This window comes from the organism of the source record quoted next, unplaced genomic scaffold (assembly GCF_019419815.1).
Source record: "Pyrus x bretschneideri cultivar Hongxiangsu unplaced genomic scaffold, Pyrus_bretschneideri_v1 Contig42, whole genome shotgun sequence".
Lineage (NCBI taxonomy): Eukaryota > Viridiplantae > Streptophyta > Magnoliopsida > Rosales > Rosaceae > Pyrus > Pyrus x bretschneideri.
In genome coordinates, this window is record NW_025999746.1 from 526,528 (window position 1) to 598,443 (window position 71,916).

Genomic DNA, 71,916 nt, shown 5'->3' on the forward strand with positions numbered 1-71,916 from the left:
AGCAATCATGAACAACAACGCCAGTTGTCTTCAGAACAACGCAACCAATTGCCATCCGACAATTTTTCTCTTGCTGCCGCGACACAAACTCGCTCTGATCAGCGCTGCGATCATTGCAACCGCGAAAGACACACCATCGACAATTGCCGCACTCTAAAATATCATTGCAATTTTTGTGACAAAAGAGGACATACAGAGGACAGGTGCAAAATTAAGAATGGAACATGGGTGCCCAATCCCAATGGAGGCCATGGCAACAAAACTGGTCGTAAGCAACGACCTCAAGGAGGCTCTTCTTTCCGTCCTGCTGCCCATGCAGCGGAAGCAACTTCAAGCCCTCAAAGGCCATCCATGCCGCAGCCCACACATCCTCCTGCATCTTCCAATCCGTTGAGTGCACTCTCTGCGGATCAAATTCAACAGTTAACTCATGCTCTCTCTTTGCTTTCTTCTGGTAATGGGAACACTTATGCAAACGCCGCAGGTCCGAATTCTTTTTCTGTTACTTCCATTAATTCTGTGTTTACTAAGCCATGGATCTTGGATAGTGGAGCTATTGATCATATTGTTTCTGATTCCACTTTATTTTCTAACACCAAACCTCCATCTGTACCCGTTGTTAATTTGCCCACTGGTTCTTCAATCCCAATCACCTGCACTGGTACAATACCATTTAATTCTGATATAACTTTAACCGATGTCTTGTGTGTTCCGTCTTTTAATCTCAATCTCATGTCCGCTAGCAAAGTCACTGACTCTCTCAATTGTTGTGCTCTTTTGTTTCCCACCTTTTGTGTTTTGCAGGACTTGGCTTCAGGGAAGATGATTGGTTCGGGTAAGATGCGTGGTGGTCTTTACTACATGTCGCCTATCCATCGGACACCTATCTCTCATCACGTCTCTCATCCTTCCAATTTATGGCACCAACGACTCGGACATCCATCCCCTTCTCGTCTTAAATTAGCTTCTTCTTTATTACTTTCTAATGCTATTCCCCTTGACAATAATTGTAGTGTTTGTCCTTTAGCCAAACAGACTAGACTTCCATTTCCTTTAAGTTCCATATCAACTCATGCCCCATTTGTTTTATTACATTATGACATATGGAGTCCTTACAAAATTCCCACTCACTCTGGGGCTCATTTCTTCCTTACAATTGTGGATGATTTTAGCCGATGTACTTGGGTATTTTTAATGTCTAACAAATCTGAGACACAAAATCTCTTAAAGTCTTTTATCACTTTTGCTCACACTCAATTCCATGCTACAGTTCAAACCATTCGAGTCGACAATAGGTCTGAATTCCTCTCAATGCGAGATTATTTTCAATCAAACGGCATTGAACTTCAACGCACTTGTGTTTACACCCCCCAACAGAATAGGGTTGTTGAACGCAAACATCGCCATATTCTTACAGTGGCCCATGCTTTACGCCTTCAATCCAACATCCCCCTCATCTTTTGGGGCAATTGTGTCCTCACTGCCGTCTATCTCATCAACCGTTTACCTTCACCCCTCCTCTCCAACAAATCACCCTTTGAACTATTATACAACCGTCCCCCATCCCTTGAACATCTTAGAGTTTTTGGATGTCTCAGTTATGCTACTGTTGTCAATCCTACCCACAAATTTGAACCTAGAGCTCACCGTTATGTTTTCGTTGGCTATCCCACATGCCACAAAGGATATAAACTTTACAACTTGGAAACTCAACAATTTTTTATTAGTCGCGATGTCAAATTTCATGAAACTTCATTTCCCTTTTCTAATATTTCCTCTCCTGATTCTCATGTTCCTACCACTAACCCCCTACATACGGACCCCCTTCTCTTTCCCCCATTTCTCATTTAACCCCACCTCTTCATGAATCTGACACCATCACCGATCACACCCCCTCACCTCCACATGGTGTTGACCCCACTCTTGTCCCCTCACCAGCCGACACTCCTACTCCACATATCCCACATATTTCCCCTCTCCCAGACATCATTCCCCAACCCGTGCCTACATCTCCTCCATTACTACATGTCCCCACCCCTCTTGAACCCCCCGCACCTTCTCCTCACCGTCTCACTGGCTCTCACACTGACCCTGAACTTCCCATCTCTTCCCCACCCACTCTTCCTTCTCTCCAACAGTCCACTCGTCCCACACAGCCACCAGCATGGACTAAAGATTACCACATGTCCAACCAGGTCAATCACTCTTCTCTGGCACCACATTCTGCGCAAGGTACCCGTTATCCCATCTCTGATTTTATTTCCAACTCTCGGTTCTCTTCTGCCCATTGTTCTTTTTTAGCTAACATTACCGGTCCATCTGAGCCCACCACCTATGCTGAAGCTATCTTTGATCCACACTGGCAACAAGCTATGCAAACAGAATTAGATGCATTACATCATAATCACACTTGGGACTTGGTTCCTCTTCCTGCTGGTCATAAGCCTATCGGCTCAAAATGGGTTTTCAAAAAGAAATACAAGTCTGACGGTTCTCTTGATCGTTACAAGGCTCGTGTTGTTGCAAAAGGATACACACAGGTTGAGGGAGTTAATTACCAGGAAACATTTTCACCTACTGCCAAACTCACAACTCTGCGTTGTCTCCTTACCGTTGCTGCTGCCCGCACTTGGTTCATTCACTAGTTAGACGTTCACAATGCTTTTCTTCATGGCACTCTCCATGAAGAAGTCTACATGGATCCCCCTCCGGGTCTTCGCCGACAGGGGGAGACTCTTGTACGCCGGCTCAACAAGTCTCTTTACGGACTCAAACAGGCATCCAGAACTTGGTTCACCACCTTCTCGGATGCTATTCAGAACGCCGGATATTGTCAATCGAAAGCGGATTATTCTTTGTTCACCAAGGTCCAAGGTACTTCAATCACTGTCATTCTTATTTATGTGGATGATATACTTATCACAGGAAATAATATCCAAGAGATGGAACAACTTAAAGCATTTCTTCTCAAACGCTTCCGCATCAAAGACCTTGGTGATCTAAAGTATTTTCTGGGTATTGAGTTTGCACGCTCAGAAAAGGGCATTTTTATGTCACAAAGAAAATATGCACTTGATATTTTACAAGACTCAGGGTTACTTGGTGCACGACCAAATTTTTTTCCGATGGAACAAAACTTGGCACTTACATCCACAGATGGAGCATTGTTGAATGACCCAACTAAATACAGAAGGTTAGTTGGGAGATTGATATATCTCACTGTTACTAGATCGGACATCGTTTATCATGTTCGTACTTTGAGCCAATTTATGCACGAGCCACGGAAACCGCATTGGGATGCAACTATGCGAATCCTTAAATATATCAAAGGGACTCCTGGTCAAGGTTTACTATTTTCTGCCAACAATAATCTAGACTTGAAAGCTTTTTGTGATTCTGACTGGGGACGATGTCGTACTACGAGAAGATCAGTTACGGGATATTGCGTTTTTCTTGGCAATTCACTCATTTCGTGGAAGTCCAAGAAGCAAGATAATGTGTCCAGATCATCAGCTGAGGCAGAATACCGTGCTATGGCAAACACTTGCCTGGAAATAACTTGGCTGCGTTACATATTACAAGATTTACGAGTTCCTCAGAAAACTCCCGCTTCATTGTTTTGTGATAATCAGGCAGCCTTGTACATCGCAGCAAATCCTGTTTTTCACGAACGTACCAAGCATATTGGGATAGATTGTCATATAGTTCGAGAGAAATTACAAGCTGGTATAGTTCGTCCTACGTATGTGCCTACGCTTTTTCAATTAGCTGATATATTCACGAAGGCTTTAGGGAAGGATCAATTTGTGAAGCTGCGAGACAAGTTGGGCGTTCGTAATCTTCACTCTCCAACTTGAGGGGGAGTATTAAGAATATATTGTAATTAATGTATGATTTGTCTAAACTAGGAAAGGCTATTCCATATATTGTGCGGATCACGGTATTATAGGTTAAGAATAATGGTTTGACTTTACCACTTGTATTTTGTATATATATGGGCTACATAGCCTCTGTTCAATATACCGAAAGCATTCAGCCGTATTATTCTTCACATATTCTTCCATATATCAATCCCAGGAACTTCCTGGCTCTTTCTTATTTCAAACCACAGGCGAATAATACGATTAATACAAGATTTAGTCTCTTCCACATCCTAATACAGCCTCACGGGAAATGCTTCGGTCAAATTCTGTTTGTTAATGTTGGTCACTGACTTATCTGTGCCAGGACGAACTGAAGGAACAAGAAGGGTGATCATTGATACTCAAAACTAACCGTGGAAAATGTACTAGTTTTCACCGCCAATCTCATAGAAAGTAAGTTAGCTGCTCTTTCTTTCGCGATCCCCCTTCCCCATAGAGATCGTTCCACTGCTTCAATTCGTTCATCATGGCTCCCTCAGATGCAAAGCTAGCTGCAACCTGCATTCCCAAGAACAACAAATAAAGCCGATGTTTGAATAGATGGAAAAAAAAAAAAAAAAAAAAAAAAAAAAAATCTGAATGGCAACCCCTGATGCGGCAGTAGGTCGGTGAAAAAATTTAAGTTCATGGATAGTGCATGTAAACAACTCGAATGGAAGTTAAATTGGTGAACATACCTGATTCGTCGCCTGCTTGAAGTCTTCCATGTTCAGGGGCCTGAGGGTGATGAGTCTTTCCTCTTTAGATTCTTCTTCTGTTTCTGGGACAGCTTCTTGATTCCGTTCTCCCGAAGCATCTTGTGCAGCTCTCTTCTTTTTATCCTAAAAACCAAAACGTAAAAGTACACAATGACAATCTATCATTGAATTTTAGTCACTCCAACATAGAAAAAGCGGTCTTGATATTAACTTTCTTACCAAATCCTTCTTGCTCTCCGCCTTTATTAACTCCCTAACTGGCCGATAGGCAGCTGTTGTACACAAGTTCTGCTCAAAGTAATATCAGTCAGTCAGACCTATGTATACACAGAACTTCTTAAACTACAGAACATGTAATCAAACATGCTGACCTTAAGATCACTTCCACTAAACCCTTCAGTCATAGTTGCAAGCTCCTTGAAGTCTAGTCGTGCTTCCACCTTCTCTTTCGACAACAAAGTTCTCAAAATCATTTCTCTGTTCTCCACAGTCGGTAGCCCCACCAAAATTCTGTTTTAACACTCAGTGTTATCATAAGGAAAAAAAAAAAAATAATCATGTGAACAATTTTCATGTTGCTACTTCCATTGATGGCACCGCTATATCTCGCTAACATTCACTGCAAACTTGTTTTATCAAATTTGTCTTGACAATGTCAGTTTGTTATCCTGAACTCCATAATGATAAGATTAATTAACAGAATATACGACAGCATTAAAAGTTATAAAAGATGCATTGGTACCTTCGTTCAGAACGCCTGATGATTGCTTCATCAAGGTCAAATGGTCTGTTGGTTGCAGCAAGAACAAGGATTCGATCTCCTTGACTACTCAGGAGCCCATCCCAATGAGTCATAAACTCATTTTTTATTTTTCTCATGGCTTCATGCTCTCCAACTCTTGTTCGCTGTCCAAGCATGCTATCAACCTCGTCTACAAATATAATGGTTGGAGAGACTTTGGCTGCGAGAGTGAACAAAGCACGGACATTTTTCTCATCTTCGCCAAACCACTTGGAGGTAATGGTAGACATGGATACGTTAATGAAGCTTGCTCCGGCCTCCCTTGCAATGGCTTTCGCCAGCATGGTCTTCCCACTTCCGGGGGGACCAAATAGCAGAATACCTCTACAAGGCTTTAGTAGGCCTCCGCTGAAAAGGTCTGGTCTACGCAGTGGGAGCATTACCAATTCCTGAAGGGATTCTTTTATCTCATCCATGGCACCAATATCAGCAAATGTTATGCCAATCTCATTTGCTGGTATGACCTCTGGTCTTATGCGCTTCTCAAATTCATCATCGACTTCTGCCTGTTAAGTAGACATGGTGATTTCTCAATATCAGTACGGGGAAGAGACAACCGCATATATAGTACACTGCAGGAAGCATGTCGGCTGTATAAACAACATACAATCTATGAGTAGAAACACTCAAAAGCCCATGGCATGGACTTTCATGTTTTCTGTTAGTAACTTAGCTATCAAGCACAATACATAAAAAACAGAAACTACAAGAAAATTGGTGACTTACAGAAGCTCTTGATACTGGAATTGAATTGTCAGCATCCGTTTTTGCTGCTGCAGCTGTTGTCTCTGCAGCAGTAGCAGTGCTTTTGGTTTTTGTTTCTGTCGTCACACCGACAGACACTTCAGTTCCTCCTTCCTATAATTAATGGATGAACAAGAGAATGATTAATCTAGTACTCCATATGTTATCCACGAGTTATAAAATAATACAATTACAATGCTCATCCAACATACCTTAGGCACTTCAGCCTTCGCTTCCAGCTTCATTGTATCTTTCCCACTGTATTTTCCCTCTTGGAATATGCTTAATCCATGGGACAAACTGATTTACAGAGAAAGCGGTGAGTACACAGAATGTACATAGTGAAAAAATCATTATAGGTATAAATTAAAAAAAGCCATACCTATTGGAAGAAATTATGAGTTTCCCATTTCTGTATTCAGGATCCTTGTTATTCATCAAATGATAAGAAACTGCTGATACAACAATTTCTTCTATGTAGTTACTGAGATCAATTGTGTCTGCGATGCAGATCGAACCAAGATCATCACAATCAAGATCATTAGCCGAAAGTACTTCCATGATGTGGTTTTTGTTATCCTGAACCTGAATCATTCTCATATCCTCCTCCAGTTGAGTCTTCCAGCTGACAAGATGGGATTCATTTTCAGGGGGCTGGATCTCAATGTTGTAAGGTAAAAGAGCAGTAAGCCTCTCCTCCGCCTCTCTGTTGTCACCACTGAGATCCACAATTCGTGAACCAAGGATCAACACGGCTCCAGATAATTTCTTCAACATTTTCTGGAACAAGTTATATATCCTTTGAGATCTAGATAAGAGCTTGTCAACGTCCCTGAGATACAGCACAATGGGACTAGTACTTGAGACGAAAACCAAAACCTGAAAGCAAATAAAAATTCATCTCACCAATCAGTATCCGCGATGGAGAAATGTTTGAAAGAAGAAATTTTGTTTGTATAATAAGCTCGACTGTCAAAAATCTTAATGTAGCAGAAAAAACGCCACTAATTGCCCTGTACAGGGACTGTATAAGAAGCTTTTCATCAAACGACCAGCTGCTTGTGCGCTTAAACTCACCTAGGAAACAGAAACGGCTTATCAGAAATCACTAGTGCAAAGGATCACGATGTCAAAACTGATTTGCAATTCCTAAATAATTTTCTTAAACAAATTTTCAAATAGAAGTTCCTTTCTTTTGTTCTTCAAAGATTCAACGAACTTCCATCACAACCACCAGATCAAGTCATACGCTTTAGAAGGCGCACTGTAAATAGATTGTAACATATAAAAGATAAAAAGTAAAGCACTAACAGCTAGCTCTATCTTGCAATATTATTTTTTTTCAGTAATAAGAAGGAACTGAATTTGCAGGAGTGCTCTGCGAAGCAAGGTTACTGATATTAGCTGAAGCTGAAGCATTCCTACGAAGCATGCAAGGCTTACAAGAACCTTCTAGCCCACTGCCAGTGCAGGATAAATGTATTGTTAAAATACGATCATTTTCCAACAACCCCTTAAGCAATCAATCTCATTTTCTAACAACCCTCCCAATACCTTGATCCAAGATCCACACCACTGCTTTGCCTTCGCAACGTGCCTGAAAGCGGATTTCCTGGTGAGGGCTGTGCCCGAGGGTGCAGAACCATACAATACTCTATTTGTAAGAACAGTTTTCAACAATACCTTTTGGTGGTTCCTCCCTTTGCGGAAAGAGTGAAAATGATCCAAACAGGCCAGACAACCGCTCAAGTGTCACCTCTGAAGTAGATCTTTTAAAAGACTACGGAAGATATGATAACAACTTACAAGTATACGAATAGCTGTATGAAACCCACGTCAAGAAAATTTGGGGCATGATAATGTGAAGAAAACTCGTTTCAAACTAAGATCTCAAGAGGGATTGGAAGAAAAATTGCAGCATCTTATCAATTTTCTTGGATGGCTATGGATGTAGTCTATGTTCTGTCGACAACATAACAGCGAACTTAATAGTGCACATTGTATATTAACTTCCACAGAACATACGGGAAATTCTTTAGAGAAAGCTTACAGATGCTTTGTTGGTATTGCCATATTTGCTCTGAATCTGCACAATCCGAGTAGTTATAAACATTAGCGGAAGAAAAAAGCACGGACAGACACATACGTGTATATTTATATCCATATTATATAAAACTTCTCCCACATTCACCTTTAGAGAAAAATCCGTCAAGTCTAAGAGCAACAACTTCGCTTGGAAGTAATGGGATAAAGCCTTGGCAAGTTGTTGTTGGTAAAGTTCTTCAAGATAAAAATGGAGGGAAGAAAGAGAAAAAAGAGTGATTGTAATGATAGTACATGTAAGTACAAACATGATGCTAAATGTTGCAGATCACAAACCAGCAGGTCCTGAGAGCAGAATAGCCCGACTTGCAGGAGATAGATTGCGAGTGTACTTTGAAACCTCAGCTCGCTTAAGATGCACATAGGCAGCACTCGTTATCAAAAACTCGCGTCTGTTCACTGTAAATTCATTCATCAACCTAGGTGTTAAAATATAGAAAACACTACACCATACAAAACATAGAAATATGCATCAAGTTTGGTCCTCAAATTATGTGCTCACGCTAAGCATGCATGTCCATGAATCGTACAATGTCACATGTCATAATCCGAATTTTGTGACCAATTTGAATCCCTTATAGGTTGAAATCATGCTAAATACACCAACTTTAATCAATATTCATCAATTTTTTTTTTTTAGTCACTGAAACCAAATTTCTAAAAATCACAAACTTGCAAAAATATTCAATTTTGTATTTTTTTTAATGATATAATGATATATTTACACTATTGGCAATCCAAACACTTCGCATACAATTCTAAGCAAATACATACCATGAACCATCCATAATAAACTGATATCGAACTTGCTATTCAAATAGCGGGGAATACTTCTAGGCCGTTATTAACTGGCGATCCAAACCCTTCAAAGAATCATAGAAAACAAGATATAATCGAAAATAACTGAAGAATATAGGAATGGTGGTGACCTGAGGTAGTAGGGGAATTGGTCGAACGTGACCTTACTGTCTCTTCCATCAACGATCTGTCGTAGCAACTCCTGCTCCACCCTATCTGGCGTAATGCCGTTGGACATCGTGTCGTTTACGGTCCATTTGCTCATCGTCTGCCCGGAAGCCAACCCAAGCCCCACTCCCACTCCCATCCCCACGCCCAAAGCCGACAGCAATATGCCTTTCTGCTCCATCTCTCTCTCTCTCTCTCTCTCTCTCTCTCTCTCGACACTCTAATCTAACAAACAACGTACACAAATCGTAACACAACCGAAACCATTAAAGTTTCGTAGCTAAACACATCAAATTAGCCACAAAAACTTAACCACTACAAGTTTTGAATATTAACTACTATACCTTACCACCTTTCAGACTCTCAGAAGAAAATGATCAAACCCCACGAAAAACATCAGTATTTTTCTCACAAAAACGCTCAAAAGCCGAGGTTTCGATATTTTAACAAACAAAAAAAAAATTTGAATACAGTTTTCTGGGTTTGATAGAGAATTGAAGAAAACCCGAAAAAAACAACGAATTTTCTCAACCTCTGATATTTCTTGCTCTGTTTTTTTTGTTGTTTCTTTTTTCTTTTTGTTGTCGCCTGTGATGGGGTTTGTATGTATGTGAAAAGGAGAGAAAAGGGTCGGTGCGAAAGAAGCGGATCGCCGGGAGAGAAGAAATAGGTGGGTTGATGGCGGCGGAGAGAGGGCACTGAGTAGTGGTGAAGATGTCTGGTTCCCACTTTTGCAGGACTGTCCCTCGGTGGTTTTCTTCAAGTTTTTAAATACAAGAGTGGTGGGTGTCACTGTTTTGTGGTTACGTGTCCAGTTATGGAGGGGTTGGGTTTCGGTTTAGACAGTTTTATTATATTGTTTATAATTATGGTCCCTAGGAATTTGAAGAGTCTGACGCCCACTTTAAAATGTTTGTAAAAACTCATTCGCATCCAAAATCTTTAAATAGTTGAATTAAGTGTTTTAAGGGTTTTTCGTAGAATTATATTTATATATTTTTTATTTCAAAGAAATATTTTAATAGTTTTGAATCTTCTCTAATCTTACAAAGGTTATCAATGTTGAATTAAGGATTTAAAGTTTATTTGTAGAACTATATTTATCTATTTTCTTGACTTCAAATAAATATTTTAATGGTTTTGGATTTTCTCTAAATCTTACAAAGATGATCTATAAATAATATTCTAGAAAATTAATAGTTCGATCGTAAAATACATGAAAGTGGGTCTCCTAAAATGTGTGCAAGTTGTAAAAAAATGTGGTGTCATATATATATGTATACCTTCTTTAATTTTTTTTTTAAATACATGATGCGATATTTATACGCACACAAATTAAACCCTCTTTTTGTCAATTGTAGTATAAGTATAAGTAGGGATCGTTCTGGACCGGGGATTAGGAGGGATTGTTAATCACTTGGATTTTTGACTCAAAAACGTAAAAACAATATAAAACACTAAACTAGACTCAAAGAATGTGAAACTAAACGTTAAAACATTAAGACAAACCAAAAGACTCAAAATTCTTTAAAAACACAAACTAAATTGATTTCTAACTAATTTGACAATAAAGTAAAGGGGGGATTGTGTTTGGACGATATTAAATTAAATGGACAAATTGTAATTAAAGGCAAAACGTAAATATGAATGAGATGAAAATATGGATGATGGAATAGCCAAGGGGTTCATCTCCACACATGTTATACTTGCATACAAAATTGATTCTCAGTTGGTCTTTCGATAAATTATGGAACTCGACACTCCAAGTTAATTAGGTCCGCTTAAATTAACCTTCAAATTTCCCTAGAATCATTGAATTGGATGAATATGCATCGCAAACAAATTATTCCTAACAAGTTCTCTATATGAACAGCATGATAAAGATACAAGTTAGAATCATTACGTTCTTTGGAAATTATAAGCATCGACAAGGCATTTGTAACTATGAAAAGCATGATACTCGTGCCAAGAATTCATTTAACGCGATTGTTTATAAGCAACCTCCACTACTTGTGAATATAAGTTCATAACGATTAGGTGAAATTCACTTATATTCTAGCGTCATATTTATGCATGAAAATTAAGCGCGCATTCTTAATAAACATTCATAAATAAGTTATCAATCAAACGGTTAAACAAATTGAATCCAACATTCATGAAATCCCAACCAAAAGTAATCAATTCATATTGCAAGTATAACCATGGTTTCGAATCACCCCCTAGCTAACTAGGGGGATTTAGCCTCTCATGTTCGCAACAAGAAAAATAAAATTGAATTTAAACATAAAGCACAAAGGATTGATTACACCTAGAACGCCCAACGAATCCACGTGAATTGGTGCGCGTCGAAGCTCCTCTTTCCTCTTCTCCTTCTGCGGCAGATTGGTTAAATGGATGATTTGGATGTTATTTTGGGTTGGGGATGGATTTAGGGAGGATTGGTGGTGTAGGAAGGTGTGTAAGGTGATGGAGGAAGGTTGGTATGATGGCTGCAATGGGGGGAATTTCTGCGGACAGATTGGAAAATATGGGATGGTGTTGCACGGATGATGGGGGGAATATGGTTTATTAGTCTAGCACGGATGATGGGGGGAATATGGTTTATTAGTCTAGCACGGATGATGGGGAATTAGAATTGTTAATGAATTAGGTTATATTGGCTACGGAGGGAAAAGAATGTGAGAATGCTCCACGGGTTTCAATGAATAATGGGATATATTGTATGTAAAATGGGATAGTGGATGTAATGCACGGATGGAATAGGATAATGGGAAGTGGTGTGGGTGGAATGGTGTATATAATAATTAGAATGGTGGGTGATGGTGCTACGGATGGAATAATAGGTTGAATGTGCTGCAAAGAATAATGGTTTAATGGATAATTAGTGGGATATGGCACGGCAATATGGAAGGAAAATGAGAAGTGGTGGATTTAAAAATGGGAAGTGGACGGTTTGTGAATGGGATATAGTGGTGTAGGTGGAATGGTGGGGGGATATTAGATTAGAAAAAAGGCATGGTGGAGGTAATGCACGGTTTGATTAGAATTATGGAGGAATTAGGAGATAATGGAGAATAAGAAAATGGAGAATGAATGGGATTTGCGGATGTAGGTGGGAATTATCAATGGGTGGATTAAATGTTTAACTAGGGTTAATAGGATGAATGGATGAGATGGTTTCATAGATCAATGGGTGGATTAAATGGAAGGCTATGGATTAAAGGGAATTAGGGTTTATGGATGATAGATAGGAATGGTGGGATGCACGGCTTAGGAGGAAGATTGTGTGATGCATTGTTTTGGACGTCCATTCCTCTTGCTCTATTTGCATACACCACATTCCAGCTCAGTTTTGCTCCAAATTGCATCATTTCATGTAATATGTCCTTTAAACCTGAAAACACATGAACGTAGCTTAAAAGACTACTTTAACGAAGAAAACATAACAAAAATGCATAAGAACTAGCTAACTAAGGCGCATAAATATGCTCCTATCAATACATCGATATTTTTCCATTCGGCTAAGCCACACAAAGAACAGTCTAATTTGGTGTCGACTTCTTCATTCATGAGAATCGAACCTAAGATTTCTAACCTTCAAGTGAAAAGGAATATCATCAGATCGTAGTAGTGAACAACATATCTTCTTTAATTTGAATAGTCATGGACTTCGAAATCAATTTGTTTCATTAGTTACTAATTTTTCGTCACAACCATATTGCCTTTTTTTTTTTCTTTTTCTTTTTTTTTTTTTTTTTGAAATAGAAGGAGATAGGAAGAGAGTGATAAAGAATGTGGGAGTGGGAAGTTCTTTTTTTTTTTGTTTTTTTAAATTTAATTAGAGATATATTATGATTACATGTAGGTGAGGTTTTGAAAAGAAAAAAAAAAGCAAAATTTGGCTGTGTGTATATTTCTGCTCATATTTCTTATTCATGTTTTGTTTAATTAGATGGTTAAACTGATAATTTCATAGGATTTTGATTGACAATGAGTGTTTTATTAATTAGTAAAGATAATATATTATTAATTTTTTTTCTTTTCTTTTTTTTAGGTTATGCTTGTTTTAATTATTATTATTTTTATTTTTTGTGAATATACATGTAAAATAATAAACTTATAAGTTGTTTTTTTTTTTTATATTACTAGCATATAGGCACACACAAAGTATGTGAGTAAAATTTTTATTTTTATTTTTGAAATAGAAGGAGAGAGGAAGAGACTGATAGAGAATAGGCAGGTAATTTTATAGAATTTTAGTTAACAGATGCAGCCTAATGCACCCAAATTGCCGAAGAGGATAAGTTTCAGTAGTAACTGCACTTGTTGAGAACTGGTATACCCTTGAAGTTTGGACCCCTCTACCAACTGCACTAGATTTTTCATTGTGATCGATACATGAGGTGGTACATCATGTGTCATTGTATAAATTATGAGATATGTGTACTAAAAAGTTAATAAGTTAAAAAATGAAATTTCTCACCAATTCTATTAAAACACGTAATGTACTACTTGTGTTCCTGTGACAATTAAAAATTTCTCCTTGCGTACTCGTACCTTGACCCTTGAAGTTTGGCACCCTCTTGGTTATGGATTCATGTAAGGGTGACGTTCGACGGTTGTGATGAACTTGTTAAACCTTAATAATTTGGCACGTAGCTATGATTCACAGGTATCTGTGAGTTATGCAATGCATGCATGTTTATGTTGTAACGTTCTTATGTTATTTGGAAAGCGATATTAGGAAAAAGAAATTCAAACGCAAGTTTTCAACTGCAAGTTTAAATCACGTGAACAACGATGTTTTGCATGTGTCGTTGTATATATGTTTGTTCAGTTGCTAAGCCATTTTTCTTGTCAAGAATTATGCCAAGCCCATATCAACATATTTAGTTTTCAATAAAATCACCAATAAAAACTATTTGCGATGTTCTGAGATATACAATACTCTAAAGTAGCATTGAAAATCTTAATAGCCAAACCGCTTCGAATAAGATATGCATGGAATTGAAGTTGAGTTTGGCCAGTTTCTCACTTCCAACATTTTGCACGCTAATCACCATTTATTATGGAGTACAATATGGACCGGCAGATAGGTTTTCTTCGCTTAAGTTCTTTGATTTGTAGAAGGCCAAAATCGTATGGTAATGCTGTTAGAAGTAACGAAGCTATACTATCTCGGGAGACCACTAGATATTAACGAAGTTGTTGGAGACACAGACTACTACAACTACTTCAGGTCAATACGTGACTTTGTCGCTTTTTATATACATGAATTCTTATGGTTAGTTAATTGTGAGATTGAGCTCATCATTCCTTCCTTTTAGTATATAAGTAATATCTTTTCTTCAGAAAATAAAAAATAAAAAATAAATAAAATCTCCAATCTGTATTGTATACAAAAACTGTATAATACAAACACATTTTTATTGGCCGAAAAGTTCTTCAATTGATAGTTTAAATTAATGTAAACCTGGGCCAAAGGATAAGAACAAACGTAGTTTAAAATTTTACTTTTTACGAAGTTCAACTTAATTTACTCGCTGGAGCAAATTTGAAGTAATTAAGGTTTCATGATAAAATTAATGGCAACATATATAAAAGTATCTCAACAATAAAATCACTTCTCACATTAATATAAAATTTATTTTCAATACATTAACATTTACAAGACATATAAATAAGGATTAAATAAGAATCTTTTTTGCATAAACTTGTATCTTTCCTAGAGATATCAGGCAAAGTTGCCTCGGTGTGGATAAATCCACAACAGCTTTAGCTGGTTGTATTTGCATGCACGTCAGCAAAGCATTGTCATGCAGAACAAGTTGCTTTGCAAATTGTAATTAGTTACCTGTAGCGCGCGCGCTCTCTCTCTCTCTCTCTCTCTCTCTCTCTCTCTCTCTCTCTTATTATTAAGATGCCAACTTGGCTTCTGGATTGCCATGAAAGCAAATATCCCTGACAATTTGTTCCGGAAAAGCCACGCTTAAGAATGTAATTGTGTAAAGAGTGTTGATAAATTCATCCTACTATCTTATTTTCCCACCCACCTTTAATAAAAAGTTAAGTACTAATTTTATCCTCTGGTAAAATGACATATAAAGACCAATGAAAAAAAAAAAGAATGACTTGTATCAATTTTGCTCACTCTCTTATTTCTCCATCCTCTCTCACTTCAAATTTGTATTGTTATGAATTATTTCTGATTTTATTTTGGTAATCGATTTTTAATTATTAGTCTCAGTGGCTCTTATATCGATGTCACTGTTTTGTAATAAGTTGCAAATTTTCACATTCAACCAACAAAACCTTTGAGGCAGGTTTTAATTTTTGGTTTGGTACAGTGCATTTGATTATGGTGTGGGATTTTTTTGAGTGGTGTAGATGCAGATGAAGGAGTGGGTATTTTGGGTCTGTCAAAATGAAATTGCGTTTGGTGTTTGTTGTCATAATAACGAATTAGCTACTTCAGTTGTTTGGGTTTGATTTTGTGAGCTTTTTGAGGTTGTTGATTTTTTTTGTGTGTGTATTTTGTGTTCTTTGACATGGGGGTGGTCAAAGAGCAAACAACGGAGACTGATACAGAAGAGGAGAAAGAGGGGTGGTTGTGGGCAGAGATCAGTGTAGGTTCTGGAGTAAGACGCAACGGAGGGCAAAGAAAAGGAGTTCAATAGAGAATGAGTTTGTTTATCCCTCATTTCAATCATATTTTTGAAATTTTGATCAAAATAAAAATCGAAAAGAAAGACCTTGGCGGTTAGTGAAGGCTTAGCTGGATTTATGAGCACTTTAATATCTATTCTTCTAAAGAATTTAAATATATATTGGAGGTTATTTTTGAAAAATGGTGGGTGGGAAAATAACATTTTTAATTTTTAACTTTTTTGTGATGGGTGTGATTATAATGTGGGTGGAGAGATAAAACAATGGGACGTGTCTAGTAGCACTCTTGTATAAATCCTAATGTATCTAGGAGTATCTTTGTATATTCCCTTAAGTAGTTTAATTCCTGTTAGAGTTGTAATCCTAATAGGGTAAGGATTTAACCTTCCCAACTACTATAAATAAGGCACAATAGGGTGATACAACACAAACTTCAAAATTACATATCTCTCTTTTCTCTCTGTTGCCGCCAGCCCCTCTCCCTCTCTATCCTAAATACAGTTCAGCCAAATAGGCCTACAACACGTTATCAGCACGCTCTTACCAGAAGTTAAGAAACTGAAGGATTGTGGATGAGGCTTTCTTCTACAAAGTCAAAGGATTTCAATTATTTTCTGCCAATCAAGTTCTTTTAAAATAAATTAAGATATTTGAAACAACCTTGAAGCATGAAAACATTCCACATGATGCATGAACCCCCTATATTTACATTTTCCTTTCAATTATATATATTGTATATATGTTCACATATTTTGTCAATATATATACTTGTTCATGCAATATACAATTATGCTTTGTGGAATTTGCGAGTCAAATCATCCAAATTAATTTAGAAGCACTTAGGATTTTTAACCCTAGAATTCGAAAACAAAAAAATAAAAAAATAAAAAAAAAATGGGAATCAATGGGGCATAAGCCGCAGCCCATCACCATGCCACCGCCGGCACCACCGCCACAGTGCCCTGTCGCTGGCTTGCAGCCCAGCCGCGTGGAGCACCTTGGGATGATGTCATTGGACGTCTAAATCACACGGCAACAGCCCTTTGGGCTTTGCTGCGCATGCATGACACCCAGACCCTTGGCCTGGTTAGGGTTTTGAAACGGGCATGCAGCCCTAGCCCATTCCAACAAGCCTACAACTTGGTTGGGCTCACCTATGCCCTCCTAGCCCATCTCCACAAGCCCGATGCTTGCTGGGCTTGTCCCACTTGCAGCAAGCCTGCTTACTTGCTGGGTTCCTAACCCTTGGCCCAAGATCCGAAGCCAACCCTTTTGGCTGGGCTTCTCACACCCAAGGCCAACACCGAAGCCAACCAACGACTGGGCTTTGCATGCGTATCCATGGCTAGCTTTCCGAGTTGGGTCTGTATTCCCCTGCACTACTAGCTTATCCTAGACCCTGGCCCATAGCCTGCAGCCATGATTGGCCTGCCCCCTAGAAACACGTGGCCCACTAAGCCCTTTTAGGGCCTTGCCCTGCACATGGCACCCAAGCCCACCGAGATTGGGTTAAGGTTCTTTGAATACAATACTATTTTCTTGGCATTCTTTATAATTTTAACCCGAATGTTATAATTATTTTTTGCTTCTACAATCGACCCTGTATGGTCCGATCTATTGAATTAATTAAAGTGGCCAACAGTCTATTAATCTGACAATTAATTCAAAATTATTGGCATGAAGCTCACTTTTTGGCAATTAATTATTCAATAAATTATTTCGTTTCTTTGAACCGTTGACTATCTTTCGTATTCCTGAAGCACTCACACTTAGGTTACTGAAGCAATCCACTATACTTTATTGTATATTGTATTATGTGTTCTTACAGGTACCCCTATATATGAACTGAACATCCATAACTAAATCAAACTTGTAGTTCCAAATTTAGTGTCTTTGAAAAACCCAAAGTTTTCATTCAAAACTTACCACATGAAACCCATAGCTTTCATGCTTAAATTAAACCAACACATGTCTATAGAACCTGAATGTTCTACGATATATGTCTATGGTTTTCCATACGACTAACCACATTTTGTTGTATCCTCCGTTTTAGGGACATGTCAAACTTGAATAAGCTCAATTTCACCGCTCTGGAAGTCTCTGGAAGAAGCTACCTGAAGCGGGTTCAAGACGTGAAGCTCCATCTTACTGCAAAGAGTCATAGAGCTACTATCTAGGAGCTAATCGACGATGAACTCGTCAACAAAGCTCAAAGAGCTACTGCTATGATCTTCATCCGCAGACACATTTATAACCGAGTACCTCATAGAGGAGGATCCACGTACCCGATCGCTTCGATCACTAGAAATACACTTACTTGCATGAAGCAAGACACGACTGACAACATTTATGCTTCCAAGACTTTAAGTTTGTGAATGAATACAACTCTGAAGTTTGTAGAATCCGATCACTACTTAAGTTATGTAACGAGGACTTAACTGAACAGGATCTCCTAGAAAAGACCTATTTGACCTTCAATGCCACCAATATTGTCTTGCAGCAACAACATAAGGCATAGAAGTTCACCAGACTTTCGGATTTGATATCTGTTTTACTACTCGTTGAAAAAGCATAACCAGCTTTTGATGAAAAATCACTGGCTCGAATACCGCCTTGAAGCGTATGCAACCAATTCTAATAGCCACAACCGATGGAAACCCCATCGTGGCCGTGGAAAAAGGCAGCAAGCCCCACCATGGGCCCAAGGTCAACAAAATAGAGGTCCACCCAATGGAGGAAATTTGACTCTAAAACGCCACCCTTTACCGGGCCCCAAACTTCAAGAACAAGGGAAAAGCTACCGTTTATTCGCTGGACATGTGATATCATTGTGGATCAAATGATCATTGGTCACGCGCATGCCGAGCTACCCTCGAGGCTATTTCCAAGTATCATTTCCATTGTGAGTCTAACTTTGCGCTTGTAGAACTTCTCAAAGATACTATTACAACCCTGAAGATTTCATATTTTCAAGAGGCATCCGCTCCCATGGAAGAATAAAGTTTTATTTTTCTAAGACATGTTAAGGCGTTTTTACACCCCTAGTGGCCGAATCCCTCTTAAATTTTAGGTTTATGATTTAATTTTCGGACAATTTTTCTAAGACTTTTGGAATTATTTGTTTGGTTTTGGTTTGTTTTGAATTATGGATAATTATTTTATGGACATTATTTCTCAAATTGATTAATTGAATGAATGGAATTATATTTATACATGTGACCAATTCAATTAATTTATTTCTAGGTATAACTAGTGGGGAAGTTAGTTGTCTGGCTGAGTGCCACCACGCACACAATATTGCCTGACAAAAATACTATTTTACTAACTTCGTACCTAAAAATGCACCTCTGACAACCCTCTCAGCCACATCCAACTTGATAGAAGGATACAGAAAGGCCCATATTATGTTGTCTAATGGTACTGAATTAACCACTGAAGAGGCACTCTATTCTCCACGTTTCGGAAGAACATTGCTGAGCTTTAGAGATATTTGAGATAGTCAATTTCATGATGAAACCATTGAAGAGAATGGTTCTGAATTTCTTTGTATCACTTCTTACAAATATGGCTAGAAGCGTATTCATGAAAAGTTGGAACCTCTCCCGAGTGGGTTGTACATAACAACCATTCGCACTATTGAGACCCACCACGTGGCCGGCCCTATGGCCGAGTTCCAAACCATTATCCTTCTTTGGCATGATCGAATGGGACACCCTGGATGCGATATGATACGTCGTATCCTTAAACTATCACATGGGCATCACTTGAAATCTTATCATGGCCATCTACTTTGCAAAGCATGCTCCTTGGGGAAGTTGAACATTCAACCCTCTTACAAAGATTATTCATGACCCCTTTAAGTTTCTTCAGAGGATTCAAGGGGATATTGAAAATGGCTTGAAAACTTTGAGTTTTAATGATAAGGACAAAAATGTGGTTTTTTGTTAAAGTGAACAGTCCCGGTAGCCTTTCGTTAAAGTTTCTTTTTTAATTTTCCCCTGAGATTTTTTCTCAATTTCCTTGAGCTTTGTCTCAAATTTTCCCATGAGTTTGTCTCACTTTTAGACTTCATGTCTCTCCTCTCCACCCCTCCTTCTCCTCTGACCGTTCTTTTCTAAAATCAAAACTTCATCTCCCCTCACTTTTCCCTTCTGCCTCCCTTCCCCATAAATCATCCCAACCCCATCCTTTGCTTTGATCTGCATACTCTGGGCCGAATATGGTTGCCAACTTTATTTCCCTTCCTCACTGTCCCCCCCTCCCCCTCTCCAAAACGACTTGTTGAATTTCCATCGAGGCCAAATGGACTGCGACTTCGGTGAAAGTAAGGGTATTTTACATACCCCCTTAGCCTCACCTTCTATCCATGTATTACTATGCTTGTATATATTTGCTAGGATTCATGAATGAGATTTGGAACTAGTGACCATCTTTTGGTTCTACATCTTTGGTGAAGAAATCTGGATGTGGTGTGTTGTGGGTTTGGTGCTTTTGTGTTGTGATGTCTTATTCGTTTTCACCACTCGATCTTTTTCTCTAGTGTTGCCGCTTCGGTAGCTGCTGGCAAGACTTTCGTGGCGGTGACGGTGGCGGACACTGCTTTCTGCGGTTGGAAATTAGGGATTTGGGTTCCCGTTTTAGTTTATTTAATTGGATTGGCTTTAATGTATATGTTTCCCCTCAATGTATTTGGGTTATTTTCCCTTCCTTTGAGTTGGCCTATAACCTACTATTGGATTAATGCGTTTATCTTTTCAGACAAAAAAGAAAAGACAATAAACCAAATAAAGCAAAACTTAGTTAAATTTACCAAATATGCATACAGAAATTGACACAAATAAGACCACTTTAAACAACCACCAACCCCTCAAATTGTGGTACAAAAAATTGTGGTACAACTTAGTTGAATTTACCACATCTGCATACAGAAATCGACACAAATAAGACCACTTTAGTTTAAACAACCACCAAAACCCTCAAATTGTGGTAGAGTCAGTGAATCTCTCCCCAAAACCTAAAACAACACCATGAGATCACAAACTACGTAAAGTTATTGTTATCCTTGATTAAAACAAACAAACAAAACAAAACAAAACAAAAAAACGTAAAAGTATCAAAGAAAGAGCTAAAAGGAGCAAATGCCATTTACTATATATTGGAGGCTCTCCACCATCTCTAAGCTGGAAATCCATCTCCTTGAACAATCCACGTAAAAGAATCGCGACTTGGAGTTTTTTGTATTTTGTGCGAATCGAATCCTTCGTTCTGCACAAAATCTTGTTGAAAGAAAAAAAAAAATCAGAAACCCTAACTTTCAATTCCAAAGGTAAAAGCAGCCCTTATGTTTTTCATCCTGAGATGTTGAAGGGGATAAAGGGGGATGACAAATAAGAAGATGAATTTACCCTCAGATATAACGGTAAAGTAGATGAATTTCTTCAAATCAAACGATAAAGGGTTTAATTGGCTTATTTAAAATAGTTCAGAATGTTTATTTATAAAATAATAAAAAGTTAAAAAAAAAAAGGTCATGGGTCAATTTCGACTGGGACAATAATTCAAATGGTCAAATAACAGTTTACTTAAAAATAATTAAAAATAAAAAAAAGGATTTGAAGCCTGACCATTGGATACCATATAATGGTCATTGGCTCTTTTTATGGGAAAAGCCAGCACACGTGGCAAACAAAGGTGGAGCTGACGTGAATTGGCATGCTGCTTTGGGCTGATCAGTGGGGGCGGCACCATTTAGCACTCTCCACAAACTGGAAGAACCTAATCGGACAAGTTTGGAACAAAGAACACCATGCTTGGATTGATGAAGAGCCTTGGTAAGGAGTTTAGCAGGTTGATCAATGGAAGAAATATTACAAATTTGGTGATTGCCAAGTGCCACTACTTTTCACGAATAAAATGATGGACAAATCCAATATGACGTGCGAGAGTACTAAGAACTGAATTAGAAGGGAGATAAGTCACAGTGTCGCACTAAGATTATCAAATTGCAAAAGAACTAGAAAGGATAAGAACACCAAACTCGTGTAGGATGAAACAAATCCAGGTGATTTCGACACATACATGAGAAAGAGAATGATATTCCAATCAACACCAGAGACATGATTGACTGCTTTTTACAGCACTAGGATATGAGATTCCAGCCATGACAACATGTTAGCCAGTGGTGTAACGACGAGTGTTCAGACAACCGGTCCAATCAACATCAGAGTAGACAGATAAGGTTGTAGAAGCAAGTCGAGCAATCAATTTGAGGCCAAAATCCAAAATACATTTTGACATAACGGCAACTGTATTAATGATAAAGGAAATATCAGGCGAGTGAGAGTGAGATACTATAAGGAGCCAACCAACTCGCGATACGAAGCAAGAGAAGCCAGGACGAAAAGTTTGGTGGCAAGTGGCGTAAAATCATGTTTGCGCTTTGATGTCGAATTGTTGGCTAAGAAGAGCTATGAACTGAATAAGAAGAGCATCGGAGCTGCATGTGATGACAATATCATCAACATATGGTAACAAATGAATAGTAGAGGAGGCATGGAGAAAAATAAACACTGAAGAATCAGCTTGACTTTGCCGCAAACAAAAAGGAACTGATCCAATGGAACCACGCACGGGGTTTTGCTTGAGACCATATAATGATTTTTGAAGATGACAGACATAATGTGGACAAGAAGGATCTACAAACCCTTGAGGTTGAGACATAAACATTGATAGAGATTTTATTACACACGCAAACGGGTTAAAAATTCCTATATTACTTGCAAGAAAGACAAGGTTGTAGTATAAACGGTTCTCGCGAAATTGTTCGCCACAGGGATTATTAAATAATTTGAAACAAACCAAATTCCAATTAATTATTGTAAAACAGAAAGTTGAGATGATTAGTTTTATAACCTACTTAAATTAAAACGAAGTTAATTAATAAAAATAAACTAATCTGCAATATTAAAGATGAAGGGGAAAGAAAACTGTTTTGGAAAAATCAAATTAAGAAAGTATTAGGGTTCCACCATCACCTAGCAATCCTATGTATTTTTACCAATTACTTATGGTCTACACATGCCACTTTCAAGGTTAGGTTTTCCTAATTTATATTCTACTTGGAACCTCCAACATAGAATGTATATCCAACATACAACCTGTTCGGACGTTCGGATCAAATCTGAACATGGGAGACTCATTATGTTTTATGAAAACCCTTTGAAAAACCATGCAACCCTTAAGACGTAGTGTTCATCTTAAGTGAAATTACAATTATTAATCACAAGAAGCCAGCATCAATTTCAGGGAACCTTCCGACCAAAACTGCATCAAATTACTTTTCTAAATATCCTAATGGTGATCATGCATTAAGACAATTAGATAGTTTTAATCACGATGATCAATAATTCAAAGTATGCATGCAATCAATCATAATCAATTAAATAAATAAAAATTACATATTCATGTTAAGGCTTAAGGTTTCGCCCTAGCAAAAGGAATTAGTTACGCATATTCATAATTGAAATCATAGAAAATATTATTAAGAATAAAAGGAATTAAAACACCTTAAAGTAGAAAATCTCCAAGAACACTAGCAATTACTCTCTGTCTCCAAAGTAGCCTAAAATAAAACTCCCCCAAAACTAGAACCGGCCAAAGCCTTTTAATATCTCCCTAAAGCTAGCGCACAAACCCTAACAACCAAGTATTTTATTCTCACTAAGAAACTAAATAATAATAAAATAAAATAGAAAATAAAGTCATAATTAAACTAGGAGAATCTGCCAAGTACTTGTCCAGCCACGTTTTAGCTTCAAATCTCCTCCAAATCCCGCCCATGATAGGTTGTTTTGAAGATCAGGATGTTCTAAACACATCTCCAAAAGGCCATGAACTCATCCGAGATCATCTTGGGCTCCAAAAACGCAAGTTAAGCCCAAAACGTCACTATTCCAGCACTGCACATTGCTCCTTTATTTTATTGCCAGAAAATTATCGCTTGGTAGAAAAATCTGATATTTTGATACGATCAAGCCAAGTGACTCACGAACGTCCTCCAATTGGAATTACCCCAAAATTCGTCCATTTGACCATGTTTTGCTCCAGAAGAAGTCGAAAGTCCTATATTAGAAATACAATTCAAAGTATCAAAATTCTTCTAAATTATTAACCAAAGTATACTAAGAATAGGGTAAAATATATAATATGAAATTGACTCATCAAACATCATCCTAAAGACAGCCATGGAGGAATGCATTTTTCACATTTAATTTAAGAAACGGCGAATGCACAAAAAATAGCAAGACTCAAAACATTGCAAATAGTGGCTAGTTTGGCAACATAACTGAAGGTCTCAAATAGTCAATGCCAGGTCGTTAATGAAAAGCCACGGTCACAAGGCTAGTTTTGTAGTGTTCAACGGAACCATCTGGATTTCGCTTGATACGAAAAACGCATTTGCAACCAAATATAGTCTGAGCAGGTCGAGGTAGAACAAGAGACCACGCCTAGACATTAGTTTTCTCATTCACGGCACCGTGCCATTCCGAATGCTTAGAATCCTAAGAAAAAACAAGTGAACTTACCGGAATTAATAGATATTATAAAAGTAAAAGAAAGAGGAGACCGGACAGTGTCGTCGTCAGTGAAAATCATAGGTTTAGAGATGCTGTCGCGAATGAGTGTCACCATGGGATAAGTAGAATGCGTGACTAATGAGGGAATGACCAAGAAGGGGCGCTGGGCACTGTGCATGCGCGGGTAGATGAGGGAATGACTAAGGTAGAGGCGTACTGGGTTGCGCGTTAGATTGAACACAAGGGGAAGAATCGGCTGGAGAGAGGCCACGGTGCATGCGCGGGTATGACAGAATCTTGCATGAGAGGCTCTGGGCTGGAGGTGGAGCGCACAAGATCGGAGGTGTGGTCAGTGGCTAGGATGTGACGGTGAAATTAGGCCTGACAGTAGCTGGGCTCTCGGTGGTGATTCATAAACTCGTGGTAGAATTACGTTAGGTGCGGGCTAAACAGATGTGTGTTGTCCAAATGATGAGGTTGGTGAAACGGCCCATTGTAGCAATTTGGTGTAGTCACAATCTTATTGTGAGTACTATTAACTTATGAAGACATATGGCTTAGACCGATACATATGGTTCAAGATGAGGAAATCAAAGACGTCCAAACTCCAAAGACAGGAAGATGTGAGTCGGTCGGAATATTCATTAGTAAATAAAACATAAAAACGAAAACCAACTGAAGTAACATGTGAAATCCACACATCGGAATGAATAATATAAAATAGAGAAAAACCACAGATTACTATTAATTTAAAGGGTAGTTGAGTTGGTTTAGGCACAACCCATATAAAAAGATTTATCTAATTTGACATCAAGACCTAAACTAGAACATAAACAAGACATGACATTTTTATGAAGGATGACCGAGTCCTTGGTGCCAGGTGTATGAGGAGATAGCAGCAAAAGCGTGGAGAACACTGGAGATTGAAGATGGCAATGCTAGAGGGTAAAGCTCATCCTTACAGCGCCCTGAAAAAGGTAGAAACTAGTGCATATGTCATAGATGGATAGAAGTTAGGTCGAAAACAAAACAAAAGGAGCTTTTTTTTTTTGTAAAACAAGCAACCAAAAGAAGATTTTTGCGGAATTCAAAAATGAGAAAAATATTGCAGATATGGAATTTAGTGGGACGTTATAAGAATTGTACTAGTGTGAACAACATTCATTGAATTGCCGATACCCAAATAAATATTGACAAACCAAGATAGGGTTGCGGTGTAGTAAGAGTGGAAGATTGATCTATCATGTAAAGAGTATTTGGTTGCCAAATTCTAAAACTTGGGTTTTTTGGTAAAGAAGATTACATTAATCGATTTTCATTCTTATGAATCATCTTGATGAGGTGGGTCATTTTCAGAAACTGTTTGTGATAAACATCCAATTATAAATTTGGGTTTTGCATCCAAATTTTGGTATCTCCCATCGGAGATGGTGGCTTTTGGTGTAAATAAAAAATAAAAAATAAATAAAATAAAAAAAAAGGATAAATAAATGTCAGAAGTGGGATTTGAACCCACGCCCTCGTTAGAGGACCAGAACTTGAGTCTGGCGCCTTAGACCACTCGGCCATCCTGACTTGATATTAATGTTTTCTCTCAAAGATTTATTTAACTGCTTAAAAATATGAAACGAAAAATCAAACAGCTTTGAAACTTTTCTTCTTTTAATATTATTTTTAATTTTATTTATCCTACCACATTTCAGAAAGAGATCATCTCCGGATCTTTTCCATTAAGAGCATCGAATCAAGTGATATAAGCCTTTCAAATTTCATCCAACGACCAAAAATTATTACACCTATTAAGGAATCAAAACAGGTGGACCGCTGGATGAAATTTCAAAAGTCGAGATGACTTAATTCGGTGATCTTGATAAAAGAGATCGGGAGAGGATCTCTTTCCCCTCACTTCCGACTCACATCTTTCACATGCCGCCTCCTCTCATTTTATTCCGTGTAGTCTTCTAGTATCCTAGTTTTTGGGTGAACCTTCCAACACCCTTCTTGTTATGCTCTATATAAGAAGTCCTAGTATTATAAATTTTATACCATTGGGCATGCCACATATATGTATATTGTCGAAGTGTGTGACTACACTACAGTAGCTTTAAATCTCATCCGGTTCATTTCACGTCCCAAAGAATACAACTTGGTATTGTAGATTATCGCGATATAGATATAGATGCTACATAATACAGTGACAAAGAATGGGGGGTTTATGATAGCTTCTTTATAAATCAATAGTGTCTAATCTACAGGCCAGTGGGGAAGAGAAATGAAAAATAAGAAGGAAAAAAAAATATCAGACAAAACAATCCAACAAAACTACAAGAGCCTGCTTTGCTTTGCTTGCTGTCTTGGAACATCTTCTTTCCCAAATTTTCTTCATTCTTTCTTTCTTTTACCCTTGGTTATACATCTTACATATGAACAAGGTATAATGCTGACCTTCTCGACGTTGGACGGACTTGAATTCGATGGTCAACCTCTGCGACTTAACTACGTTAATTTAGTGGACTTCAACTGCATTCTGCTGAAATTTTCTTAATCAACATCATCGCTTAGAGAAAGCAAGCAGCTAGTCCTGTAGCCTCTAACCTCCGAAGGGAATGCAAACCGCAGATCTGGATAGATGCTTCTGTTAAAATGGGATTCGCCACCGATGAATGACTCCCAAAGTACATTTCTTGTGATTATTTCATTAAATCTAAAAATACGAAGCCATTCCAAAGACTGTGCAAGAGCATCGATGGTAATAGATTCCTTGACCGTGCAAATACAACGCCCATCACCACCCCAAGGAAAATAAGTGGTAGAATCCTCTGTACATTCCAATGTGCTAAAGCAAATACAACCGAGCTCACCAATACTGCAGACCATACGGGCATGTACTTGGTTAAGGAAGGCAGCAAGAAACCCCTGAAGAGTATCTCCTCCCACATGGGAGCACACACTGAAACTACTACTGCATACATTGTCATTGCCACTGGATCGCGTGCCATAATTGCTTGCTCAACACTTGATATTGTGACAGGGGTGGACGGCAAAAGAGGGAGCAGACTAAGGTTGAACTGTGAGAGCCGATTGACCAGGGGAAACATAAGGCATCCAAGAGCAACATCCAACTGCCATGTCCCTTTCAAGCTAAATTTAAACCAATCCGGAGGAAGAGGGCGAAAACGAGATAAGCAGCGACAAATTATCGTAATTCCAACAAGACCTTCAGTTGCATCAGTTACCAGGCTAAATAAGGCTTGTCCTCTATTCGTTAATGATTCCCTGCTGAAACCTGCCACGTGAGCTGCAAATGGAACCATCCAAGAACCTATGAAGCAAAAAGCAGCAACCCATAGTAGCATGACCTGCATCATGTATATGTCATATCAACTTTGCCAATAACAAAGGGCAACAGTCTCTTTCTTTATTAAATCCTAGTTATTAGACACCTTATCTTCATAATTTTTCTTTTTTTTATTCCTCCGTAAAAACTTATCCTTTAAAGTAGACGATGGATGTGACAGCTTGGAATCCATGACTATGGCCTAGTTGCATTCGATTTGAAGTTTTACATTACATAAATGAAACACTTACCTGCAATATGGTCTCTGCTGACCAAGGCACACTCCAACGACTCCCAATTGCTCTAGACACTGCATCTGCAGCCTGAGATATAAACCCCCAGAAAAGAAAAAATGAGAACCTTGATGCTGCCTTGGATATGTTTTCCAGATCAAAGTGATAATAGTGGTTACAGGATATTTCCTGCCACATTTATAACAGTCCATTCTTGTGCATGTGCGTGCATATATCATTTATTTCACTAAATCGGCTAAGCAACAAGGAAATTGGAATCAACATATTCATTTTTTCACTTCAATTTTCTTGACAACCATTGAAGCCTTGATGCTGCCTTGGATATGCTTTTCGGATCAAAGTGATAATAGTGGTAACAGGATATTTCCTGCCACATTTATAACAGTCCATTCTTGTGCATGTGCGTGCATATATCATTTATTTCACTAAATCGGCTAAGCAACAAGGAAATTGGAATCAACATATTCATTTTTTCACTTCAATTTTCTTGACAACCATTGAAGCCTTGATGCTGCCTTGGATATGCTTTTCGGATCAAAGTGATAATAGTGGTAACAGGATATTTCCTGCCACATTTATAACAGTCCATTCTTGTGCATGTGCGTGCATATATCATTTATTTCACTAAATCGGCTAAGCAACAAGGAAATTGGAATCAACATATTCATTTTTTCACTTCAATTTTCTTGACAACCATTGAAGCCTTGATGCTGCCTTGGATATGCTTTTCGGATCAAAGTGATAATAGTGGTAACAGGATATTTCCTGCCACATTTATAACAGTCCATTCTTGTGCATGTGCGTGCATATATCATTTATTTCACTATATCGGCTAAGCAACAAGGAAATTGGAATCAACATATTCGTTTTTTCACTTCAATTTTCTTGACAACCATTGAAGCACAACTGCAAAGCGAATGTAAGATAATCTGTTGTCCTAATCATACACCCTATTATTAGTTCCAGTCCTTAAGGACATATGTTCCATACAAACAACCTACCCTAGGAGTTTCACTCACAAGGCCCACAAGGCAATTTGCTCACCAAAACTAACATACCTGAAGAACAATACAATTTATCCTTGTTTTAGAAATGGCTACTGCAGGTTGTTACTGCCTAAAATTTCCATTAAACAACCATACACTCAAAGTGCATAAACTTCGTCAGTCACCTTAGTATCTTAGTATAATTCAACTGCAAGTGTGAAAGCTAAAGAACTCCTTCAAAGTGATGTGGCGAATATTGCAATAACATTGAACACTACAACCTTGATAGCTTATACTTTGATGTAACACTACTAACTTATGTAGATGGATCAACAAGGCAGTACACCAACATGTCAGAAACTAAACTTCAACCTAACTGGTAAGTCCTAATAATTTCAATAATATTATAGAACGAAATCAACATTTACTATAAGCTATTCACTATCCAGTTGCTTTACATACCACACGAACAACCCGAGATTCTGAATGAATAAGCAATAAAGCAAATATGACTTTTAACAGAACAAAGAAAGAAATACGACCTCTCGAAGAGTTACTCCCCAATCCCTTTTAACCACCTTAGAATCATCAAACTCGGACTTGACAACTTCCTCGGGCAGCAAGTGTTCAATACATTCCGATTTCGGTGTATCTGAAGAGAACTCCTCTTGCCTAAAGCATGAAATTCTAGTCCACCTCTGCAGAAAAATAACCCGGATATGTAAACTTCCAAATACAAATTTAATCTCATAACATGGAATTAAAAAAGGTCCAAAATTTTCAATTTTTCATGCGTTTGTTCTTACAATTACTTCTATGAACAATCATACAGCTCAATTAAATAGTCAATAGGAAAAAAGTCCAAAGTTTGTCCATTTTTCGTGCATTTTCTCGGCAACCAAAGAGTGAACAAGGTGTAAACTATCAACACGAAACAGGAAATCCAAAAGTCGTTACCGTATTGGAGGGTCTGGATTGAGATTCGAAGATCCTAAAACTCCGGGAAATTGGATGCAAAGCTCCGGGTCGGGTCGGAAGCCTAGCTCCGGGGGCGGAGGAATGGAGGAAAGGGCGGCGGATAAGGGAGTGAGAGCAAGTGGAGCTCAACATGCTGTGAGCGAGTTCTTCAGAGCTCCGGATACCGCTTGCATATCAGACTGGATTGCGAGGGGGTTTGTTTGTTTGGGGGTTTGAATTTCCGTTTGTTTGGCAGCTGGGATGGAGGAGTTTTGCCTAATCCAATTCCCAGATTCCCAGAAAAGAGAGAAGGGGAAAGGGATTTCTCTCTCTAGGAAAGAATTTGAGGAGAGAGAAAGAAAGAAAGAAAGAAAGAAAGTTAGGAATTTGGTACTGCCCGGCTTGCTGCCGAGCGTGTAATTTATGGGTTTGCGGTGTGTTTGGATACAGGGATAAGATTGATTTTCCAATTCCCAGAGATTCTGCGGATTGAGGAAATGGGATTTATTACAAGTTGTTGGTAATATCTTATTTGTTAAAAACCTTATTTTGTCGTTATCTAGTACTATGATCCAGTGATATTTATTTTTAATTGTAAGTCAGAAATCTTAAGTTCGATTCTCGTCGGAATTGAGGAAATGGGATTTATTACAAGTTGTTGGTAATATCTTAAGAAAAACTAATAAAAAAAACTTGAAAACTTTAAGTTTTAACGATAAGGACAAAATAAAGAATGAAATGAATAGTATTAGAATTGACTTTTTAATGTAAAAATATGTTTTTTCGTTAAAATGAACAATACCGGAAGTTTTTCGTTAAAGTTCTCAATATCTTATTGGTTAAAAACTGAGTAGTATTCCTTTTGCTAAAATAAATAAATAACTGCATTTTGCCAACCTATTCATAAAATTAAATTAAAAAACTATCTTATAAAAGGATTAAAATTATGACAAATTTGATAATTGGACTGGATTGGTCTTTTCATTTCCAGACTGGCCGGCTGGATTGCTGGATTGCTAAAAGATAAAGCAGGAAATAAAATATGGGATTAGGAAGTATGAATTGTGGACTTTTTCTGGTTGCTTTTGCTTACCCTAAAGCAAGGGTGCTTTGATTTGATTTGGGGCCCTTGGCTTGTCTTATCTACTACAATTCCTATTTTTCTTCTGTCAAAACTTTCAAATAAATGGCGTTCTGCTTTCTTGAGAAGAGTTTGACTCTCATTTTTTTCTTCTTTTTTCAGATGATCTATCGTGGACCTCATTTGAACCGCACTTGTAGTCCTACGCATTATGAATGAGTTGATAGATGATGAACGGGAGTGTACATCTTCACATTTTATCAGTTTCATTACAACTTGGTGATACCCCTGCTCAATACCCTCCAGGATATTCTAAAGTCCGGCAAAATATGAAGTATGTGCCGTGTGGCTTGAAATCTTGTGGGGCCAATTACAATCCTGCTTCAAATGACAGACTGCACAAATCTGGCAAAATTCAATAAATTTTGGAACCACTTGGGCCTCACCAGTACACCCCCAAACAACTTGACATGGACATGAAGCTATGAACCACCTCCACCCATGCCTTGTGCCAAGTGAGGAAACATATCTTCCATACCAAGAATCTGAACTTATTCACACAAACCAAAAGTGCTTTTGGATCTTGACAAAAGCAGGCACAATGGAAGTTTTCCTGCCATCAGAACATGTATCACTGGAGGCTTGCTTACATGATGTAGTTCATGCCCACGTTGATCAAACAAATATGAGGAATGTTCAGAGTAACAGGGGGAGACCGGCAATTCTTGCGTAAGAAAGAGTAGGCAACATCGATAGCACACTTCTTTAAGAACGATGAATTCCATTTCGCCTTTTAAGTATGCGTGACCTATTACATATGCTACCCGGCATGCTTTGCTTCCACCAGTTCCTGGAGCTGTTCCTTTAGAAGGGAGTCCTTGCATTTTGCATCCAGCAATCCATACCGAACCTGCCTCCAGTAGTTGAGCTTTAGCGCTTCTTGCTCATAGGCGGCCTGCAAGTTCTGCAGCACGGGAGACTTGGCGCTGCTCACAATGGCTGCAGAACTTGAACAGCTGCTCTCTCCAAGGCCAGATGTTTGTGCCATAACCAACGTGCGAAACTTCCCAGATGTCTTTACAACTGCCATGCAGTGGTCCACAGTGCCTTCAGAGGTTCCGGAACCTTCTGCTTCCATTTGGATGAACTCTGCTATGCTCATCACCACATCAATTTCAAAGTCGTCACCATTTTTAAAGACCTCTTTGTACCCATTCCGAACCATACTGCGGTTCATCCCATAAGATTTGGGTCCAATACGACCACCAAGATACCTTTCTTTCTGGGGAACATAAGGAACAGGAGCAGTTTTACCGCAAACTAAAACAATCACCATGTAAAAGGCCAGTAGGTTGGTTAAGAAATGAGTAAATGATTCTGGGACTCCGGTAGACAACTCAGTGTAGATGAGGCCGATTCCAGAGACCCTAACAATGCCAAGACTGGGACCCAGCATGAGCATCCACTTCATTGAAACCTTGTTATGCAAGTCATACAAATACTTCTTCCATGTGCCATATTGCCAGTGATACATAACTGCCAAGACGACTGCAGACTTAAACTAGGGGAAGCCATGTACCTTTGAGGATTCTCACATGCAAAGATGAAAGGTAGACGGCTTCAACTGAACCGAAAAGTACACAAAATAAAAAGGGACAGCATGAAAACCTGATGCCAAACAAGGTTGATGACAAGCGATGCCAGCCACGTCGTTATGATTGTAACAGCCAAAAATGCAATTCCTGATATTAGAAAAGCAGGACAAGCTTTCATTTACAAAAATAAAGAATAAACATAACATAGAAATTTACTATTATTTTGACTATCACTCGAACAAAATTTACTATTATTTTGACTATCACTTGACAAAAATTATGAGTCCTCGTACTTTAGCAATGGAACGTACGTATATGGTTCAGACAGTAACACACTTCTATCATGAATTTATATCTACTTTGCAGACATACTCGTCAATAAGGAGAACAACAGTATCTTATAATTTATTATTTTTGAGCAAAGATAACATACCATAAGCATTTGCTATACGAATTGTCTCGAAAACCAATTGTGACTGCCAAACTGAGGATCATAAGAAACCAACTCAACTCAGGGATGTATATCTGGCCAGGTATCCATCTCTTTGTATGTACAACCTCGACGCTAGGGAAACATCATATGGCATTGCATTACTTGACAACTGAGAATGTGGAAGAGATAACAGGTTGACTGGCAACAATGGTAGCCAAAGGTGCAACCACAAGTACTGGCCACAATAAGGGAGCTACAGAAAAGACATGAGCATTCTTTAGGACAAATAATAGCAACTCTTAATGGGAGCTGCAAGCTGTAAAGTATGGATGCCGGTGCATCCCCGAATCAATATAATCATCCAGACAGCAAGTTGCCTTTGAATTTCTAGAAGCTTACTCGGAACAGAAGCGAAAAAGCTCATAGATACTGCAGATAGATTTCTCGAAAGAAACACAGCTTGTCCCCTCTATTGAAGTATTAGGCAAGGGTATATCACCAAAGAAAATGCAACCTGCGTACAGCAACACATGTTAGTTTTCCCATTGCCACCTAGAACTGCTGATCTAAGCTGCAATAATCAGAAGCATGACACAGAACTAGTGGAGTAAGGTGAAGCCAGCAGGGTAAAATTCAAACATAAGATTCACTTTTCAAGTAGGAACGGGTTCAATCAGATCATGAAACAACACTATTTGACTATACATAATGGTGAAGGTGTCACGTTCTTTAAAGTATAAAATAAAATTTTCAGATTTCAAAAGTTGTTTGAATAACAATTCGTTGGACAACAATCAGAAATGCGAGGTACAGAAGAACTTAGAGATACTCCTGCCAGTTAAGGCTGCTCTTCAGAGAGGGAAAAAAATAAAAAATAAAAAAAGCTAGACAAATTGTGATTATTACTATCAAACCACAAGTAGTTTTCTGCCAACATATCAATCTCCATGTAGGTTAGACCAAGCCTATACCAGTGTATATTTCTCCAAAAAACAAGTTTCATAGTTCTATTTCATTTCAAAACACATTCAGCATATCAATGTCTAAAAATAACTACGCATCCAGACATAAGTTTCACTTAAATGGCTAATGTATTTCTGTCCAGTAATGTTAAAACCTGTTTTTTCAAACCATGATGATGAATCCCAAAGCAATCAACCCTGGGTTGCAAAAAGTTGAAAACAATTGAAAACGAACAATGGTATTATTTTTCATCGCAACTTCATGGTCAACCCAGAGCGTAGCACCAACAGAAAGACATAATTTTGCCAAGATCTGCAAACATGGCTTCAGTTCTTGGAATCAACAAACATTGCACGATCATGAGAAGCAAAAGCTAATGGAGAAAAAAATGCAAGTACTCTACTTACCAGTCGCACATAAAAGAATTCCTCCAAGACAAAGCCAGTCATCTTTTCCTGTCGTCTGGAAGAATCTGTAAATATAATATGGAGAAAGAGCCTGATATACTCTTGGATTCCACTCGATGATATTGTATACTCCAACAGGAGCAATTAACAGTAGCCAAAGGATCATAACTGGAGTGAATATGAAGGGCAACCAATAAAATACAGGCAATAAGAACCACCACACCTGGTTTGTGTAGAAGTGTTAGCAGCGAAAATGGCATGAGATAAATTTTACTGAGTGACGAAAAAATTTCATGTGGAAAGAACTCACCATTATGAAAATTCGTTTCTTGGAATTTAGCCCTTCAACAGACGCAAAGACTGCAAATGACCGGACACTTGTTAGCACAGGCTGTTAAAGAGAGAACAAATGGCACACAGAACCATGTACGCACCTACAAAATCAATCGTTCCAAGTCCCATTGAAATATATGGAATATTTGAAAGGACCAAAGACATTCGTCAAAGAAAGAAAAATCACCTGATACTGCAGGAGTGAGGATACCAACACAAATCACCATGGAAGCTCCAAATAAAACTATAAGAAGTAGACAGGTTTTTGCACTTTTATGTCTCTCAATAAACCTTTTCAATGGAGAAGTGGGCCTGTTTGTATTGGAACAATGGGGGTAGTGATACGTAGAGATCTCCTCATCAGATGCCTGATAATTAGGCAGCAAACAGAATTTCGCATTTCTGCAAAGGAGCGCCTATAATGCAATAACGCCACCTGCAAATGACCCAACCAATACAACCTTAAATCCACAAAACAAGCAAAATGGTTCACAACATCAGTGAGGACAAGTGTAATCACCTATTACCTTAACCATTGTCATTGCTGCTCAACATGACGATGACACATTTTAGCACCGAAATAAGAGTAAGAGTCCAAAAGATAACTGTAAACACCCCAAATATCGTATCCTCGGTTTGGTAATTGAGCAACCCTCCCGAAAATGTACATTTACAAACATAAGGAGGGGGAATGCTCAAAACACCGAAAAGAAAACCAAAACTCCTGTACACGAAAAGGGCAATTTGCCTACACTGACCTCTTCTGTTAACCTGTTTAAACAACACAGTGCATAAATTTTCGATCTTTAAAGCTAAACACAAAACATTTAACTAATTAAACACAATTCTGGCAATGCACACAATCAATTTCTCTATTCAAACACTAAATTTCATATCCCCTTTCTGTCCTTTGCTTACAATTTCAGTCCAACTGAACTAAGTTAATGAGGAATTTAATGAAGCGTGACGAAGTCAGGAATTTTCGCATAAACTAAAGAATGGGTTAGACTACAGAGAACTTTCTTGCATTTTCTGGGTAAATTTTCTCGAGAAACAAACAGAAAATGGAGGGTTTTTACCGTGGCCAGCCGGGGATGGACCTCGACAGTCCGCTCTGCGTCCTCCTGCTCGCTTGAAACTTCAAGAAAATGATGAGAGAATCGAAAAAATAAAAAATAAAATATGTAGAAAAATTAAAAGATGAAATGTATCGAATTCAAAAGAGTCGAACGTTGTAACGGAGATCCAAAACTGGCGGGGTCCCCTTTGCCGCCGGGATTTTCTCGGTGTATTCAGTTTTTACGATTGAGTGGGCCCCCCAAAAAGTCTGGGGGGGTTGCTAAAAGTTTATTTGCAGAATCGGCCTTTGTTATTTACGAAATAACACTTTTGGCACCAAATTAATTAAGCATCCTTGTTTGGCAAGTAACGAATGAGAGGCTTCTGCTATATTAAAGGCCCTAGGGTTACATCATGACGATAGTTATGCAACAATGGGTGTTTTAGGGTTTAGATTGGCTGAACCAAAGTCATTGTCTTCCTTCTTCAGCAAACCTCTCTTCCCCCTCTCAACTTTGCCTGTCATCGCAACAAAAACAACATAACTGGGGAACAATTCTGTTCATCAGTCACACGCTCAATCCGCTCGAGCCCTAGCTGGTTTTGCATTTCTTTCTTTAAGATACTACTTGTTATCCAATTGGAGTTGCTAAACCTTGAATTGCTTGAACCGGTCTTGAACCAAATAAAATAATCTAGGCAAAATCCAAATCAATACATTTCTAGCTTCTACAGCTTTTGATACTGCCTTACTCATAGTCTGGTTCAAGAGCCAACCAACATTTTCAGTTACAAGGTAAAAATTGCGAAATGGACAGAAAAAAATAGGGAGGATAACGCAACTTTATTCAATTTGTTTTCTTTAACATGTGGGAGTTGGGATTAGAGAACCCGCATATGCAAAATAGAATGATACCAAAAAAATAAATGCAAAAAACGCCACCTAGCCTGGCGGGTGCATAGGCGGGTCTAGATGGGCGCCAAGGCAAGTCTCTGGATTAGTCGTGGCATAAATTGCCAGAAAGGAGAAATCCCCCCTACAAACAGCAGTAGTATTATACTGCAAACTAACGTAATCGAGGTCAACTCTCCCGCTGAAGGGCAGGCCAAGGACTTGCTAACCAGCTAAATTGGGTTTGTACGTTATATATTATATCTCAAGGGGAAACGGGAACCCGTAAAATTAAGAAACCTGGTTAAGGCAGCCCAGAACATACTAACTGTCTTCAATTTATTTTCTTCTTCTATTTGTGACCAACTCAGGATTGCCTTTCCTCATCATGGCTGCAAACTCATCATAGTTAATCCTACCATCCCGCAAATAATTTTGGAATTCGTTAACTGCGGCAGAAACACCCAATAAGAAGCATCAGGGCTTCAAAAACTCATAATATATAAACAAGAACAAGCTGGTACTAGTCTATCGCCTTGTTCGTATGTACAGTGCAATGGTGTCACTATGAGATGATAAGGTGCAGGCAGTGACAGGATTTCTTTTTTTTATTTTTTTTCCATTAAAATTCAGAGGCTGCCTGGTTTAATGTTTTAGCATAGAACACAGGAATTATCTTATCGCCCTGTCCCCTTATAAGGCCACTACTGTTTTGGTGTCAGGTATCAACAACAATTTTGAGGCCAAAATCAACACTGCAAGTAAAGTCTTCTGCTTGACATGATATCCAATATGTTCCTTGATGTAATTGTTAATCTCCCATGTATGGTAAATAGGAGGAAAATATTGATATCAAAATTACACACACGCACACAAACATGCATAGATAGAGAGAGAGAGAAAGAGAGAGAGAGAGAAGAAAATATGTATCAATATATATATATATATATAAAAGTTACAAAGATAGATAAGGTACATACACGATCTGTGTCAACTTCTGCAATGATTTCCTTGATTGTTTTCTCATCACCCATATTATACTTCTTAAGCGCTTGCTCCAACTCTTCCACCGTGATGTACCTAAAATGAGAAGAGGTCAAAACATTTTTTTAAATAGTGATAGTTTGACATACATTGAGAACAGAAAAACACAGCTATAACTATGTTACTGACAATGGAGTAAACTGTTACCCGCTCTTGTCTTCGTCAAAATATTCGAAGGCTTTGTATAAATGATCCTCTCTTTCCATTCTATTCATGTGCATGGTAGCTGTTATAAACTCGATGTAGTCAATTGTTCCATTTCCATCGACATCAGCCTGAAAATGAAACCAGAAAATTTCAACTATCTAGGATTAGGGAACTGATCATCCAATTGAAGGATAACATATCAAGTATCTTAACAAGCCACGCAGCTAAACAACGTCGACTGAACTGATTATAGGTTAACAAAGACTGAAGCAGGAAGTTTGGAACAACAGTTTGTTTAGAAGTAAAGAAATGGATGAGTAAATGTGAAGAGAAATGATGTTTCGAAAATAAGTTTGAAGTGGTATTTCCTCTCCTCACTCACTTTCCTTAAAAAATGGAGAGAGGGGAAATGATATTCGCATCTCGTTTTATTTTTAACTACTAAAATGTCAACTAATGTTTCCTCACAGGTTTTCTCAGTAACTATTCAGCACGATTACGAGAAATCAAAAGTCTCTTCTCTTCTTTTTCTTGTTTCTCATATCTTTTCTTTCTCTTCTCTCTTAACTAAAAAAATTACCAAACACACTGGAATCATGAAGCTCATGTTGGACTAAGAGTAAGAAGACTGGAGATATTACCGCTTCCATCAACTGTCTCACTTCAGACTCAGAGAGCTTGGTACCCAGTTTCGGAAGGCCAGCTTTTAACTCTTCATATGTAATTGTTCCACTGTTATCTGTGTCCATGGATTTGAACATTTCCTTCAAGCCTATGATTTCTTCTTCAGAAAGATTTTCTGCAATTACCTGCAACAAAGAAATAAAGCACAACTTTATTCAATATTTGGTCAAGAAACAAGCTTGACAATACTGACACATTTCTGTCTCATGATATTGGCTGGAGCAGCAGCATGCCCGAGCCCTAGGATTCATTTCGACCAGCCTCATTTCAGTGCATGAAGAGGATGCTAATGAGGTTGACAAAAGATGCTCTCACCTTCAATGCTACTTTCTTGAGTTTGTTCATTGCCCTGAACTGTTTCATTCTAGATAGAACAGCAATATCAAGAGGTTTATCAGATGCATCACCATCTTCCCGTATCCATGGATGACCTGCATAGTGTTTTGAGCGGTTCAGAAACTGTAGAATATTTCAAGCCAGATGCAATAAAGACTAAGAAAAAGCATCAACGCATGGAGAATGTTTAACACAGGAAGCATGAAAATCTAATGGCAGGAACAAGCAAAGATAATAAGTCAAACTAAAGAGCGAACTGAGATAGCTAGCAAATATAATAATGATACTACACCTAACTACTCAGAATAATTATTAATTACCCAAAACCGTATCCATTGAGCGTCTTCGTAATGTTCTCTTGATCCTCCACAACTTCTGATGAACCATATGGCTAGCCAGATGAATTATGACCAGGAGCATCTTCATCCTTTAATTTGTTAATATGATGCCAACAAGGAGATGATATCATATGATTCCTAGAGCATGATCACAACTACAAGTTATCCAAAATAACGCCCACTTCTTCATAGAGAAAAGTAGGCACAAAAGTTCTCAACCATTCCATTTTTATACTTTTTTGGTTTTGGGGAGGAGGGTAGGTAGGTAGCGAGAGGGAAAGGCATGGGAGAGTGAATCATCAAGAGTTATAGAAACAGTAAAACCAATAAATGAAAAAAAAAAATGCAATATTTTAAAGCATTCCATGTCTACAAAATATGTCACTGTGAAACTTACTTAGGACGTCAGCTGCTGTAAGTCGTTCCTTAGGATCAGCTCGGAGCATTTTCTTCACAAGATCTTTGGCACTGCTGGAAATGGAAGGCCAAGGATCAGACACAAAGTCAAGATGTCCACGAAGGATAGCATCAAAGATACCTTGTTCATTCTCTGCGCATGAAATAAAACTTAGAAAAGTGGAACTGATGACCGCTTTAAGTGGCAACTTGTACCAACGTGATAAACTAAAAATGGGTAATATCTAAAATTCTAGCTGCTTCTGAGTGTTGACTTAATGCAGACTTCCAGTCAATTCGCTTATCAGGGAGGATGAAAAGTAATTATTTATTACTTGGTTTATTAAAGTAAAAAACTTCAACCTATCAGAATTGAATGAAAATAATTAAGCTAATCATGGTAGGAAACCATCATGAGATTTTATAGTATCAACCAAGAAACAAGTGATGCATTCATGAAGGAATGTATACATGGATGGGAAAATCCCATTTTATGAGTAATAGTTTTCCACATTTCTACTCACTAATAGAAACCACTGCATGGCAATTGTTAAAAAAATAAAAATCTCCAACTTCAGTTGCTCTCAAGGAAGAAGAGCAGAGCCATACCTCCCCAGAATGGTGGGACCCCACTAAGTAGAATGTATAGTATCACCCCTGCACTCCAAATATCAGCCTCAGCTCCATAACGGCGACGCAACACTTCAGGAGCAACATAATATGCACTTCCCACAAGATCCTTAAATACATCTCCTACACTCAAAAATGAACTGTTAAGTCCTAGTTTTGTATGACAGAAAATATGAGGGCAAGGAACAAGTTTCCAAATTCAAAATACAGAGATATAGGAGTAACGACACTTGGTCAAGTGGCAACCCTAACATGCTTATTAGTTATTCATGATTTACAAGCAGAGTAGGCATGTACGATTTTGCACTTTTTTAGTGCAATGAGCGAAAAGGCAAGCAATAAATTGTACCTAGTAATTTTCTAACCACCAGAACAAAATGCTTGCCTCCCAACAATAATTTGATAGTCGCATAAGCTTTTGGGACGAGCCCAATCCCGACAGAAATTAACCGGAAGTAGTAATATAACTCATGAAGAACAGGGGGCTTAAACCCCTCAAATTCCTAATGCAGTATCTTCTTCACAAGTTTGTCAGCTTCGTGAGATTTTTCAGTGTACCAGAACACGAGCTGGTCCGCCACGTGTACAAGTGGAGGGACACTAAAAAGTATATTTTCTCTCCATTACGACACGTGGTATTTCAGTTCGTGTTTCGGGTACATGGAAAAATCTTTGTCAGCTCCAGCTCAAGTTCATCAACCAAATTAATGCAAATGCTGTTCCACGGAAACCGATTGCTTTACGAACTAAGTAATCAACATACAAGTTGAAACAAACGCATTGCTTGTTTCGGACGTTCAAGATTTTAGGAGTTTTATATAAGAGATGTTAAATCCTGCACAAAAGTACATATGAAATTCGCACCACCAAAGTTGAACGGACCTGGCTTAAAGAACACCGAGAGCCCAAAATCGGTGGCCTTGAGCGGCGAGTCTTCGTCCTTGCTCAAAAGCAAGAAATTCTCCGGCTTCAAATCCCTATGCATAACCCCCATCGAGTGACAGTAGTGAACCACGGTGACGATCTGCCGGCAGAGATTGGCCGCAGCTCGCTCGGAGTAGTGGCCTTTAGCTATGATCCGATCGAAGAGCTCGCCGCCGGCGCAGAGCTCCATGACAAGGTTCACGGAGTGGCGGTCCTCGTAAGCTCCCTTGAGCTCCACGATGTTGCGGTGGCCGGTGAGGTGGTGCATGATCTGGACCTCGCGGCGGACATCCTCGACGTCGTCGTGGTTGATGAGCTTGCGGGTGGCGATGGATTTGCAGGCAAACAGCTGCTTTGTCTGCTTATCGGTGACGAGGTAGGTGACGCCGAATTGGCCGCGGCCGAGCTCGCGGCCGAAGGTGTAGGTGGACCGGACGTCTTCCATGGGCCGGCCCAGGACCCGGCCGATGGGAGCGGTGCCGGAAGCGGAGGTGGTGGTTGGGGGTGTGTGGGGTTTGGGTTTGGGTGGGGCGGAGGCATTGGGAGGGAGGATGCGAACGGCGCCATTTGATGGGTGGTGGTTGTGGTCGGCGGGGTCTTGGGCGGAGGACGGGAGAGCGGCGCTACTGCAGTTGTTACCCATTTTTTGGTCAATTGGGGTTCAACGATGTTTTGGGAGGATTTTGGGATCTTAGGACAGGGAAATGAAAACGGCGGGTCGTTGTAGTGTTAACGGCATTTGGATGGAGTGGTGTGAGTGAAAGGGGGTTGACCAAGGTTTCTATTTTTATTTGAAAATAAAATAAAAATTAGGTTTCAAGTTGGATTGAAAATTGTCACTTGATACTAAGGTCTAATGGTATTCTTCTTTACTTGTAAGTGAGAAGTCTTAATTTTATTCCCGGCAAAGACGAATTTGAACCACATTATTGCTAACACATTGTGAGGCTAAGTTTATCCCCTCTCATTTAGTGTAGATAATATATTTTGTTCAAAAAGTTGGATTGGAAATTATATACCTAATATAAAATTTTCGGACTAAGATTCTCTCCCTTTTAATTTCATCTTTCTTTTCTTCTCCTCTTATTTGAACGGTCACGATTAAAAAAGTGAGAAAGGAGGAGAAAGATGGGAAGAGAATCATACTCTAAAATTTAGTGTTGGAACGAACTTGAATCTTATTCAAGATTTGAAGTTCTGAAATTCGAGGAATTGGTGATCGGTTGTGGTGGTGGTGGAGGCAATCGTGATGAGAGTAAGGAAGTAACAAGGGGACTTGGATCCTCTCATGAGCTAGCCCCAACAAAACCTAGCGATTAATTGATCCCAGCCCTTCAATTTGATCATGTGGCCAAGAACAGCCAAGGCAGTGCACCCAACTCTACCCAGCTTGTCGGCTTCCTCACACTCCTCGTCTACAGTGCCATTCTCCTTCTCCTTACCGGCCTTACCATCACCGCCACCGTCCTCAGCGTAATCTTCTTCACCCCTCTCATCATCGTCTTCAATCCTATATGGGTTGTGTGTGGAGGCATTTGTGGGGGTTTTAAGGTTGTTGGGTCTTGGAGCTCTCTACTGCTGCTGGGTTTGTGTAGGGTTTTGGTGACGGTCGGCCGTGGATTCGTTAAGAGAGAATAAGGAAAAGGTGGAGTGAGAGAGAGGTGTGGAAGATGTTAAGGGGGGGGGGGGAGAGGGACAGGTGTGGGGAACCGTTCTTGGCTTCATAATCAAATTGAAAGGCTAGGATCAACTAATCCCTAGACTCCGTTGGGGCTAGCTGAGGAGAGGATCCATGTCCGTTACAAAGATGACCCTCAGTTGAGTTTTTATTTTTGTTTTTTTGTTTCTAAACTCACTTACAAAAATTTGGAAATGACAATTATTTTAATGAAATTTAAACTTGAGAATTAAGGTTTAAAATTTCAAGTTTTTTTTTTTTCCTAAAATGCTCCAATGCTGATATCTTGTAGATGTCGAGATCGAGTCATGTTTACCGAGTGAGGATCCTCATCAGATTCTCTTTGTGAGTATTCCGGAGATCCTCAAATCATATCCGTATATTGTGTGGTCAGAAATCATTGTAAATTTTTTTATTTAAAATTATATATAAACAGTACCTGACGAAAACTGACCTCACTATATACGATAAACATATGTGATTAGAGAATCCTTTCTCGTGTTGACCAACACTTATCATGTGACTCAAGGCAAGACATGCATTCATGATGTAACATTCTTCGGTGATGGAAGCATTTTGAAAATGGCGAGCCAGTACTTTTGTTATGTCTTCAAAATCAACAAGAAACCTTGTTTTCGTCAATTCATATGATTGTCGCTCTAACACAAATCTCGTCTGGTGCAAATAATATTGAAATATGGAATAGTGCACTCTCTTGGAGATCCACGTGGAAATTTTAAAGTAATTTTCACACTTTTTTTTTTATCAAATGATAAATTTATTGAATTAGATATCAAATTAAAAAGTCGAAAGGATTCGAACCCACATTATGGTGCAAAGACAACATTTATTTTTCTTTCTAATTATTAGATTGAATAAATTAAATTGAATCAACTGCCATAATTAAACAGGGGTATGTAAAAAGCTAAAAATTGTATATTTTTATCATTTATCTTTATGAATCCTAACTAGAAATTAGTGCAAATAAATTTATAAATTCTAATTTTGTCCAACTTCAAAATATATCTCCTCATTCAAACAAAAGGTAAACTACACTAAGAGGATAGAAGAGAATTAGAACCCGAGGCGCATTGATTAAACAAGAATGTCTATCCATTAGGACAATCTACCATAATTGAATCTATAATAACCCTATTATGTGAGAGAACCTTGCACATACCTATTGGTTGGGGTAGAATTCTCTCATCTTCTATTCTCATCCCCTTCCCTCTCCTCCTCTTACACTTGCTTTTTGTCTTATTGACTCTATAAAAAAAATCAACATAAGATGTTGACGTGGTTTAATCGTAACTGTTCAAGTAGAAAAAAAAATGCGAGAGAGATTACAAGGAGAGAAAATCCTCCTCTCTATTGGTTACCTTCTCTTCCTATCTCCTCACCACCTATCACGTCAGGAAAGGAGGAATATGTACCCATGCAAACTATTTCTCTAGGCACATTGACTGTATGTAAGATGTCATTTCTCATTAACTGTCAATCATAGTTCGATGCATCTATTGAAATATATCATAAAATTATAAAAGATTTTTTTAATACATGTTAAATCTAATTTGTGTATAAAACAAAGGGGTACTGGCATTTAGTGTTTAAAATATCGGTATCAGTGGAAATACCGATAAGCAGATTTGTAGAAATATCAATGGATATATTGTATATCGATTGCCTTCAATAGAAATGATGGAAATTTGCTCAAAAACATGGAAATTTAAAATTATTTTTTAGGGAATGTTATATGAAGTCACAACACATGTATGAATAAAAAATTAATGATTAGATACTATGTAAACAATAAATATGTGATATGTGAGAAGAAAAACTACTTTATAATGACAAGTAATAAAATAAGCATTTCACTAGAAAGAATAAATTATACATAATTTAATTGAAATTTTTGTCATGAAAGCAGCACAAGTTTTATTAAAGTAAACTAATACCATAAGAAAAAAAAATAAAAAATAAAGAATGCATAGGCTCATGGATATTTCCTGAAAATATCAAAAATATCGAAAAAATTAACTGATTTTCGGAAATATCGTATATATGGGCTTCCCCCCCCCCCCCGGGGCTTTTCCCCTATTTCCATATCATTCGCTGAATTTTTTTATATTTCCATGGAAATATCAAGCATATCCAAGATATTTCAAACACTACTAGCACTTAAATATTTTTAAGTTTTTGGCCCATATATCAAAATCCCAATCATGAGCTCATCCATGTGAAATCCCAAATCATCTCAGATGGCCAAATGATCAAAATACTTAGCTCATGATTTACCCAGTCTCATGCATCATGTTCTACAATATAAATGTTGTCAAGGACTTTGAATTAAATTCAAACGTATATGGTAACTTAGAGCTATATTTTCATGAAACTTTCCACCTTAATGGCCTTATTCATATAAATAATACATATCTACTTCGATCTACTTGGGGTGGTGGTGGGAGGTGGTCCATTAATTTGCATCTCCCGCAAGCCCCTGGCCCCTTCCACATGGGAGTATAGAATAGTCATGGATCCTAACTTCAATCACCTGGGCATCCAATTCCACCGTGTGAGAGTTTATTTGCAACACAAATTGATAGTTCACGTGTAATATGACGCAAAAGAAAATGTTCTCCTTTTGTTTCTAAATATTACATACTATATTATCAGACTATCAATCTGAACTGTTAATAATCCGATGTAATATGTGCTAGATATTTGATAAATTGTATGATGTAATATGTAATATCATTGAGAAAATTCAAAGTGCCATGACTTATAGGTTTGAACCATGTAGAAGATTTAGTTAAGTAAATCAAATAGACACCAAAGTTGAGAAAAACTAAACAAAAGAAGTGAACCTTTTGAGTTTCTGTACAGTTTCAAACTTTTCAAGCTTCTGAATATACAGCAAACTGCAGTAATTTTCGTTGTCAAATATCCATGTCGAATCTGTAGATTTCTTTAAGTTGATAGAAAACATGAAAGTGTTACGTGACAAACCATGGGGGTTTGAACCACCTGTGATCGCTATAATCCTTGCTAACACATGTGGCCCTTTTATGGTATTTAAAAGTTTGTCACTATGTCACATAGTATTACGGTTTAGTAATATTCATATTCACTTGTAAATGAGAGATCTTAGGTTTGAATCTTTGAAATAACGAATTCACAACCAATTTATTACCCACTCCATAGTATAGATTAATATAGCATTGTATCAAAAAAAGTTCGTCAATCCAATCTACTCTTCAAATTTTATTTTTCACTTCAATATATTAATACATTAAGTTTATCTTATCTACGATAATAAATTTTATTTTCAAATCTTTACTATTAAGGTTATCTTACCATATGTAAATATACAAGATCAATTACTACGTTTTCATTTGCTAATTGGGTTGCTACATCGGTTAGAGATGCATTTTCCTACATGACATAACAAATTAATTTAACTTTGCTACTCAATTGCTACCTCTGCTTGAATGCTAAAAAGATCAAATTTTGATCTCCAAATTATAGGGCTAAGGTTTAATTTAACTTTGGTAGTACCCAAGGAAAAATTTGAACAATATTATTGTTAGCTCATTATGAGGCTAAGCCTATCCCCTCCCATTTGGTGTAAATAATATCGTTTGTTCAAAAAAAAAAAAAATTACAGGACTTAGCTAGGTTAAATTTTGGGAGCTCATTATACACACCACTCACTCGCTTGGCCATCGAGTCAGCTGATCTTAATCACTTCTCATGGTAATGTACACGTAAATTATGCATGTACATCATTTTATTCCTCGAATATGTTCCTAAAGATTTAACTGAAAAATGAAGTGTATGGTTATAGTAACTAAAGAACCATGGCATATATTTCTATATATGTCAAAGTTAAGGAATAAATCAGGCATAAAAGGATGAAATATGATAAAGTAAAAGAGGGATGGCTAAATGGATACTAAGGATTATGTGTTAATTAAGAGGAAAGAAAGAACATGTTTATGCTTAAATCATTGAGGTGAGGCAAGGGGATAGAAAAGCAGCCACCAGAGAAAGCATGCTGAAGTTTGAAGATTATTAGGGATAGAAAATTCTTTGATATAATAATTTTGACAACTTGTGCATATACCAGAACAATGAGCAGCCATTGATCACGTATCCAAATCCTAGGAAATATTCCTGCAGCAAAGAAAAATCGCAAAGAGGCTTCCTTGTGAAACTAGGTGTAGCTTCCTGAGTTCTTTGTTCTATACAATATTCCTCTTGTTTCAGTTCACTCTTTCCCTTCTAGGTAAATATCAAGGAACTTTCCTTTAACAAAAGTGAGGACCTATTCAAATCCTAATTTTTTTTTCCTTAATACACCTCACTGCTGATCTCAAGAGAAAAAGACAAATTTTCATTCGAGTAAATTACAGCAATAGTTTGTGAAGTAACACTGACCAAATTATCAAGGGGATTATACAGGTTAGTGTTTACTGGCCGTCTCATATATATATATATATATATATATATATATATATATATATGTATATATATATTTATCGTTAAGTTTTAGTTTATATCTATTTCTCAATTATGTCTTACCAATGAATGACATGGTAAGTTGACAGTTCACTATAATTAGCAATATATATAGGGAGTAACCTTATAAGGACATGCAAGGTTTGGTAAACTTTTCCATTGTGAGATGTTTCTTCTCATTTTCAAACGTCCCTCATGTGAGACATATTTTCAAGTTTATTATGTGAACAACACAAATTGGGTAACTTGGAGCACGTGTAGCTGTTGAGCTTCAGACTCGTGCTAATATGCTCTGAAAACATAACAAAAGTTAAGGTTTCATCATAAAAACAACTGAATATATATAACTTCTCCCCTCCAATATCAGTGATTAAGATCCAACTAAGCAACTTACTAAATTAAGCTTGTGTTAGTTTTTGTCTCTTTTTAAATTCCGCTAAGCCATTTTTGCAGTGTGTGTATTAATATAGAAACTAATATGGAAGGTTTTGTAATATGGTTGTAATTGATCACGTGCATTCAAGTTTGACAAGGTCTGTAGCCATGAAATATGGTTCTAATAGATGTAGAAATTAATTTGGGATTTTTTTATTTTAAATTTCAGTTTGATTAACCCTAATTTTATCAAAATAGTCCATCCATTAATCTTTTCTTATCTACTCTGAGGGGATGGGGGAATGAGCTAAGTCTCATAATGGGCGAGCAATAATGTAGTTTAAATGTACCTTTGGCGAAAGACCTTGTCAAATTTGAATGCACGTGATCAATTACAACCATATCACAAAACCTTTCATATTAGTTTCTATATTAACATACACACGACAATAATGCTTTTGCGGAATTTAAACTTAATTGGTAAGTTGCTTAGCTGGATCCTAATCATTGGGTTTTATTCAGATAAAAATAATATAGGTTATAGGCTAGAAAAAATGAGTTTGGAGGGGAAAAGTTAAATTTTCAGAAAAAAAAAAAAAATATATATATATATATATATATATATAGATTGTGTACCAGTATACTTCTGCAAATACCACCTTCACGAGGTCGATATTTGGAAGAGAAAACGTGTTTGGCGATTGAAAACTGCATTTGAGATTCTAATTCTCTATGCATGCAGTGCAGGCTGCATTATTGTAATTAAGCATCTTTTTATCCTCAGGGTTTAGCTTCATTTTCTCTCTTTTCTATTATTGTCGTATTGTATTCTCTTGTATATATGACATCCTGACTAGACGTACTTTTTAACCTACTTGCCCATCAAACATAGCTACCACCCCTCCTCTTTAAAACCTAGTCTCTTCTCTTCTGATGAACACACCTCAAATCCTACTACTCAACACTGTTCTCGCAGTTTAATTTGATCTATCTCCTCCCTTGTTCTCCCCGGCTTCTTCAAAAAGTGCTTTTATTATAAGCGATTAATTCGATAATACGGGGCTCTTAGAGAAATAGCACCTGATAGAAGAGTTGGGGGAGGCTATACTGCTTCATTGGAGAATGAATGGAAAAAAGGGTAGTCATAGTATTGAGATTAACATCCCTTGTTCTGTGACCAAAGTCAAACAGCATGAATCCAGCAAGGGAGAAGGAGGAGGAGAAGGAGGAGGCTTCTCCCTTAAGGCTTGGGTGCGGAACGTTTGGGAATTTGCCAGAGAAGATAGCAACAGAGTGAAATTCTCACTGAAAGTGGGGCTGGCTGTGCTTCTTGTGTCTTTGCTTATACTCTTCCGAGCACCTTATGAAGTTTTTGGCACCAATATCATCTGGTCTATCCTCACTGTTGCCATCATGTTCGAATATACAGTCGGTACGTTCGTACGTGCATGCATACATAAAAATCAATGCATGCATGCATAAGCACATATATTTATGCCAATTCATCCTGTACATGCTAACTACTTAACATCTTGCTAGCTAAGGTTACAATATATATGTGGATGGTAAAAAGAGCATATCCAACTACGCATGCATATTACGTGTGCATATTTGCAAGTAATTTAAGATCAATTAGCATATTAAATCATGTACGGTGATAGTTGATTTTGGATACCAATTTATAATACCTAGTACAATGTCGATATTTGATCAAATTGAGTAACATTGACCAAATATATATCAAACATAGTGAGGCAAAACACCCATCAATTGTATGCCATACATATACACCATGTGTCAAGTAGTAACCTGACACCGAGGAAATTAAATCATGGACGGTGATCACTGATATTGGAACCTGACACCAAGCAAATGTTTTCTTTTCAATCATGTATACTTTGATATGTAACCAAACAACTTATTTAGTTTATATATAGAAGCCCATGTAGCATGTATCATTGTTGTTCTAGGTGCAACCTTTAACAGAGGATTTAACCGAGCTCTTGGGAGTTTGCTTGCCGGAGTCTTGGCCATTAGTGTTGCTCAAGTAGCACTAAGCTCTGGACGCGTAGCTGAACCTATCATCATTGGCTTTAGCATTTTCATAATCGGTATGTCACACATCGAATATCCCCAAATGACGATCATAAAAGCCATATAAACACATAGAAATTGATCAAATTATCAAACACTTATAATTTTTGTTGGAATTAATTGATTATTTATGCAGGAACCATTACATCGTTCATGAAGTTGTGGCCATCACTCGTGCCATATGAGTATGGGTTCAGGGTCGTACTTTTCACCTATTGTTTGATCGTTGTTTCTGGGTATCGCTTATCGATGGGAAACCCGATGAGGACAGCAATGGATCGACTCTACTCTATCGCCATCGGAGGGTTTGTAGCTGTCTTAGTGAATGTGCTGGTTTGCCCTATTTGGGCTGGTGAGCAATTGCATAAGGAGCTAGTCAACAACTTTAACTCGGTGGCTGACTCACTTGAAGGTATGCGAAAAATAATCGACTAGTATTTTTAATTTCCAACAACGGTGAAAATTGCAAATCCTATATGTTAATAATAACGTGCATGCAAAATACGTACATAAACCTAAAAACATGCCATGCATGTAAATCCCATGCTAGACATGGACTACATTTTCGGACCCCATCTTGATTACGTCAATTATAATATTTGATATAACAAGTAGACTCCACTTGACACATAAATCGATTCTTTAAGTTTAATATTCACATTATAACATAGTATCAAAGCAAATTATAATATTCATTATTTGTTAATTGATTTTGGATTAGATGATCACATTTTATCATAAGGTAGACAGAAATATAACCATTTATTTGTTTCTTATAATTGTTCTCAGAATGTGTTAGGAAATATCTAGAAGATGATGGGTCAGTGCACCCTGAATTCTCGAAAACTGTTATGGATGAGTTTCCAGATGAGCCTGCTTATAGGAAGTGCAAGAACACATTGAACTCATCAGCAAAATTGGAGGCTTTGGTAATAATTAATTAAACTTGTTTAATTAATTGGTTTTTATAATATTAATCAAAGGTTAAAAGTTAACCAGAAAAAGTTTGAACATATATTTTTTGAAATGCAAGGCTGTGTCGGCAAAATGGGAGCCACCGCACGGCAGATTCAGGCACTTCTTCTATCCCTGGTCAGAATATGTCAAGGTGGCAGCAGTTTTGAGATATTGTGCTTATGAGGTTATGGCACTTCATGGAGTTTTGCACTCTGAAATTCAGGTATATATTCTCCTTCTCCATGTGTATACATGAAGACATTCGAGTTTAGGGATACTTTGGATGCGGTCCTTAATCCTTAACATTCTTTGATTACAATCTTAATAGTATTCAAAGTTTGATCAAAGTCTCTTGACTTTGTACACCTCATTATATTACTATTAATATTTATATTTTTATAGTTTTGACATTAATTGTTTGATATTTTATGAGATTTATAATCCTATAAATTTAAAATCCCTCATTATAATATTATTAGAAACGGTTACAATAAAAAAATTCAAACATTTTGATTGAATAAATGGATAAAAACTATGTAAAAATATGAAATAATAAATGGCAAAAGAATGTATCCATAGTGTTAAAAAAAATTGGTACATTTTACAAAAAAAAGATACATTTCACATATAACAAAGTGGTACATTAGTAAAGAAGAATGGGTACATTAGGGTACATATAAAAGATTAGAAAATTATGAGTACAAATGAATTTTAAAAAAATATAGGCGCTAAAAGAAATTAATACATGGGTACAAAATAAACTAAAAAGAAAATACCACAAATTTTTTAAAAAAAATGTTGCAAATTAAAAAGTGGGTACAAACTAAAAATATAAATATATGATACAAAGTTTAGGCATAAAACATAAATATACCATATGTAATTTTTCTATCATTGATTAAATATACAATGTCACGTGACAGTATACACATGGGTACAAACACAAATAAAACTTTAAAAAATATGGGCACAAAAAGAAACTAATATATGGGTACAAATTAAAAAATATTTGCAAATTAAAAATAGGTACAAACTAAAAATAAAAATATATGATAAAAAATTTAACCATAAATATAAATATACTAATTTTAACATTTTTAACAGTAAAGGAATATATTTAAAAATAAAAATATTTTATTATTCAAATAATTAATGATGTTATTAATACCTAAGGACCTTGATAAAAAATTGAAAATGAATAGGATTTTAATCAATAGAGTAACAAAAAGAAGGATGTGAACCTAATTTTCCCTTTGATTTTTAACAAATGTAACGAGTCGTTCCTTCTTACATGCAAATCACAGTTTGACATATGCAACTCATTAAAATCATAAAAAAAACTTTTCCACACAAAACTTAAAATGTGATTTGTCGACAAGAAAAAATGACTTAATTGATATTTTTGAGGCCTAAAAATAATATAGAATCAGATAGGCCAGAATCATAAACTCTTTTCCCTTATACAATTAGAAGCTGGGGAATATTTGGAAAGAATTAAGAGCTGGCTGGGAATCAAAGGATACAAGTTATACGATGTGTTTATTCTCTTGGTGTTGTTAGTGTCCAATATTTAGGGACCAGGAATTAAGAATTGGCACTAGAATAATAATAATTATTATTATTACGTGACGTGCTAAAAAGCATGACGATGATCAACTGGTTTGTTTTTAATCGTCATTCTCAAGCACGTAAAGATATTCCTATGACCTGATTCACAACCCCAATTGAATTTGTTCAGAAAAAACAATCAAATGTTAGTGGGGATTGTGGGGCCTTAAAACACTTTCACTCGAGAAGCTGTCTACAACTAGGTATATATCATTTTTCTTATGTCGCTTATCGCGCATTATGCCTTGTGATGAAAAAGATAAATACAAAGAAATTTTTTTTGAGATATAATTGGTTAAAATTGGTTTTCAATGGGAAGAATTGGATTTATTATAGGGAATTTTAACGGAAAGTTTCCAGTATTGTTCGTTTTAAAGAAAAACTACATTTTTACATTAAAGTCAATCATAGTACTATTCATTTTACCATTTATTTTATCCTCATCGTTAAAACTTAAAGTAGTTTTCCTTTATTATAATGGTTATGACAAAAAGTATGAAAGAGATTATTTCGATAACGGTAATGCAACGGAAGCCAACATTTTAAACCAAATGATGTAATTGATGATTGAATAAATACTGAAGTATTGTTTAACGTACTTATTTCTAAGTGGTGACACATAATTTGATTTGCAAATTTAGTTTAAATTTTTTATCTCCCAAACATTGTCTTTTCAGTAAAACAATTTGTGTGATGATAATTTGCTAATAATTTGCATTTTTATTTTTTTATTGATTGGTGTTTAGGCACCCTGCAACCTCCGGATTACATTCCAATCGGAGATCCGAGATGCGACGAGCCACGCCGCAGAACTGGTAAGAAGTCTAGGCAAAGACATCAGCGACATGAAAAGAAGCACCAGAACATCCCTACTCATGAAACTCCACAGCTCAACAGAGCGACTCCAACGCGCCATCGACATACACTCTTACCTCCTCACATCGCCGTCTGAACCCCCGGACACCAACACCTACTCCAAGCCACTCACCAGGCTCTCTCTAACCTTGTCGAACACCTGCTCCGATGTCACCAGCCAACTGGCTGATCTCGACAGCAGCAATAGCCTCGAGAAGAACTCGAGCCAGCAACTAAACCAAAGCACGCAGCAGCAGCAGACGGAGCCTAGCAATTACCATGAGCTGATGAGGAAGCAGTCGAGGAGGCAGCATTACTCATGGCCACCTCGACAGGTTGATGCTTTTGAAGAAGAGGGATCGGCTGGAGACTTCTTGCCGAGGATGAAGGCGTTGGAAAGCACGGCAGCGTTGTCCCTGGCCAACTTCACTTCGTTGCTGATAGAGTTTGTGGCCAGGCTTGATCACTTGGTTGAAGCAGTTGATGAGCTTTCTAAACTGGCCAAATTCTAACTTGACAGAGGGGAATATTATGGCATACAAAGGAAAAGCTCCACATATGCAGATTTAATACCAAAAATAATCATGTAAAATTGTGTTGCAGTTTCAATAAAAAGGAAAATCCAGAAATAAGTTCCAAAATTTTGACCTATTTCCAAGGGATTATTCATAATACTTCTCCAAAGGATCACTAATTGTTGTAGATGAATCCATCCTAATCATATGTTTAATCATGTCGTTGAACATGTGGCCACTTTATGTTACGGTCAAGTGAATTTGTGATTTGTAAATGAGAGGTCTAAGGTTCTATTTTCGCCAAAGACGAATTTAAACCACATTATTACTAGTTCAATGTGAAGCTTAACCCCACCTCCTCTTAGTGTAGCGTAGATAATATCATTTCTTCAAAAAAATAAAAATAAAATCATGTCATGTTCCGAGTTCACACGAATTTGTCACGAACCGAGAATCATTAAGGGAAATCGACCGAAACGATCAATTTACAAATCCATTAAAATCAGATACCAACAGCATCAATCAAATATTGGCGACATACCGATCATTTAATAAAAACTTTCATGTCAACAATTGAGATTTGTAAAATTATCATTTCAGCCAAATTCCCCAATTAACTATCAAACCGCAAATACCTTTAAACATCAAAAACTTAACAGCAACTAAATTGCAAGACAAACAAGCAAACCAAACACGGAAACGGATTATAATGATCTCAGAAAAAGGCTTTTATTGCACCAGAATTTCTGACAAACTGACCGACCCTACAGGCGGTATAACCTTACCTGTATTCACAAACATACTGCTGGAACGACAGACATTTTTACAGGAAAGAACACCAATGACCTGACTCCTCAACTTCTAACACTATGCCCTACCTTGATATACCCATAACAACTGTTACACTAACATCTTTTAAGCGCTTACGGGTTCTCTCCATTTGAACCAATGAATGAGAACTGACTTCTAATGTATATCAAAGGACTAAACCAAACTAAGAAACATAGGACACAGACATGCTGACTACCTGAGAAACACTTGCCAACCACTGAGACCGAATCAAAGAACAAGATAGGAAATAGCCTTACATCCAGTTCTGATGCATCATGTAGGATTTCTTTGGCCCAGATGGATTGCTTCCCATGCTGTTTGTGTTCGAATCTAAACCGTCGCCCGCCAACAGAGCCATCAGACTTCCCCCATGCACCCTGCCTTCTGGCACGATCGTGGGGACTGAAGATTCACCACCATGTTTCAAGTCAGAATAAGCTCCAGTTGCTGAAGTCCTTATGCCACTCACGATATTCATCACATCAACATTCATGTCATCAGCAATCACTACTTCTTTCATCTTCTCCGACTTCCCACGTTTAGGGTCTTGAACCATAGGTCCCAAAGTAATACCTCCATGAACCCTGTTATCTTGAACCAGACCACTATGGAGAGCACAGAGGCCTGTCTTCCCCCTTGCAAATGAGGTACAAGGGGCGCTAGCTTGGACACCATAAACTGACCCCGGATGGCCCCATGAGCATCTCTTCCCTCCACCATGAGCCTTGCAGAAGTCAGTGCTGCCTTGCGCACTCTTACCACACCCTTCATACTTGCACCTCTTTCCCCCACCATGTCGGACACAGTAGTCAGTTCGTCCCCTCGCACTCTTTGTGCACTCAGGCATGGCACATCGCTTGCCACCCCCATGTGCCACACAGAAGTTGGTACCACCATGCACGCTCTTTGTACAATGCCCACCACCTTGGAATGCACACCTTTTCCCTCCACCATGGCCTTTGCAATAGGGTGTGCTCCCTTCAGCTCCCTTGGTGCAACCAGGAGCAGTGCACCGCTTCCCCCCACCATGAGCCTTGCAGAACAATGTACTCCCTTGCGCCCCTTTTGTGCATCCTATAGCTTGGCATCGACGGCCTCCCCCATGTGAGATGCAAAGGCCCGAAAGGCCCTCCGCGCTCTTTGTGCAATTTTCTCTTTGACATCTCTTGCCACCACCATGCCTGATGCACAATCCTGATTTCCCTCTGGCAGCTCGAGTGCAACCTTCATGACTGCACCTCCGGCCACCACCATGAGCAATACAAAAGTCTGTACGTCCTTCTGCACTCTTTGTGCACCCAAGGAATTCACATCTCCGGCCACCACCGTGGGCCTTGCAGTACACTGTCCTGCCTTCAGCGCCCTTGTGGCAGCCAGATCTCTGACACCTCCTACCACCACCATGAGATATGCAACGGCCCGAGGCACCTCTGGCACCCTTTCCACACCCTTCAACCTGGCATGTCTTTGAATTAGAGCTGCGATGCTGTGACTGTTGTTTCCGTGTTATCCCAGAAGAAATACAGGTGACTGAGCTATTTGGTGTGGTTAACATGCTTGATGAGAGATCCGGAACAGTAGCAGTAAAGTCAATCTTTTGTGAAACCTCATTGAAAAGGATGCTAGCCCCTGGGTTGAATGAAGTCTGCAATGGTTGCATGGAAAACCTTCGCTTCAAAGGGAATGAAGTTACTCCATCTACAGTATGGGCCCCACCAGCCGCCAATGGCAACTCCATGCCTGAAAGGACCGAGCCAGGGCTAGGATTGACACTAGTGGTTTCAGATTCAGACAACCCAGTGGAGAGACTTAACTCCAAGTCAACCTTGGGCTGCAGTTCCAGTGCACTCTTAGCAGGTTTCCTCGGGCTAGGTACCTTTTCATTTCCAAGATGAAGAGCAAAGTCCAATTCCAAATCCATCGAGGACTCCTCATCCATTTCTTTGGCTGAAGACATTGTAGTGCAAGCAGTAGCTGAGCTCCCCTTGCTGTCTGAAGAACTTGTTGAACGGCCAAGCCCAAGCGCCAGTGAAGAGCCAACATGCTGGGTCAAAGATCCACCAACCAAACTCCACTTCCGTTTGATTCCTTTTGGGCTTGGCATGTAAGCCATTGAAGAACCAGGGGAATTAAGCCGTAAGATAGTATCTGCAGAATACTCCCCTCCAGCTCCACCAACTTGCATGGAGTTGCCCACGATCTTTAAGGCATTTGAAGAAAAATTTGCAGCAAAACCCAGACTCTGCAACCTATTGTCCATTAAGTAACGACTAAAATAATTTACACAAACCTAATCGAATTGCAACAGAACAGTGCCAACTTCTGCGCTAAATAAAATTATCTACAAAGTTAAGAGTTAGATGTCTCTGGGAGAGTACATCCCACCCCCACTAACAAATCCTGATGTATCACGCCGATCCATTTCGACCACAGAATTTAAACCAAACTTTTGCTGGTCAACTGCAGCAGTACATGAATCTTAGGGAACTTGATTTCTTTACAGCATCATTGTGACAATAAATCATCCTGCATTAGAGTAAAGAGTTATTATACTAAAGTAGCCAAATCTCACAGGTGACAACACCGCCCATTAGAAAATGGTCATAAAAGTTTCAAGTATAAGAAAATGTTCACGCTATAGAAATCTAGGAAGAAACAACAGAGGTGATCATAACAACCTTGAATCCGTTCAATCTACTCAAAATTGAGAAGAAAGCAGATCATCACAAGCAGAGAAAGAACCAGCGCCTCAGAAGTCTACAAAGCCGAAGGGAAAAAAAAAAAAAACCGGTTATCATAAGAAGAGAGTATGCAGTAACATAGACAGTTATGACTGAACAACTATAGTACATTTGCAAAATTGGTAGGCAGACAAGAAAATAAGAAGGGTGATTAAAGAGGAAACAAGATCCTAAAAGAAAAACAAATCAAACCAATTAATTCTCACATGACAGCTCAAAAAACACCGAATAAATAGCCATTAATTCAAACAAAGAGACTTTCCCAAGTGGCTTTCAAGACCCCCAACCTTCTTTTTCAGGCAAATAACTAAAAAAGAAAGGGGGATATACACATATATGATTTAACGAATTCGGCAATCCCAAATTGAAAGGGTTCAATTTCTAACTACTTGAATGCTTCCGGAACAGATTCAAACACATAATATATAGGAAACAATTAGTAACTCAGTTCATCAAATTAACACAAAACATAATCGGTTTCATTCTAAACAAGAAAACAAATTCATTCTTTCACAAAATATCATAACAAATAAGAAACAGAGATATAAAGATCATTATATCAATTTCAACGTAATTTTTATAGGAATTCACAAACCATAAGAGAGAAATCAGCAGAAAACAAATTGAAAGGTACAAAATTGGCAAATAAATCGAAACAAAACGGGAAAAAAAAAATGCAAATTTGTCAGCAGATTTGTGTAATACTAATAACAAGTCACAAAAAGCACAAAAAAATTCATTCAAAAGTGAAAATTAAAATAAAATAGAGGTGGGTGGGGGTACCAACTAAATCAACAGAGCCAAGCTTAGCTTCGTTTGGCTGACAAGAAAATCCAGTTCATAACTCCTTCAGCTCACTCAGCCAAACAGTTGCTTAATCATATATCTCAAAACCCACTTTTTAAATATATATATATATGTATGTATATGTATGTATATATATGTATACAAATATGTATAGATTAACTAAAAGACAATAAAATTGATAGCAAAATGAAAGCAAAGTTCTTCAAAAATCTCCCCTTTTATTTCTCACCCAAACTACAACAACAAACCAAAATTTCCAGAAATTGGAACAAAAAACCGAGAAAACACTTCAAAAACAGAGTTCAGGCGTCGCCATAACAGCACCGACCGAGAATTAGCGACGAAAATTTTCGCAGTAATTACCTCAGATTCGGATTGGAATCGTCTGGGTGCGGCGGTGCGAGGTAGACGTCAAGGTTTTAGGGTTCTTGAGAGGCGCCCGGTGGAGAGTGGATGAGTCGGCGAGATAGAGAAGAGAGAGGGAGATGCGGAAATGACGAAGCAAGCGGTGTAGGGGTGCGCGTGTTAATAAAAAAAGGGGGGGAGGCCCGTGGAAAAGCAGACGCGACTGTGGGTTGTAAAAAATATAACCAGGGTTACACAGAGAGAGAGAGAGAGAGAGAGAGAGAGAGCATCATGGTAATCAACGGTTCCTATTTTTTTCACACAAGATGCCTCTTCGGTCTTTTTTTCTTTTTTTTCTCTTCTTACTTTCCCTATTTTCCACACGAAAAAATATATTTTCCTAATCTTGGATCATGTGCTGACAATGTGCATTGCCCTGTCTAACCAAATAAGAGATTCTGTATTTCATGAATAACGTGGCATGCTGATGTAGTATGAAGATAATAACGAGTGAGGCGGAATTTAAGTTGTCGTTAACAATTTTATTGTGTCAAATGAATGGAAATTTCTTTGAATACATAGTCTGATAACACTTTGTTTTAATATATTTCCTTACTAAGATGATTACTTACATGGTGTATTTATCACGTGACATATTGATGTGTTGTAAAAATGAAATTGGTATCAGGTGGAATATCTTGTATATAAAAATTATAATACGCTAAACTGACCAGTCAAACCTTCCAATCAACTAAGATATATTTGTTAGTCGATAAATATGATATTTAAATACCAATTTCAGTTCACAAAAACTATCCTAGTTAGTAACTCTGTAGATTGTTGCAAGTTAATGTGTCAAGTGAGCATGACAGTGAGCACATATCATTTAATTGTTCAACAGATATATGTACCATGTATGTGTATGTGGGATGTGTGACACAATAAACATAGCTTGAACACAAGACATTTTTGGCTGGAAAAACCCATCTTTGGGTTAAAAAACCAAGGACTCTCCACTGAGTCCAATCCACTAGCGTAAACAAAAGTTTATACAAAGATCACACAATCTCAATTCCTAGATCCCTATATATGGAGCAGTTTTACCTTTGTGCAACCTTGCCTTGCATGAGATGGACTCCTTCGGTCTTCACGAGATGGCAGCTTCTTCTGAGCTCTTCACTTTGTGGCACCAAGATCAACACGATTAATGATATGATATGATTTTATGATATGCACATGAAATCTAGATTCAAATGACCAGTCAGATTCTCCAGTCAAACAGTTGAAGGAAGAATCTAACTTGAATCCAAAAGTGTGGTCTAAAAAAATGAATTTAAAGCTTAAAACCATACCAAGACATAAATGCAAAACCTTAAAACAATGTGACCCACCGTAATAGACAATGATTGGGTGTTTAATGCATGAGGAAGGTTTAGCATTAGGGTTCATCAATGGAGAAGATGCAAGCTTCAAGCCTTAAAGGAAAATCTCTCTCTCTCTCTCTCTCTCTCTCTCTCTCTCTAAAACTAAGTTGTAAACCCCCAAGAACAAAATGAAACCCTAGGGAACAAATATAACCAAGGAAATAAGAATGTCCATCAGCCAACTTGTCTCCATGACACTTGTCAGCTACAAATGAGATCTAGGCAGATCAATGACTAGAAATTGACTACCATCAGAAAGGTATTAGTCAGCCCACGTAGGTTGTCTTAATATGTGTGCTTAGATAGCTGGAAGTCAGCTCGCAAAATTAACTAGACAATCAAACTAGATAGAATGCAACACCAATAGAGATATGAAATGCACATGCATGAACAAACATTTGAGTTGAAATGTGCCACTTCTTGAATATTTACTCCTGCAACAATAGCCCATAATCTGAGTATATTCTAAAGCTAGATTGAGCATGTGTGATGGTTCAATTATAATATTTGACAAGAAAAGCCAAACACTTAAAATTAGACGTTACAAAAAGATTATATTTGTATTCGATGAACAACATGACATGATCATTTGGCGTAAAGATAATGATAAGGAAAGTGGATTTGGGTTGTCATTAACATACTCGCTCCAACAAGTGAATGGAAACTCCGTTGATTATACGGTGCCTCGATGATATTTTACCTTGAACTTGTATCCATTGTTAGATAATCAAAATATGTAATATACAATATAAAAGACAACACCAATATATAAGGATTTGTATCATAATTGGTCCCAAAAATTAGACATTCTAATTAAAATGGTCCTTGAAATAAAAAATTGGGTACCCTAGAAAATTCATCAATTTAATTCTTAAAAATGAGTCTCGGAAATCAATTTGGTCATCCCTTCTTTCTGTCACATTATTTTTAGTGTGCAGATGTTGCACACAAATAGTTTCCACCTAACCGATTATATGGTGTCACGTGGAATAATCATTAATGTTTTTTTTTTTAAGCTTTAGAAATTACAACTGACAAAACCAAAAATAAATAAGTAAACAACTAAAAACAAAAAGCATCATCGTCTTCTTTAAGGAGCAGCATCACCTTGAAGAGGTACAGTCATTCGCATCGGCTCCACCTAGGCACGCAGGCACTCACTGTTAGCTGTAGCTCGGCCCATTTTTTTGGGTGAAAAAAAAAAAAAAAAAAAAAGAGTTACAAACTAGTTTGGTATTAGTGTATTTTTATAAAAACTACACATAAAAGATAAAAAAAAAAAAAAAAAGTTGAGGTCAAAACTATGTTTGGTAAACATTTAAAAACAGTTTATTTTTTTACAGTTTTGGATGAAAAAAAAGCTGAAAACATGAAACAGCAAAAATGAGCTTTATATTCTCATAACACAGCAGAAACATTTTTTTTTTCAAAGCACAGCAATACCAAACCAATCCTAAGTTTCTTCTACACAAATAGAAATCTAAGGTTTTGATTAGAAAATTAATTCAAACTCTTAATTTTAAGGTGAGTGTCATATTCATTCCTGTCTCATTAAAGCAAGTCGGTGACTATTATCGTCATTTGATTCACATTAACACAATAACTCACCCACGTGGCACTCGAGAAATTTGGGGGAAAGAAATTCAACCCTAGTTATATACTAAATAACCCAAATTAATAACTAAATCGGAAATGGTAAATCCAAGTTCATCTGCACTACGTGTTGTCAAAAGGAGATATAAGTACAATAAATCATGTTACGTGTTGTATCATAAACACTCAATAATTTTTTTTATTGCTCTAGTTATGAACCGATACAAACTAAATTAACTTAAATTATTTTCGGTTTAGTATGTAAGCTTTAAAGTTTGAAATTTAGAGTTTTACTTTTAGATAAGTAAACTAAACGGAGATCGAATTGTGGCCTATTTTTTATAGTAAAATCATGACAACCCCATGTCCCTTTTATCACGAAAGAAAGTTGTGGTTTCAGTATAAATGATAATATGAAGAGTAGCTCAACTTATATGTCAATGCAAGGTTTTATTTCCCATCAATATGCGATTCATGCTCAACACAGTCCCCCATGTGTGGCGAATTTTCAATCCTAATACGTGAACAACACAACAAGATAATGTGGAGAGCATGTGACTGTTTGACTTCACACGTGGGACAAACATGCTTTGATACTATGAAGAAAGTTGTGGTTCCATCATAAACTCAAATGACAATATTAAAAATAGCCCAACTTACTAATTATAAGCCGATGCAAAGTCTTTCATTATATCAATGTGAGATTCAGTGTCAACAATCGAATTACTACGCTAGTATGCTTGTTTGTCAAGCATATCCAATGGTGACATGGTGTGTGTGCACTTTGGTTTGTGTGAAGTCATTTACAATATAACTTACATATTTCGTCGTCTCTTCCATTATCAAATTCTAAAAGTGTTGTGAAATTAGATGTTAGTTGCATAGTTAATCCCAAGTCATGTGCAATTTGTTTTCATCTTAATAATGTTTGTATTGTGTGTTTGTTTGTTGGCTACCCCATTCGTAAGGATGGAGTGCCCTTACTAACCCGAGTAACTTAAGGTGTGCTTAAAATAATTTCACAAAAGTAGTGAACATATTTTAAACACCATGCTTTGCTTAACCAAAGCTCTATCACCAATCAATCGCTTTAATGCCTTATTTAGTTACATACCTACGTTACTAGGCTCGACTTCATCTTAATAATGTTAAATTTTTAATTATTTTAATTTCATGATACATGCAATTAAGAAAGTTGTTAAAAAAAGACAAAAGGAAACACATATTACAGATATACCACTTGAGGTGATACCAATGTGATTGATTCGAATAATTCCATTAACACTAACAAAAGACATTAATTCGGGTGGAAAGAAATTCAAGCGTTAGAGGTACAAGGAACTATTATTTTAAAATGCAAACAAAGAAATCTTATACAAAGTGAAAACAAATATTCAATTTAAACTATTAGAATTTTAAAAAGTGTTTTTGTTGGCATGTTCTCTTTCTATGTGTGGATGAGGGTTTTTAAGTCTTTTTGGAACCTAGGCAACAGTTAGAAAATTACTACAAGAACTAGATACACAAAATTAAAAAGAGAAAATTTGATATAAATCTAATTTTATAAGTATCGTTCTCTTCTGTAACTATGGAAAATGTTGTGCCTAAATTCTTTTGAGTAATTGTGGGAAGGCATGTGTCAACCCCGTTACCAACTCAGATTTTGCCTTAGGCTCCTTATTTCTTCTTATTTCTTTACTTTTTCATTTTGTTGTGAACCTAGAGTGGAGCTTGAGTTGAAAATTTTTCGTCAAATATTTTTATTCTTATTTACTCATCGAATAAGTAGATGATCACGTGTAAGCTACCTATATCATAGATTTGTGTTTTTTTTTCTAATCAACTTGCATCACAAGTTATCTGCGTATACGATATTGTTTTTTTTTTTTTTTTTAATAATCAACCTATATCACACATAAGTTATGTTCTTTTTACCCATAACACATGTTAATCTGTCTTGATTATAGGTGTTAATATTGGGCATTTTTAGGCTCACATAGTGGTGTAGGTCAGGAAAGAAGCCACGAAAAGTCTAAGGTCCAAGGGGTTTAGTAGAGGATACTCCCGAGCGCTAAAGCTGATTGCCTATAAGCTTAGTCCGACTAGGATATGTAAAGAGCTTTCCAACCGCTAGAGGCACATAGGCAGGTTGATAGCTTTATGGTACAAGTCGCTAAGAACAGGTCTACCCAAATGTCAATTAGGCCACGTGGCAGCTCACGGTCAGTAGTAAAGACCTATAATGGGACGTAAATGTGGCCAAAATGGTACTAGAAGAGACGAGATTAGATAACCAAGGTTGAGCAAGATGCTCAATCCGCATCAGTCTGAAAAGGTGCGCCATCTTGACTGAACACATGTCACTTCATCGCCAAATGTCTGGCTGATTGAGCGTAGTGTAAAAAATAGTAGCTAAATTGATAATGCAAGTGAAAGAGTCAGTAATGTAACAATTCGTAATTTCTGATACTAAAGTGCCAATTTCAAAAGACAAAGACGAAAGCACCACATCCTAAATCACAAGGATGCTAAATATAATTTGTTAAAATTGATAACATTCTTAATTCTTTTTTATTAGTTGAGTGATAGCGTTAATGGCCTACACAGTTAGTTGTTAGGGAAAGGAGAATTGACATAATTATTTTTCGCCACTACTGTAAAGCACCATCTTAAGTTGACGAAGTTAATTCACTTGTTGAAATCAACTTAATGCAGCCAATAACGTCCAAGTAAAGTCATTCATAATAAATCCACTCTAAAACAAATACACATTTCCTTTTTTCTATACAAAAACGATCTCTACTGTAATTATTGAACCTTTCGTAGTATCATTTGTAATTAAGCAGAACATTAAAGTGTGATTGATTGCACAAAAAATATGTTCAAACACGTGAGAAATTTGTTATCCGACCACCCAATGGCAATACATCACCTAAAGCCCTCATTCACCTTACTAAAAGTAATAGCATAAGTCAAACAATTGGAGTCCATGAAATCGTCTAGAAAAGTTAGAGAGTCAAATCTCCAAATAATTTTCATCTTTTGTTGGATAATCTCCAACCAAACTAAGTAATCAAGATTAAGACAAATATTAATAAGATAATTGAACAGACGCCCATATCCCTAGTGAATATCGTTGATTAGCTTACCATGGTTAACTTTTAACCAAACGTAAACTAGAGTGGTTAGTCCTGGAAGAGGGATACTATGAATCGGTCCAAGTTTTACGCACAAATACATTAACCGCCGCATGGAGCCAAAACGACGTTGGGCGGTAACGTTTTGTTTATTAGTTCGTGTACTGTCTCTCCATGTGATGCTTCGGATCGGACGGTAGTTAAGCTCCCCCGAGCGTCGCGTGGCGATGCGAAATCGGTCGATGAGATGTGAAAATAATTGAGATGCGTTTTGAGTTTCGCGTCGGCAGCGGCTCGTCACCGCTTTAAGTGCTCTCTCTCTCTCTCTCCCTCTCTCCTCTCCTTTCCTCCGACTCCGGTGGGCCCCACGCGCTTTAATATCTTGGAGACAAACCGCGGAGCCGTTGAGGTTGCGGTCGCGGTTTCCTGTTTCTATGGCTTTGGCGGTTAATCTTGGAAGCTATCGTCACGCGTTCTGCTAGCGCGTCGCATATGGGTTGCATGTTTAACAGGGTTACACGTTTCTTAAATTAAAGTTTTGGTGTTTCTTTTTATTTTATTTTATTTTATTTTTTTTATTTATTTATTTTTATTGAAAAAGACTAGCTGGTAGTTTAGATATGACAATTCATCTTTTCGGAAGTCAAAAAGACTTACAGAAGTATTTTAATATGTTGTGGATACTATCATGTGCATTACCAGCATAAAAAATCGAACTCATGACATACCAGTGCAGAATACGGACCTAAAATTCATTTTCATTTACTGAGTCACCCAATTGTTGAATTGCCTATTTTATTTGGGAAATTGGTTAAAATTTTCAAAGGAAAATATTATTGGTATTCCAAAAATCTCATTCTACACTTCTTACAAGTGTATTTTTCTTTTGAAATATAGAAAGTTTGGAGTATAGAATGAGAATTTTGGAGTGCCAATAACAATTTCCTTTTCAAATCTCAATTAGTACATGATTAATAATAGACTATCATTCTCTAAATTTTTAATCTTTACGTCATCGAGATTTAATTAATATGTCTGCAATAGTTGGTTTTGATCAAATTCAATAATTGAGTTCAGTTTATAGGGTGTGATATCCACACACCCCATATTACTTCTCAAACATTCTTCTAATTTTCGGCAGTCGGATCGGATGAATTGAAGAAGATCAACGAACAGAAATTAACAAGGGGGTGTGAGAAGTAATTTGGGGTGTGTGGATAACACATCCCCGGTTTATAACCTTGGTACTCAATTTCTCAATTTGATAGATTTTACATTTTTGACTTGATTGCATAAGGTAAATTTAAATTTGTCAAATTGAAATGATAGGGAGTAAAGTGGAAAGCTAGCAAAACTTACAGATCAAAAGGGCAATTCATTGTGCAGCAACAAATTTTTTCTATTTTTCTTGGGAATTTTAATGTAAAACTCCCGGTACTGTTCACTTTAACGAAAAAACACATTTTTTTACAAAAGTCAATCCTGGTACTCTTCACTTTACCCTTTATTTTGTCCTTATTGTTAAAACTCAAAAATTTCATGTCATTTTCATTAGTTTTCCTATTTTTCTTTTGGTAAAATTTAATATTTTCGTATTATTGAATAGGTGTTGACCCTAAAAACTAGCTAGCTTATGTGGCGCATATGCCGAGTACTTAATAAGCTAACTACGTCTTTCAGTTGAATACGGGGGTGCCAACTCGTCGACCGAGTTCGGCCGGGCAGTAAAATGAATGTTGATGTGGTGTTAGGCGGCTGTTGACTTCTTGATCTTGCGACTGCGGCCGAGGAAGGAACACGTCTCGCCCTTCCCGTTCTAGAGCCTGAAGACAAGGCTGCTAGTTCTGCGAAATTCAATATCAAATTTGGCTTTCAGTGTGCCAAATATAGTAACTTGGTAACACCTTGTGGATGCAAATTTCCGCCGTCTTCTCGTTTGACGAAAATGCACCTACAAAATAATAACACCTAAGATTAAGGCCGAAAGCCTCATGCGCTCACGATGAATGGGGAGCTTTGGCCGAAGAATCTCTGATGCCAAAGTTAGAATTCGGAAAAGAATGTGTTTAGGAGTTTATGGGTAGCAAATAGCTTGGCTTTTTAGTCAAATAATAAGGCTATTTATAGGGGAGTGGCCGGCCCTGTTTGCTAGTTCTGCGATGTTCAATATTAAATTCGATTTTCAGTGTGCTGAATATAATAACCTGGTAACACCTCACTTCGTCGAGAAGGCTAATAAGATGACATTTTCCAACAAGGACCCGAAAATCCTTGTTAACCAAGACTTGGATAAATAACTAGTCGGTCTCGAAGAAGTGTGCTCATCGGTCAGCTGATTCTATGGCTCTAATGCTGGTTAATCCAAACTGAAGATGTTGTCGGTTGCCTCCACATTGCTATTTATCTAAACTAAAGATGTGTTGGCGGGAAAAAAGAAACTCAAGGTTTTTGAGAGGTTGTTTGCGAAGGGTAGTTGTGTGTTGATTTGGAGGGCTTTGAATGATACACTCTCTTCTCTATTTATAGTAGCAATTTCCTTAACGATCGAGTTAGAATTTTACTTGGACTAGAATTCCTCAACCCAATCTGATTTGGTCTCGACCAATCCTATCTCCTATAGAATTCTGAACCGAGCTCTTTACTCACTCAGATTCAACCCTTAACTGTCAACATCTTTTCTGATTCGAAACATGTTTAGCTTCTGAAGAATCCTTATTGTACTAAGATTTAACCACTTCACCCTTATCCAGGCGGAACAATCTTGTGATAGGATTTGGCCGAATTCCACTGGGCCAGGCCCAAAGTGGGAATATTCCTGATACTTCTTATTGGATCGAAGACAACATGGGCTCGGCCTAAAGTATTATTTTGAGTCCAAACAATAGGCTAAACTCATTTGATCTTATACAAAGTTGAATTAATTTGAATTAGCCTAATACACATATTTCTATTATATTTTGAGATTTTTAACTATTCGAACGTTGGTAAAAAAAAAACAAAATGATTAAGAGCATGTCCAAAAGTTCTGTTCTAAAAAAAAAAAAAAAAAAGTATCTCCGAAGAAGGATGTCAAATTTTAAACATACAATTTAAATTTAACAACTTATGTCGTACTTTGAGATCTTTTAAAATTTTGATTTCCATCGGATAGGTCAAACAAACTATTATTTTATTACATTAAACTATTATAATAAATGTTTTACCATAAAAAACAACAATAAAACTAATTAAATGCATTTAATTATCAATTAAAAAAAATATGAAGCTACTGCCAATTTTGGCAGAGCCAGCAAATTTGATGGCTTACAATTCACGCCATGAGACATTGCATTTAGATTTTCGGTTGGAAACTTTGTTGCTGCTTTTTATTATTATTAGTGCTACGGAAAAATCTTCATGTAGAATTTAGAAATCTGAATTCTTTTTAATTCAAAAGAAAGTTTTGATATTTCCGAAGATAGAAAAATGCTTCCTAAAAAGAAGTGGTGCTGGGCCGGTTGGCTGCTGGGACAAAAGATCAAACGCACCATATTTCTGTTTCTTTTGCCAAAACAGTCAAAATTTTATTAATTTTTTTAAAACCATCCAAAAAGGTCAAGAACTTATTCACTTATCTTATGCTTATCTCCCACACGATCTCGACACGTAAGAATCAACAATTGAGTTTTGCACCGTCGGATTGTGTCTATTTTGGGGGTGGCCCGTGGGAGGGAGTGCACAATGTTCCATCGCCTACTTAAAACGTATTTGTGGAAATATAGCTCGGACATGTAATAAGAACGTAACCTTCTAAAGCACCTTTTGAACCATAATATAAACATCTTTTTCACGAATCATTTCGACTTTGCATATACTTAGTACCTAGATTAGCTTTATACTTTTGATTAAAAAACAAATTAGCGTAATATTAAACAGATTTTTTTTGCTGATTACGATATCAATCATATTCTTCTTGACTAAGAGAGCGTAATTAAAATTCCTATGAGAATTTCTTTTTGAAGATATCCATGAATTTTGAAAAACTTTTTGGTCCTTTATCTTGATATAAACTCTTAAAAAAAAAGATGTTAAGTCGGAAATTCGGAGCATATGATTACAGTTGGTGGTAAACATGGAGTTTCTTTCCTGTTTGTGGACCTTCTCTGCTTCAACCATAATTTTATTTTCCAGTCAGTCCATCCTAAATTTCCATTGCTTTATTGATGTGGAATGGAATTCATCGTTATTGATAAAATAAAAAATAAAATAAAAAAACAGACCCTTGTCACTCTTATTATTTTAACATGAACTCACCTACTCAAAATCATTCAAATCAAATCAAATAAAATATTTTTTTATTAGAATCGAACTCTTGTTGTTTATGTTGTTTGGTAATTGATCTCACCTTCCATGTGATTAATGGCACGTGCATGAAACGTCACACGTGCACCACCACCGGAGGGGCCGAATATGATAGAGCATATTCTTCATTGGAAATCTTATGAAAGCCACCTCCACCTCTCCCGTCTCCACCAACATTCCCCAAACAAACGAAAGCCCTAAAAAATTCTGACTTTGAAACCATGAAAGTGGAATATCAACGATGTCAACACTTGAAAACAACCTCCAACTAAACATTTATACGACTTTACTCAAATGTGGAGCATCAGATTTACGAAAAAAATACACTCGGTACTCAGCTTCTTATATGTAATTATTGTTGTTGCAAACAAGTTACTATTTGATATTTGCATGTAATGTTTTATTTTCATGATTTATTAGTTATTTTTATGTATGTTCAAACTCTATATATTTATATGCGATGAGTAACTCATTATAGAAGTGCCACCGTGATGATTTATATATGGGGTATTTTGTTTTAGGTCATAAAAAAGTTTCAATATTAAGATTGAGTCGATCAATATTTATGGTTTAAGGAGAAGTTAATGAAAAGATGATATTAACCTTACTAAGAGAAGAAACTTGTTTTTATTTTTTTTTTAGTAGAGTAATAACGTTAGTATGCATAAACATAATTACTTTCAGCTACTACGATAAAGTGTCATCTGGAAAAATTATTTTTTTTGAAATTATAAGATTCAATTTTTTTTTACTCAAAATCCACCATAATACATTTTCTCTAACAAAAACTTAAAGGCGAATTTTGTCAAATATAAATTTGAATCACATTATTATTAACTTATTGTGAGGTTAAACTTACTATCTCTTCTTAATATGGATACTATGATTTGTTAAAAAAAATCCAACTGAACAATTTATTAATTGAGTTTAACTTCACTACATTTGTATTATCGTTGTTGTTGTCGCTGCCACTGCATTTGCTTTGCATGGTTGTCGTCTCAATTTTGTAAAGCTCATTGGCCCTACCACAGCATATGCATAACAAGTGGTCCCACAAGATCTTGCAGCTTGAAAAAAATTCCATCATTTGTACTTTACAGTAAAGGTGAAGAACACAGAACAACCCTCATTAATTTATACCATGATAAATAACCAAATGCCCTGTAATTAGCTTGCGAGGAAGTATGGGAAACTGAGTTACGATTAGATTAGGTTAAAAGTTCAATTCATTTTGATATAATAAAAAGACTAGAACGGCATATTAGAAACATCAAGAGTTTAATTAGAATCATATGCGAGAATCAAAACTTGTTAAATTGACTAACAAGTTACGATGTGTTAGCATCGTGCTTATGTCCAAAACAAAGTTGATTTGGATTTGATTATTGATAAACAATACCTCTGAGAAAAAAGATTATTCAGGCAAATTTTGATTGTTGTTATTTGAAGACATAATTAACAAAAATGGGGTAATTGAAAAAGATTATTTAGACCAAATTCAGAAAACTAGGTTCTTTTAGATGGATATAAAAATGTTGAATAAACCGGCCACACTCCTCTATAATAGAAATTTTTATGTATACCAAGAACACCGTCATGTAATATTATGATCCTATCTTGCTTGTAGACGATAATATTATTATGTTTTAGTTATAATTTAAGATGATTAGTAACATCAACGAAACATTACTCAATAAAATAAGAGAGTATTTTAGAAAGATGGAAGTCACAGCAATAGAAAAAGGGACACAATTATGTTATTTAAAAAGGAAGTGAAAAGGAAGAAAGTGGAGGAGCACTTGAATTCTGAGAGAGATATGAGTGCCCAGCAAAGCAGCGTACGGAGCCAATGTAGAAAGAAAGGCTCACGTAAAAAGTAAAGAGGAGAGATGAGAGAGTGGGGTTTGTCTGCCTCCACAATCATCCTTTTTCATGACCTTCGAATTTTGATTCTCCCTCAAAAGCTTCTATTGATGGGTTAGGGTGTGCCACGTTCCTTGCATTTTTGCTACTTCTTCTATTCACACTTGCACCATCGGAAAACAGTACACTCTTTTTTTAGTTGTTGATATACTTCTGTTTATTTAAGTTTGTTGTTTTTGTTTGATTCATTTAATTCAATGGCTAGAAATCAAGAGAGGTGCGTGAGAAGCTAAAAAATTTGTGTGAATTCTCAATCCAATTGTCATGCACGCTAGAAGCTGGCTTATATCTCAAGCAGTTAACAGATTTACCGCTGCACTTGAAGTCTCGCGTTCAAATCTCTCTTCCTTTAGTATCAGTCGTTTTGAAAAAAAGAAAGGAAGGATAATTTCACTCCTCACCCATCCATAACCCCCAGAAGCACAAGATGTTTCACTCAAAGAATCAAAGTTTGTACTAATAAACTGATTAAGTAGGGACAGAATGTCAATAATTACAACCAACAATGTGCTTATGAGTTTTGATCAAATGAAAAGGATATGGGTATCTTATTCCCTTTAACTTACAATCTCAACCAGTGTTACAGCAGCAAACACTAGAGAAAGAACACCTCCCACGTACGCAATGGCCTGCAGAAGGAAATTGAAAACGACTGTCATCCGTTCGTCTGCTGCGTGCTTACACATAATTCATCCATGAAAGAAATTACTTAGAGTGCAAGTCATAGCCAAGAGCAGTAGAAAATGTATTTTTAGCAGTGGGGTTCGATTAGGTGAGATAAAAGAAATTTCCTTTTAAACCCGTGTAGGCCGAGTGCTAGCGATTCAACCTGGGAAAGTGTCAAGGGCATAAAACTGATGTGGTGAATGAATGTGCTCGTCCAACTAAGAACCTTTATTA

At 37.3% G+C, this 71,916-nt stretch overlaps 6 protein-coding genes, 1 non-coding gene and 1 pseudogene across 9 annotated transcripts; 2 read left to right on the plus strand and 6 right to left on the minus strand.

Annotated features, from left to right (window-relative positions):
* Positions 1–2,696: 2,696 nt before the first annotated feature.
* On the plus strand, positions 2,697–3,857 carry LOC125469353 (uncharacterized mitochondrial protein AtMg00810-like). Its single transcript, XM_048566600.1, has one exon. It carries the CDS (start codon positions 2,697–2,699, stop codon positions 3,855–3,857), a length of 1,161 nt encoding a protein of 386 aa, XP_048422557.1.
* A 250-nt stretch (positions 3,858–4,107) lies between these two features.
* Positions 4,108–10,161, minus strand: LOC125469351 (ribosome biogenesis ATPase RIX7-like). The gene is given in 17 exon segments (XM_048566597.1): positions 4,108–4,421; positions 4,601–4,744; positions 4,841–4,909; positions 4,993–5,131; positions 5,364–5,929; positions 6,150–6,281; positions 6,380–6,467; positions 6,550–7,046; positions 7,180–7,239; positions 7,528–7,616; positions 7,711–7,764; positions 7,851–7,947; positions 8,218–8,253; positions 8,359–8,447; positions 8,547–8,652; positions 8,654–8,669; positions 9,200–10,161. Coding segments are annotated over 17 exon segments (2,514 nt in total). The 5' UTR covers positions 9,418–10,161; the 3' UTR covers positions 4,108–4,307.
* Positions 10,162–25,969: 15,808 nt separating this feature from the next.
* Positions 25,970–26,053, minus strand: TRNAL-CAA. The gene has a single exon. It is a non-coding gene; the product is annotated as a tRNA-Leu (tRNA).
* A 630-nt stretch (positions 26,054–26,683) lies between these two features.
* On the minus strand, positions 26,684–30,332 carry LOC125469389. Its single transcript, XM_048566679.1, has 4 exons — positions 30,013–30,332; positions 29,598–29,753; positions 28,067–28,138; positions 26,684–27,837 (listed from the first exon to the last, which is right to left on the minus strand). Exons 1-4 carry the CDS (start codon positions 30,163–30,165, stop codon positions 27,169–27,171), a joined length of 1,050 nt encoding a protein of 349 aa, XP_048422636.1. The 5' UTR covers positions 30,166–30,332; the 3' UTR covers positions 26,684–27,168.
* A 955-nt stretch (positions 30,333–31,287) lies between these two features.
* On the minus strand, positions 31,288–36,409 carry LOC125469354 (annotated as a pseudogene).
* A 299-nt stretch (positions 36,410–36,708) lies between these two features.
* LOC125469374 (calcium-dependent protein kinase 1-like) lies at positions 36,709–41,917 on the minus strand. Its single transcript, XM_048566629.1, has 8 exons — positions 41,233–41,917; positions 40,330–40,473; positions 39,722–39,874; positions 38,966–39,081; positions 38,608–38,775; positions 37,967–38,094; positions 37,756–37,855; positions 36,709–37,198 (listed from the first exon to the last, which is right to left on the minus strand). The coding sequence occupies exons 1-8, from the start codon at positions 41,915–41,917 to the stop codon at positions 37,115–37,117; spliced, it is 1,578 nt and encodes a 525-aa protein (XP_048422586.1). The 3' UTR covers positions 36,709–37,114.
* Positions 41,918–48,732: 6,815 nt separating this feature from the next.
* LOC125469343 (aluminum-activated malate transporter 9-like) lies at positions 48,733–54,949 on the plus strand. The gene is made up of 6 exons (XM_048566576.1): positions 48,733–49,277; positions 49,816–49,956; positions 50,076–50,351; positions 50,729–50,868; positions 50,973–51,119; positions 53,251–54,949. The coding sequence occupies exons 1-6, from the start codon at positions 48,968–48,970 to the stop codon at positions 53,869–53,871; spliced, it is 1,635 nt and encodes a 544-aa protein (XP_048422533.1). The 5' UTR covers positions 48,733–48,967; the 3' UTR covers positions 53,872–54,949.
* LOC125469342 lies at positions 54,585–58,796 on the minus strand. Of its 3 annotated transcripts, XM_048566573.1 has the most exons (3): positions 58,617–58,796; positions 57,384–57,462; positions 54,585–57,231 (listed from the first exon to the last, which is right to left on the minus strand). In XM_048566573.1, the coding sequence occupies exon 3, from the start codon at positions 56,963–56,965 to the stop codon at positions 54,959–54,961; it is 2,007 nt and encodes a 668-aa protein (XP_048422530.1). In that variant the 5' UTR covers positions 56,966–57,231; positions 57,384–57,462; positions 58,617–58,796; the 3' UTR covers positions 54,585–54,958. The 3 variants fall into 3 exon arrangements, with proteins under 3 accessions (XP_048422530.1, XP_048422532.1, XP_048422531.1); XM_048566575.1 differs by lacking the exon at positions 57,384–57,462; XM_048566574.1 differs by lacking the exon at positions 58,617–58,796 and having other exon boundaries at positions 57,384–57,475.
* Positions 58,797–71,916: the final 13,120 nt, after the last annotated feature.

Coding starts and splice junctions, on each gene's coding strand:
- LOC125469389 (XM_048566679.1), bottom strand. CDS start 30,165: ATGTTGAGCTCCACTTGCTCTCACTCCCTTATCCGCCGCCCTTTCCTC. Junction 29,754..30,012: donor AATCCAGACCCTCCAATACG/GTAACGACTTTT, acceptor ATTTTTCTGCAG/AGGTGGACTAGAATTTCATG. Junction 27,838..28,066: donor CAGCAGAGACCATATTGCAG/GTAAGTGTTTCA, acceptor TACATGATGCAG/GTCATGCTACTATGGGTTGC.
- LOC125469342 (XM_048566575.1), bottom strand. CDS start 56,965: ATGGACAATAGGTTGCAGAGTCTGGGTTTTGCTGCAAATTTTTCTTCA.
- LOC125469343 (XM_048566576.1), top strand. CDS start 48,968: ATGAATGGAAAAAAGGGTAGTCATAGTATTGAGATTAACATCCCTTGT. Junction 49,278..49,815: donor CATGTTCGAATATACAGTCG/GTACGTTCGTAC, acceptor TTGTTGTTCTAG/GTGCAACCTTTAACAGAGGA. Junction 50,352..50,728: donor GGTGGCTGACTCACTTGAAG/GTATGCGAAAAA, acceptor AATTGTTCTCAG/AATGTGTTAGGAAATATCTA.
- LOC125469374 (XM_048566629.1), bottom strand. CDS start 41,917: ATGGGTAACAACTGCAGTAGCGCCGCTCTCCCGTCCTCCGCCCAAGAC. Junction 39,082..39,721: donor TACAGCAGCTGACGTCCTAA/GTAAGTTTCACA, acceptor AACACTATGCAG/GTCATCCATGGATACGGGAA. Junction 38,095..38,607: donor TGAGACAGTTGATGGAAGCG/GTAATATCTCCA, acceptor TTTCATTTTCAG/GCTGATGTCGATGGAAATGG.
- LOC125469353 (XM_048566600.1), top strand. CDS start 2,697: ATGGATCCCCCTCCGGGTCTTCGCCGACAGGGGGAGACTCTTGTACGC.